The sequence below is a fragment of the Lutra lutra genome, chromosome 16 (genome assembly GCF_902655055.1).
Source record: "Lutra lutra chromosome 16, mLutLut1.2, whole genome shotgun sequence".
NCBI lineage: Eukaryota > Metazoa > Chordata > Mammalia > Carnivora > Mustelidae > Lutra > Lutra lutra.
Window position 1 is genome coordinate 32,653,148 of NC_062293.1, and position 69,116 is coordinate 32,722,263.

The following is a 69,116-nucleotide window of genomic DNA, read 5'->3' on the forward strand; positions in this document are numbered from 1 at the left end:
GCAGAGCGTGAGGAAAGGCACCACAAAATCCCTGGAAGTCCACCAAGCATGTTAGGCAGCTTCAAAGAGTTTGAGTTATAAACCAGGGGCACTAGAGAGTCATTGGAAGGTTATAATGAGAGAGAAGTGTGAATCAGATATGAGCTTAGAAAGGTCTCACTGACGGTCTTTTAGAACTGGCTTGTGGTGGAAGCAAATGCAAGACAAAGAATGAGATGAACTTGACCGTTAATCTCTGATGGACTGCTGTAGGCACATGGGAGAGGATGGGACTGAGAATGGGCAGGACGAGTCGGGAGGCCCCCACCCTAACACGTCTCCCTCTATCTCTCCCCCTCACCTCCTTCTCCAGCTTTGCCCTCTTCCCTCCTCTCCCCCCACCTTCCCCTTTCTCTTTTCTTCACCTGCTCTCTTCCTCCCTCTCCCTTCCTCTTCCTCCCCCACCTTCATTCCTTTGTCTGTTTCCACGCTCTTGTTTCAACATCTTCCTCCATCTTCTCCCCTTGTATCAGTAACATCTTCTAAACTTCTTGTTCCTTTCAGCAGAGTTCTCGGAGTCCCCGTCATGCAATATTCATCACCTATTTCTTAAACCAGAGACTCTCTCTCACCTTGGCCTCTCTCGTCTCAGCACATTTCTTTCTTACTCCATTTCTTTCCAGGGGATGCACCCTACAGCTCTTCACGAACCCAGCATCAACTCCACCTGACTTGGGAGCATTGACTATCCACTAAGATGGACACTGTGGGGCACAAATAAAGATCCATGTCTTTCTGCCTCTGGGAACTTTCAGTTGAACTTGGAAGAAAACCATAGTCACAGGAAAAGCCCATTAACATGAGGATGTGGTAAATGTTGCATGAAAAGTGATTGCTAGAAAAGTGTATTTGAGACCCAAAGAAGGGAGGATGTCTTTTAAGAGGAGAATACCCAGAAGAAGTGATTGCCAGAGTGATTCGTTTCCAGACACTTTCTAAGGAACTTGATGGGTTATTCTATTTCATGCCCTAGACAATTCTCTAAAGAAGATGTTATTCCTGTCTTACAGATGTGGAAACTGAGACTCAGAGAGATTAAGTAGCTTAATCAAGGTCAAATCTCAAGTGACTAGAAGCCCTGATTTTGATGGCAGGTGTGTTGGACTCCAACTGTGTCCCCAGACTGGATCCCATGGAATCTTTGAAAGACAGGTTGCATATGTCTCTGGATGGCTTTAAGATATCTCACGAATGTATATGACAGAACAAGCTTTTCAGCTGTCCACTGAGAAGCCCATTAATAATAGCACCTGGTGATATAGTCTGCACGTGAGGCTGCGTCCTCTGGACCCACGCAAATCAGCTGGAGCCCTGAATGAGCACTTAAAGTGACTCCATGCATCTGTATCTATGATTCCTTTTCTTTAGGAGGATGGAGAGTGTGCCATGGAGCCAGGGAACCTCACGTGGACATCAGAGTTTGTCTTTCTGGGGTTCTCAGACACTCGAGAGCTCCAGCTTCTCCTGTTCCTGGTGTTCCTGCTTGTCTACACCGCCACTGTCGTGGGAAACCTCCTCATCATGGTCACGGTGACCTTGGACACCCGGCTCCACACTCCCATGTACTTTCTGCTCCGAAATCTGGCTGTCATAGACCTCTGTTTCTCCTCTGTCACTGCCCCAAAGATGCTGGTGGACTTCCTCTCTGAGAAGAAGACCATCTCCTACCAGGGCTGCATGACCCAGATCTTCTTCTTCCACTTTCTAGGAGGTGCCATGGTCTTCTTCCTCTCGGTCATGGCCTATGACCGCCTTGTTGCCATCTCCCGGCCACTCCACTACATCACCATCATGAACACTCAGCTCTGTGTAGGCTTGGTGGTGTCAGCCTGGATGGTAGGATTTGTCCATTCCATTTACCAGCTGGCTCTGATGCTCCCATTGCCTTTTTGTGGCCCCAACGTCCTGGATAACTTCTACTGTGATGTCCCCCAAGTGCTGAAACTTGCCTGCACAGACACCTCTCTCCTGGAGTCCCTCATGATATTCAACAGTGGAATGTTGGATGTCATCTGGTTCCTTCTCCTTCTGATATCTTATACGGTCATCCTGGTGATGCTGAGGTCCCACTCAGGGCAGGCGAGGAGGAAGGCAGCTTCTACCTGCACCACCCACATCATCGTCGTGTCTATGGTTTTCATTCCCAGCATTTACCTCTATGCCCGGCCCTTCACTGCCTTCTCCATGGACAAGGCTGTGTCCATCGGCCACACGGTCATGACCCCCATGCTCAATCCCATGATCTACACCCTGAGGAACCAGGAGGTGCAGGCAGCAGTGAGGAGACTAGGGAGGCGCCGGCTGGTGGGTAAAAGGAGCGACAATGAGTAGGTCCCTTCTCCTTGGCTTTGTTTTCCATTTGTTATATGGAGGGAAATCTACTGTGTCTTCTGTCTTCAGAGCTTGTGGATATGGTGTGGTCCTAGGTCCTCCTAGGAGGGTGAGTTTGAAAACTAAGCAACTGACTCAGATTTTTAGGAAGAAGGAAAAAATCATCTTTGGTGGCTAAGGTTTATGCTGGAGTTATGAGAAGTGTTCTCATGGTTCTGGAAGGCCACACCCTTCTTTTCCTCTTCTTGGTGGATGGCTTCCTCTAATGAGGGGCTATTTCCCCAGTGAAAGTGGTTCTCGTTCACATGTTTTCCCAGCCCTTTTGGGTCAGTGTCCAGAGTGTTAGAGAAAGCACAGGCCTTGAAGCTTTAGCCCTACGTTGGGAGCCCCTGACCCATTTCTTCCCAGACTGGTGACCTTGGAGCAGCTCTCTGGCTTCTCTTGAGCTCATGGATTCTTCCTCACCACACTGGCATAGAGCAGTATCTGTCCCAATAAGCTCTCAGATTTCTTGTAAGAGTCCATAACGTGTAGAAGAAGATTTTATAAACCTTACCTAGAACCTAGGCAAGAATTATTGTCCTTGTTATCCTTCTCCCTGACATTTCTTTCATCAGATGGGTAGAGTTTTGGAAGTGTTTGGTGGCCATTCCTCTGTGCAGGAAGGGAGGCTTGGAGAGGGTTGGGGCTGAGCTCCAGAGGGCCTGGCGACATGCCCGAGAGTGAAACTGAGAGTAGAAAGTGCACCTCAGTTTGGGGACATGTCTGCAAGAAAATATTCTTATTTTCATTTGTGGTGGATGGCTTGAACTCTTGTGATCTTATTACAAGTATAGTCTTGTGAAAGCATTCTGGAAAGCCACACTTTCGTTTCTGCCTTCTTGGTGGACAGTTTCCACCAAATGTTGGTACCATTTCTCCATAAGAGGTATCTACTGTCTGTATTTTGACTTCTTTTTCCAATACTCTGTTTCGGTGTGAGTTTGGATTGTTGGAAACAGCACAAGATTTCAAGGTTAATCTTTAAATGAGACACCCCTAACCCACCACTTACCAAACAGATGATTGACCTGGGATGGTTCACTTGACTCTCTTGGCCTCATGACATCTTCAATAAACTTGCCTAAAATAATATCTGACCTCCAAACTCCACATTTATCATAAGAGTCAAATAAAAAAAATGTGTGAGATAACATTGGTAAACCATGTAACTATTTTTTTCCAGTCTTTTTCCAATGCTCTTATTTTATTTTCAAATTGGAAAATGTCATCGATGTTCAGAGTATTTCCTCTTTACATTTTCAGTGTAGTGTAATAATTGTTACAAAAGATTGTGTAAAATACATAAAAGATTATGTAAAATACATGTAAGTTATAAAATATTATAGCATTATGAAAGCTCCCGTAAAGACTACTTGATTCAAGAAATAGAAGTTACCAGTAACTGATACCCAGAGGGTGCTTTCCCTCACATTCACTCACTCCTCCCCAAAATAAACCATCTTAAATTTTGCATTTGCCATCCTATTGCTTATAAAAACATTTTTATCACAGTTTTACATATTCAGTATATTGCTTTGTTTTGCTTATTTTGAGCATTATGAAAATATCCTACTATACATAATATTCTGGGATTTGGGGTTTTTTTACTCAACATTATATTTTTAAGCTTATTTGGTTTTTTTTCAGGTTTATTGGTTTTTTTTTTTCCTATTGCCAACAGTGCTATTTTCAATATTCCTCTGTCTCCAAGTGCCTTTGTGGAGGAGCTATGGATTATATATCTTGTAATGGGATTGCTAAATTTTGAGATCTCCAAACATATAACTTTACAAAATAGTGCCAAATTGTTTCCCCAAATTGTTGTGCCCATTACATGTTCATAAGTGGTGTCTAAGTGTTCCCACCGATCCACATTCTTCTAACAGTTGATATTGTCAGACCTTTTAATTTCTGCAAGTTTAGTGGGTAAAAAGTATTTCTCTGTAGTCTGTAGAAATTGGCACTTCTCTCCTCCCTAATGTTTCTTTCTATGTTTTTATTGCATTCACTTTTCCCATGAAAGCCTTTTGTTAATCTTTCTCTTGACTTTTTCTAGTGAAGGTAGGAATTCTCCTATCACTGGTTACTGCTCTATTTTCAGTTACGGCATTGCAATATCTTCTTGCAGCTTGTGGTCTGTCTTTTCTATATGGGGTGTTAATTTTTTTTTAAAATTTATTTGACAGAGAAAGATCACAAGTAGACAGAGAGGCAGGCAGAGAGAGAGAGAGGAGGAAGCAGGCTCTCCGCTGAGCAGAGAGCCCGACGTGGGACTCGATCCCAGGACCCTGAGATCACGACCTGAGCTGAAGGCAGTGGCTTTAACCCACTGAGCCACCCAGGCACCCTGGGGTGTTAATTTTAATGTAGTCCAGTGTATCAGTCCTTTCGTTTTAATATTAACTCTTACTGATATCTAATATTAACACTTACTGATATCTCATTTAGAGGACAGAAAGATATTCTACATATTTCTTTAACTTAAACATTTTCTTAACTTTAAAAATTGGGGGGGGTGGCTGGGTGGCTCAGTCAGTTAAGCAACTGATTCTTGATATTAAAAAAAAATTTTTTTTAACTTCTTGAAAAATCTCAAACTTACAGAAAAGTTGCCAGTGTAGTATAAAGGACTTTATTTTTGGAGGCTTGAAGGTAAGTAGCCAACCTGATACCCACCATTCCTTAATACTTAAACATGCATTCTCTGCAGACATTTTCTTACGGAACTGCCATACCATCATTAACATTAATGCCGTAACAATACATTGCTAGAATCCAATCTTCAGCTTCTATTCAAGTTTTGCCAAATGTCAAAGTTGTATGGAAAGTTGCATGGAAAGAGAATCTGGTTCAAAACTGCAATTTGTATTTCGTTGTCATGTCTTTTTAGGCTCCTTGAATCTGGAAGAGCTTCTCCTTGAATTTAGTTATCTTGCCACTTTCAAAGATTACAGGCTAGTGATTTTGTAGAATGTCCCTTGATTTAGAGTTTTCTGATGTTTCATGGTGATTAGACTCAGGTGATGCATTCTAGTGACTTTTTCAGGGGCATCCCAGAAATCATGCTGTGCTTTTATTACATCTTATGAAGTGCAAGTGATTTCACTTTGTCCCATTACTGCTGTCCCATCACTTTAATTACCTGTTAGGCTTCTCATCTTTTTTTTTTTATTATTAATTTGAGAGAGAATGAGTGAGAGAGAGCTTGAGAGAGGAGAAGGTCAGAGGGAAAAGCAGACTCCCCAAGGAGCTGGGAGCCCGATGCGGGACTCGATTCTGGAAGTCCGGGATCATGACCTGAGCCGAAGGCAGTCGCCCAACCAACTGAGCCACCCAGGCGTCCCTCATCTATTTTTTAAAATTAAATTAAATTAAATTTTTTTTCAGTGTTCCAAAATTCACAGTTTATCCACCACACCCAGTGCTCCATGCAAACGTGCCCTCCTTAATCACCACCACCAGGCTCACCCAACCCCCCAACCCCTTCCCATCCAAAACCCTCAGTTTGTTTCTCAGAGTCCACAGTCTCTCATGGTTTGTCTCGCCCTCCAATTTCTCCCAACTCACTTCTCCTCCCCATCTCCCAATGTCCTCCATGTTATTCCTTATGCTCCGCAGTAAGCGAAGCCATATGATAATTGACTCTGCTTGACTTATTTCACTCAGTATAATCTCCTCCAGTCCCGTCCATGTTGATACAAAAGTTGGGTATTCATCCTTTCTGATGGAGGCATAATACTCCATTGTACATATGGACCATATCTTTTTTTATCCATTCGTCCATTGAAGGGCATCTTGGTTCTTTCCACAACTTGGCGACTGTGGCCATTGTTGCTCCGAATATTGGGGTACAGGTGGCCCTTCTTTTTACTACATGTATCTTTGGGGTAAATACCTATTCTCCTGAAGCTTTTTCAAAAGATAGAAACAGAAGGAAAACTTCTAGACTCTTTTTATGAAGCCAGCATTACCTTGATCCCCAAACCAGGCAAAGACCCCACCAAAAAGGAGAACTTCAGACCAATATCCCTGATGAATACAGATGCCAAGATTCTCAACAAGATCCTAGTTAATAGGACCCAACAGTACCTTAAAAAGATTATCTACCATGACCAGGTGGGAGTTATCCATGGGATGCAAGGGTGGTTCAACATTCATAAATCAACCAATGTGATAGAACAAATCAATAAGAGAAGAGAGAAGAACCACATGGTCCTCTCAGTTGATGCAGAAAAAGAATTTGATAAGATACAGCATCCGTTCCTGATTAAAACGATTCAAAGTATAGGGATAGAGGGAACATTCCTCAACTTCAAAAAAATCTATATATGAAAAACCCACAGCAAACATCATCCTCAATGGAGAAAAGCTGACAGCCTTCCCTTTGAGATTAGGAATACGACGAGGATGTCCATTCTTGGCACGGTTGTTCAACATGTACTAGAATTCCTAACAACAGCAATCAGACAACAAAAAGAAAGAAAAGGTATTCAAATTGGCAAAGAAGAAGTCAAACTCTCTCTCTTTGCAGGTGATATGATACTTTATGTGGAAAACCCAAAAGACTCCACCCCCAGACTACTAGAACTCATATGGCAATTCAGTAATGTGGCAGGATACAAAATCAATGTACAGAAATCAGTTGCTTTCTTTCATACACTAACAACAAAAAAATAGAAAGGGAAATTAGAGGATTAATTCCATTTACTATAGCTCCAAGAACCATAAGATACCTGGGAATGAACCTAACCAAAGTGGTAAAGGATCTGTACTCAAAGAACATGCATAAAAGAAATTGAAGAAGACACAAAAAGATGGAAGAACATTCCATGCTCTTGCATCAGAAGAATAAACATTGTTAAAATGTCTGTACTGCCCAGAGCAATCTATACTTTCAATGCCATCCCGATCAAAATTCCAATGGCATTTGTAAAAGAGCTGGAAAAAACAATCCCAAAATTTGTATGGAACCAGAAGAGACCCTGAATTGCTTCTCATCTTTGTTATCATTTTCTCTTGAAAAATAGTAAATAGGGGCACCTGGGTGGCTCAGTGGGTTAAAGCCTCTGCCTTCGGCTCGGTTGTGGTCTCAGGGTCCTGGGATCAAGCCCCACATCGGGCTCTCTGTTCAGCAGGGAGCCTGCTTCCTCCTCTCTCTCTGCCTGCCTCTCCGCCTACTTGTAATCTCTGTCTGTCAAATAAATAAATAAAGTCTTTAAAAAAAAGAATAGTAGATATTTTGTGGGCAGGTACTTTGATACTGTCAATATATGGTTCCTTAACAAACTTCCAATTTATTCGTTTATTTATATCTGTGTGGACTTGTGTTTTCCTTTTTAAAATCAATTGAGTTCTAATCTGTTACTAATTTGCCCCATATTTGGCCGGTTAGAGTCTTTCCTAGCTGGCTTCTGTGTTTTTTCTTCTTTGAGTACATCCTTACTTTCTGGCCCAGTGATATGCTCACGCTTATCTTGTACTTCCCTGATCCAGCTCTGGAATCAAGTATTTCCTTAAAGAGTAGGGAAATGCCTCCTACTCTGCTTCCTTTTGCTGAGGAATGGCCCTTAGGAGTCACTCTCTGGCTGCTGGACTTGCTCATTCCTATATCCGCGGTCATGAAGATTTACTCCAGTTTTCTTCTAAGAGTTTTGTAGCTTTAACTCTTACATTTAGATATCTGATCTGTTGGGTCCATGGTCAAAGGAGTGAGACTGATACAAAGCAAAGGTCAAGCAAAGCTTTATTTTGTGCCAAGCATCGAGAATCAAACTGACCAGCCAGGGACATCTCTTGCAAAGAGGCGACCCCTCCCTGCCTTACAGACTTTTATAGAGCAAAGGCCATGTGGTTGGGCCTGGCCACACACAGGTGGCCAATGAGATTGTAACACACAGAGAAAGCTGCACAGTCATTCTAGGTCCCACACGGGTGGCGAATTGAATTACAATTCACCCCATAGTAGCTATTTGAACTAGCCTATCACCTTGGTCAGAATTGGCACCCAAAAGGCACCCAAAGGGCGGGACCCATACTCCTTGGTAGCTAGGGAGACAGTATGCACCCCCACTGATTGAACACCTCCACCTGGCCTGACCCACCCTAGTATTTGGACTTTGTTACCTGGAACTAGTTTCCGGGACTTGTTTTAAGTTAAGTCCCCTGGGGTAAGGGGTAGGGTCAATTTAAGTTTTACTGTATAAACAACAAAATGGCTGTTCAACCGAGGTGGGGCCGCTCTGGCTAAATAGGCCCTTAGAGATCCATTTCGAGTTAATTTTTGTATGGTCTGAGGTGGTAGTCCAGCTTTTTTCTTTCATGTGGATATCTACTTGTCCCAACACCATTAGTTGAAGAGATTATTTTGCCCCCACTGAAAAGTCTTTTAAAAATCAATTGACCGGGGACACCTGGGTGGCTCAGTTGGTTGAGCAGCTGCCTTCAGCTCAGGTCATGATCCCAGCGTCCTGGGATCGAGTCCCACATCGGGCTCCTTACTCATCAGGGAGCCTGCTTCTCCCTCTGCCTCTGCCTGCCATTCTGTCTGCCTGTGCTTGCTTTCTCTCCCTCTCTCTCTGACAAATAAATAAATAAAATCTTTTAAAAAAAATCAATTGACCGTAAATGTATGGATTTATTCCTGGAGTCTTTAATTCTGTTCTTTGGCGTGTATATATCTTTTCAGTGTTTCTGTGGAGGGACAGGCCCTTGGAGTTCTCCACTCTGCCATTTTCTCTGACATCACTGTATTCTTAATTTGCTAACTTATTTAATTCATCTCCCTCTATACAACCAATCTCCCATACTAGTTCCATTTCCTCACTCCACTGTAGGCCAACCCAATTTTCTTAGCCTACTCGTGCTCTCCAAAACCTCACATCCCAACATCCCCTGTGTGGACACCCTCCTCGCCCTGCTTGGTCTCCAACACCTGCTGTCGGACTGCACTGCTGCATGAACACGCTTCTCATCCCTTTGAAGACCTGACCTTCCACACTGAGTCGTCTCCCTCTGGGGACGCTCTTGCTTGAATGCCCACAATGGGCAGCTGCCAGGAAGGGACACCCAGACTCTGACAGCCCACACTGGGCCCATCTGTGGATGCCCTATTCAGACTGCCTTTCTAGTCTACATTCAGAAGCAATTTTCTCAACTCTATTTTCCAATTCCTCCATTATAGTTTTCATGTCTGCCAACATATTTTAATTTCCGAGAATTATTTTTTGTTCTGTGACTTTCATCTATACCATCCTGTTTTTATTTTATGGCTATTATATCTTCTTGCTTCTCTCAGAGGATGCTGGTTATATAAAAAGGAGGTTTTTTAAAAGCTTTCTTCTGGGACATCCGGGTGGCTCAGTTGTTAAGCGCCTGCCTTTGGCTCAGGTCATGATCCCGGGGTCCTGGGATCGAGTCCCACATTGGGCTCCTTGCTTAACAGGGATCCTGCTTCTCCCTTCACCTGCTGCTCCCCCTATTTGTGCTTTCTCTCTCTTTCCCTGATAAATAAATAAATAAAATCTTAAAAAAAAAAGAAAAGAAAAGAAAAAAGAAGTTACCCTTAAAAAAAAAGTTTCCTTCTCTTTCCCAGGCCATTTCTGTTTTCCTCTCTTTCATTTTTCTATTTATTTTATATTTGCTCTTTGCATTGGTGGTCTTCCTTAAATTCCTGGTGATCTTTTTTTATCTGCACTTAAGAGTAAGACAATATAATGCTAGTTCCTACTTTTATGTATAGATAAAGCTTTTAGACTTCGCTCAGGGATTCAGGTGGGAAGCAGCTATTTGCTGAAGGACCCCTAAGTGTCAACACATAAAGGATTACTTTTCTGAATTTTTTTCTCTAAAGAAAAAAAAAAATCTTGATTTCCTGTCTTTGGCTCATATGCTGGAATTTTGTACTGGGTGGAGATGGGTGATGCATCTCAGGACTTCTTCGGAGAGAGAGATTCCTACCTGACCTCCCTCTCTCATTTACATTACTTCCATTTGAGCTGGTGACTTCTCCTATTATGAATTTTCTTTTTTAAGAGAAACTTTGCATCATTGTCAAGATTCTCTTGCTTCTGGCCCATTATGTTCATTTCTGTTCCCAAGTGCTTTATAAGACCATAACAGTCATTCCCAACTCCGTTCTCCTTGCTTGTTCCCTAATATAGTGTTCACTTTGCCAGAACACTTAAAAGCTAGGAGTGCTTATATGTTCAAGTGATCCAGAAACGACAAATACAACAAAGGATGTGTTTGTTTGCTGGGGAGATTTTCAGAAAGATTTTTCCTCTGTGATTAAAGGCAAGAGATGCAGGAGGAGAAGGAAACTGTCCCCACCATTTTCCTCACCTCCAGCCTTTGTTTTTTAATTTTTTTTTATTTTTTCAGCATAACAGTATTCATTATTTTTGCACCACACCCAGTGCTCCATGCAATCCGTGCCCTCTACAATACCCACCACCTGGTGCCCCCAACTTCCCACCCCCCACCCCTTCAAAATTCTCAGATCGGTTTTCAGAGTCCATAGTCTCTCATGGTTCACCTCCCCTTCCAATTTCCCTCAACTCCCTTCTCCTCTCCATCTCCCCTTGTCCTCCATGCTATTTGTTATGCTCCACAAATAAGTGAAACCATATGATAATTGACTCTCTCTGCTTGACTTATTTCACTCAGCATAATCTCTTCCAGTCCCGTCCATGTTGCTACAAAACTTGGGTATTCATCCTTTCTTTCTTTTTTTTCTTTTTTACAGCTTTATAAACATATATTTTTATCCCCAGGGGTACAGGTCTGCGAATCGCCAGGTTTACACACTTCACAGCACTCACCATAGCACATACCCTCCCCAATATCCATAACCCCACCCCCCTCTCCCAACCCCCTCCCCCCATCAACCCTCAGTTTGTTTTGTGAGATTAAGAGTCACTTATGGTTTGTCTCCCTCCCAATCCCATCTTGTTTCATTTACTCTTCTCCTACCCCCTCAACCCCCCATGTTGCATCTCCTCTCCCTCATATCAGGGAGATCATATGATAGTTGTCTTTCTCCGATTGACTTATTTCGCTAAGCATGATACCCTCTAGTTCCATCCACGTCGTCGCAAATGGCAAGATTTCATTTCTTTTGATGGCTGCATAGTATTCCATTGTGTATATATACCACATCTTCTTTATCCATTCGTCTGTAGATGGACATCTAGGTTCTTTCCATAGTTTGGCTATTGTAGACATTGCTGCTATAAACATTAGGGTGTGCGTGCCCCTTCGGATCACTATGTTTGTATCTTTAGGGTAAATACCCAGCAGTGCAATTGCAGGGTCATAGGGTAGTTCTATTTTCAACATTTTGAGGAACCTCCATGCTGTTTTCCAGAGTGGTTGCACCAGCTTGCATTCCCACCAACAGTGTAGGAGGGTTCCCCTTTCTCCGCATCCTCACCAGCATCTGTCATTTCCTGACTTGTTAATTTTAGCCATTCTGACTGGTGTGAGGTGATATCTCATGGTGGTTTTGATTTGTATTTCCCTGATGCCGAGTGATATGGAGCACTTTTTCATGTGTCTGTTGGCCATCTGGATGTCTTCTTTGCAGAAATGTCTGTTCATGTCCTCTGCCCATTTCTTGATTGGATTATTTGTTCTTTGGGTGTTGAGTTTGCTAAGTTCTTTATAGATTTTGGACACTAGCCCTTTATCTGATATGTCATTTGCAAATATCTTCTCCCATTCTGTCAGTTGTCTTTTGGTTTTGTTAACTGTTTCCTTTGCTGTGCAAAAGCTTTTGATCTTGATAAAATCCCAAAAGTTCATTTTTGCCCTTGCTTCCCTTGCCTTTGGTGATTTTCCTAGGAAGATGTTGCTGCGGCTGACGTCGAAGAGGTTGCTGCCTGTGTTCTCCTCGAGGATTTTGATGGATTCCTTTCTCACATTGAGATCCTTCATCCATTTTGAGTCTATTTTCGTGTGTGGTGTTAGGAAATGATCCAATTTCATTTTTCTGCATGTGGCTGTCCAATTTTCCCAACACCATTTATTGAAGAGGCTGTCTTTGTTCCAGTGGACATTCTTTCCTGCTTTGTCGAAGATGAGTTGACCATAGAGTTGAGGGTCCATTTCTGGGCTCTCTATTCTGTTCCATTGATCTATGTGTCTGTTTTTGTGCCAGTACCATGCTGTCTTGATGATGACAGCTTTGTAATAGAGCTTGAAGTCCGGAATTGTGATGCCACCAACTTTGGCTTTCTTTTTCAATATTCCTTTGGCTATTCGAGGTCTTTTCTGGTTCCATATAAATTTTAGGATTATTTGTTCCATTTCTTTGAAAAAAATGGATGGTACTTTGATAGGAATTGCATTAAATGTGTAGATTGCTTTAGGTAGCATAGACATTTTCACAATATTTATTCTTCCAATCCAGGAGCATGGAACATTTTTCCATTTCTTTGTGTCTTCCTCAATTTCTTTCATGAGTACTTTATAGTTTTCTGAGTATAGATTCTTAGTCTCTTTGGTTAGGTTTATTCCTAGGTATCTTATAGTTTTGGGTGCAATTGTAAATGGGATGGACTCCTTAATTTCTCTTTCTTCTGTCTTGTTGTTGGTGTAGAGAAATGCAACTGATTTCTGTGCATTGATTTTATATCCTGACACTTTACTGAATTCCTGTACAAGTTCTAGCAGTTTTGGAGTGGAGTCTTTTGGGTTTTCCACATAGAGTATCATATCATCTGCGAAGAGTGATAGTTTGACTTCTTCTTTGCCGATTTGGATGCCTTTAATTTCCTTTTGTTGTCTGATTGCTGAGGCTAGGACTTCTAGTACTATGTTGAATAGCAGTGGTGATAACGGACATCCCTGCCGTGTTCCTGACCTTAGCGGAAAAGCTTTCAGTTTTTCTCCATTGAGAATGATATTTGCCGTGGGTTTTTCATAGATGGCTTTGATAATATTGAGGTATGTGCCGTCTATCCCTACACTTTGAAGAGTTTTGATCAGGAAGGGATGCTGTACTTTGTCAAATGCTTTTTCAGCATCTATGGAGAGTATCATATGGTTCTTGTTCTTTCTTTTATTAATGTGTGGTATCACATTGATTGATTTGCGGATGTTGAACCAACCTTGCAGCCCTGGAATAAATCCCACTTAGTCGTGGTGAATAATCCTTTTAATGTACTGTTGAATCCTATTGGCTAGTATTTTGGCGAGAATTTTTGCATCTGTGTTCCTCAAGGATATTGGTCTGTAGTTCTCTTTTTTGTTGGGATCCTTGTCTGGTTTTGGGATCAAGGTGATGCTGGCCTCATAAAATGAGTTTGGAAGTTTTCCTTCTATTGCTATTTTTTGGAACAGTTTCAGGAGAATAGGAATTAGTTCTTCTTTAAATGTTTGGTAGGATTCCCCCGGGAAGCCGTCTGGCCCTGGGCTTTTGTTTGTTTGGAGATTTTTGATGACTGTTTCAATCTCCTTACTGGTTATGGGTCTGTTCAGGCTTTCTATTTCTTCCTGGTTCAGTTGTGGTAGTTTATATGTCTCTAGGAATGCATCCATTTCTTCCAGATTGTCAAATTTGTTGGCGTAGAGTTGCTCATAGTATGTTCTTATAATTGTCTGTATTTCTTTGGTGTTCGTTGTGATCTCTCCTCTTTCATTCATGATTTTATTTATTTGGGTCCCCTCTCTTTTCTTTTTGATAAGTCTGGCCAGGGGTTTATCAATCTTATTAATTCTTTCAAAGAACCAGCTCCTAGTTTCGTTGATTTGTTCTATTGTTTTTTTGGTTTCTATTTCATTGATTTCTGCTCTGATCTTTATGATTTCTCTTCTCCTGCTGGGTTTAGGGTCTCTTTCTTGTTCTTTCTCCAGCTCCTTTAGGTGTAGGGTTAGGTTGTGTACCTGAGACCTTTCTTGTTTCTTGAGAAAGGCTTGTACCGCTATATATTTTCCTCTCAGGACTGCCTTTGTTGTGTCCCACAGATTCTGAACCGTTGTGTTTTCATTATCATTTGTTTCCATAAATTTTTTCAATTCTTCTTTAATTTCCTGGTTGACCCATTCATTCTTTAGAAGGATGCTGTTTAGTCTCCATGTATTTGGGTTCTTTCCAAATTTCCTCTTGTTATTGAGTTCTAGCTTTAGAGCATTGTGGTCTGAAAATATTCAGGGAATGATCCTAATCTTTTGATACCGGTTGAGACTTGCTTTAGGACCAAGAATGTGATCTATTCTGGAGAATGTTCCATGTGCACTAGAGAAGAATGTGTATTCTGTTGCTTTGGGATGAAATGTTCTGAATATATCTGTGATGTCCATCTGGTCCAGTGTGTCATTTAAGGCCTTGATTTCCTTGTTGATCTTTTGCTTGGATGATCTGTCCATTTCAGTGAGGGGAGTGTTAAAATCCCCTACTATTATTGTATTATTGTCGATGTGTTTCTTTGATTTTGTTATTAATTGGTTTATATTTGGCTGCTCCCACGTTAGGGGCATAGATATTTAAAATTGTTAGATCTTCTTGTTGGACAGTTCCTTTGAGTATGATATAGTGTCCTTCCTCATCTCTTATTATAGTCTTTGACTTAAAATCTAATTGATCTGATATAAGGATTGCCACTCCTGCTTTCTTCTGATGTCCATTAGCATGGTAAATTCTTTTCCACCCCCTCACTTTAAACCTGGAGGTGTCTTTGGGTTTAAGATGAGTTTCTTGTAGGCAACATATAGATGGGTTTTGTTTTTTTATCCATTCTGATACCCTGTGTCTTTTGATTGGGGCATTTAGCCCATTAACATTCAGGGTAAGTATTGAGAGATATGAATTTAGTGCCATTGTATTGCCTGTAAGGTGACTGTTATTGTATATTGTCTCTCTTTCTTTCTGATCTACTACTTTTAGGGTCTCTCTTTGCTCAGAGGACCCCTTTCAATATTTCCTGTAGAGCTGGTTTGGTATTTGCAAATTCTTTCAGTTTTTGTTTGTGCTGGAAGCTTTTAATCTCTCCTTCTATTTTCAATGATAGCCTAGCTGGATATAGTATTCTTGGCTGCATGTTTTTCTCATTTAGTACTCTGAATATATCATGCCAGCTCTTTCTGGCCTGCCAGGTCTCTGTGGATAAGTCTGCTGCCAATCTAATATTTTTACCATTGTACGTTACAGACTTCTTTTCCCGGGCTGCTTTCAGGATCTTTTCTTTGTCACTAAGACTTGTAAATTTTACTATTAGGTGATGGGGTGTGGACCTATTCTTATTGATTTTGAGGGGGGTTCTCTGAACCTCTTGAATTTTGATGCTTATTCCCTTTGCCATATTGGGGAAATTCTCTCCAATAATTCTCTCCAATATACCTTCTGCTCCCCTCTCTGTTTCCTCTTCTTCTGGAATCCCAATTATTCTAATGTTGTTTCGTCTTATGGTGTCACTTATCTCTCGAATTCTCCCCTTGTGGTCCAGTAGCTGTTTGTCCCTCTTCTGCTCAGCTTCTTTATTCTCTGTCATTTGGTCTTCTATATCGCTAATTCTTTCTTCTGCCTCATTTATCCTAGCAGTGAGAGCCTCCATTTTTGATTGCACCTCATTAATAGCTTTTTTTATTTCAACTTGGTTAGATTTTAGTTCTTTTATTTCTCCAGAAAGGGCTTTTATATCTCCCGAGAGGGTTGCTTTAATATCTTCCATGCCTTTTTCAAGCCCGGCTAGAACCTTGAGAATCGTCATTCTGAACTCTATATCTGACATATTACCAATGTCTGTATTGATTAGGTCCCTAGCCTTTGGTACTGTCTCTTGTTCTTTTTTTTGTTGTGAATTTTTCCGCCTTGTCATTTTGTCCAGATAAGAGTTTATGAAGGAGCAAGTAAAATACTAAAAGGGTGGCAACAACCCCAGGAAAATATGCTTTAGCCAAATCAGAAGAGATCCCAAATTGTGAGGGGGGAGAAAGGGGATAAAAAGGGGTTCAAAAAGAAAAAAAAAAGAAACTATTTAAAAAAAGAAAGCCGATAAAGAAAAAATATAAAAAGAGGAAATATATATATATATATATATATATATATATATATATATTAGATAAACTATTTAAAAAACGTTAAAAAAGAAAACGGTAAAAGTTAAAAAAATTTAGCAGAAGAAGAGAAAAAGAAAAAAAAATTGAAAAAGAAAAAAAAATTAAATTAACTGCGAGGCTAAAAAATCATGGGGAGAAAGCCATGAGTTCCGTGCTTTGCTTTCTTCTCTGGAATTCCGCCGCTCTCCTTGGTATTGAAACTGCACTCCTCGGTAGGTGAACTTGGTCCTGGCTGGGTTTCCCGTTGATCTTCTTTCAGATAGTGGTTGATTTTCTGTTTCTAGAATTGCTGTTCTTCTTCTCTTCAATCTCCCGTTGGATTTGTAGGTGTTTGCAATCTTTAGATAAGCTATTTAGCTGATCTCCCGCTACCCGAAGTAGTCTCAGCCTGCTACTTCTCCGCCATCTTGACTCCCTGTGCTACCTCCAGCCTTTGAATGGAGTGTATGAGGATTGGAGCCATAGAGACCATCTTGGCTCATTATGGAAAGGCCAAGAGTATCACAGAGTCACTGAAGAAGTGTCTTAATATCATTGGGCCATGGGTCCCAGCTGGCTCATTGGCTTTGACTCCTTGGTTTTTCTGAATTACCTTTTTATTCTCCTCTTTCTTGTCTTATCTCTCCCTTCGCCTCTCCTCCCCTCTCCTCCTCTTCTCTTCTCTTCACCTGCCTCACATCTTTAAGAGTTTTTGAACCTGGAATGGGATGGGTCAAGGACACAGGCAAAGTTACAGCCCCTTAATGGTCCTCAGCCTCCGTTAAGTCTTTTCTGAAACAAGATGGGTTGTGAAAGAACAAAGGAGCAGGTGCCCCTCTGTCTAGTCTCCCCAACCTTCTATCTCCCCACTTCCTGTGGCCAGGAAGGCCTTCATCTGTAGGTCACTCTCCTGCTCATCTCCTCCACTGGCTTCTCATGTCCTGTAGGATAAAATCTAAATTCATTAACCTGATTTCTCAAAGCTCTCCAGAGTCTGATCCCTGCCTCCTCTCCACCCTCATCCCCCACCCCTTCCCTGTGCACTGGCCTTGCTGAGGCACTAGGGTTTCCTGGAGTGTATGCTGTGCCATTTCACCTCTGGGCCTCTGTTCTTCCTGCCAGAAACAAACTTCTGCCCACAGACATGAACTGTCCCGTTGTTCAAATATCACCTCCTCTGGGAAGATTTCCCCTCTCTCCCAGGCATGGCTGGTGGCTTAGCCCTTTAACCTTTGAGCGTTCCCCTGATAGAGCTGTTTCATCTTTGAAGTGAGTGCATTTATGTGTTTCTGGGTCTGTTTTCCCTGCTAGACTGTGAGGTGATTGACAGCCAAATGTGTGTCTTATTTTGGTATCCCCAGCACTGAGCATAGAGGTGGACTCAGACATGCTCTCTGGGCTTTCCTGCTCTTTAAGGAAGATAACTTCCACTCACACTAACAAACATTTACTGAATTTTCACAGTGGGCCAGCTACAATACCTCAAAACAATAAGCCACAGTGGAATCAATTTTTAAAGCAGATAAACCACCTCACACTGAGGAATCAACTTTGGGGTTGAGATGTGGTGTAGCAGACATTCTACGGACACTTGTGTGCCTTGAGTGGAGACATATATAAGCTAGAACACACATGGGCTTTCTAATTGAGAACTAAATCAGAATCATAAGGAATTAATCTAGATAATTTAATTACAGTTAATAATGTTATATTAGTGACATCTGATAGTCAATGAGATTGGTAAAAACCTATTGCCTTCCCCAGCATTAACACAGACTATTTTTACAAGCGGCTGGATTTTATCATTTCATTTTTTAAAAAGATTTTATTTATGCATTTGTCAAAGAGAGAGAGCACACACAAGCAGAGGGAATGACAGGCAGAAGAAGAAGCAGGCTCCCTGCTGAGCAAGGAACCTGATGCAGGACTCGAACCCAGGACCCTAGGGTTATGACCTGAGCTGAGGGCAGTCGCTTAAAGGACTGAACCACCCAGGGGTCCCACAAGTGGGTGGATTTTAAAATGGATTCAAATGCTAAATATTGGGAAGAATTAGCTTTTTAAATCTATAGCTCTTGCATGTGGGAGAAACCAAAGTTCGAATAGTGTTTTTATATGCCAGAGGGACCTCATGTTGTTAAGTATAAATATTTGTACTGAACTCAAACCAACCTAGAAATCTCATGTAGACAGAGCAGTCTAAGAAATTATAGTTTTGATAGTACACCAAAGTTATAAAGCCAGGTAATTCCAATTATCACCAGTTCAGCATAATAAGAAAATATATGTACTTCCTATACTAGTCCTTGTACGAAAGGAAAGATCTTACTGAGTCATGCTCATATATATGGAGTACTAGAATTTTATAGATGGTCCAGTAGAATTGGATTATGGATGAGGAATCAATTCTGTGGTCTGGTTGGCAGAAAAGAGACAAAGTTTACACGACTTTGGTTTCCAAGCTCATATACAAATATTTTCCCACCTATGACTTGCCCAAGTCAAGATCAGTTAAAACTATTTTTTGAGATAGCAAACCAGTGGTGTTGGGGATGTCGTGGGAGAACTGTTCACATGCTGTGCTGACAACCTTGAAGTGGTTCTCAAACTGTGGCCCCAGGGAAGCAGCAGCAGCATCTTCTGAAAACTTGTTAGAAATTCAAGTTCTCAGGTGCCACTGAAGTCCTACTCAACAAAAATTCCACGTGGGGCTTCTGAGTGTCAACACGCCCCGCTTGCTTCTCAAGCATTCTCACGTGCGCGAACCACTGCTCTATGAAATGAGTCTTTCCGAAAAATCCCAGAAATCTGACTTCTTTTGAAGAGACTCTGTTTTTTCTCATCTTGGTCTCCTAATCCTATACTTCATGAATCTCTACAATTTCCAACATCCTCAGTAGGGTTTCTGTTTGTTTGTTTTTTGCGCTCAAGGCAGACCTCGCAAATAGTGTTTTGAGAGACTTAGCAACTTTTTAACAACTCCCATTGTTCCCTTGCCCCCAGTGGGAATCATTCCAGCTCAGGTTCCTGAGCTCAACTGATAGTTTCTCCCTGAGAATACGCCCTCTTCCCCAGGGTCATGCCCTCTTCCCCAGGGTCATGCCCACCAGGATGCGTGTGAGGTGGCTGAGGGTCTCCTCACCTGCCGATAGGTCAGCAATAATTGGGTTCTTGAAAACACTTGTTGGAGGGTGGACAGAATAAATAGGTGATAGACTTGACTGTGAGGACAGCCTTGGGAAGTAATTCAGGGGGAATGTGCTGTTAAAACGGCCGCTTTCGGTTACATGTAAAACCCAGTAATGTTAGCAAGTGGGCATAGAACCAACCTTTTGAGTTAGGGGCAGGGGACAAGCAACATTACTCAGAAACTCTCCACAAAATCAATTACCTAATTTTTAAAATATTTTATTTACTTATTTGACAGGGAGGGAGAGAGCACAAGCAGGGTGAGCAGCAGGCAGACAGAGAAGGAGAAGCAGGCTCCCCATTGAGCAGGGAGCCCGACACGGGGCTCGACCCCAAGACTCAGGGATCACCTGAGCTGAAGGCAGACGCTCAACCTCCTGAGCTACCCAGGCATCCCTCAAATACCTAATTGCCACATTAATTTGACAAGATTTATTGAGCATGTACCATGTCAGAGCTGCTGTTCCAAGTTCTGGAGTTACTAAGATATGGAAATTACAGTGTAGTTGGTTGATGGGAGAAGATGGAACAAATAAATGATGACAGACCCACAACTGAGGGGGGTTCTTAAAATATTACAAGAAGCCCAAGACATGGGAATTAATTCCACAGGGGAGAATGGGTGAAACGGGTGCCAGAGAGGGTGAGGTCCGAGTGAGTATTGTCTAAGGCAGAGAAGCTAACGAACAGAATTCTAGGACACAAACGAAGAAAGGAGAAAAGAGGTGGCAGGTTTAAGAAGCCACAATCTATTTTTTTTTAAAAGATTTTATTTATTTATTTGACAGAGAGAGATCACAAGTAGACAGAGAGGCAGGCAGAGAGAGAGAGAGAGAGGGAAGCAGGCTCCCTGCTGAGCAGAGAGCCCGATGCGGGACTCGATCCCAGAACCCTGAGATCATGACCTGAGCCGAAGGCAGCGGCTTAACCCACTGAGCCACCCAGGCGCCCAAGAAGCCACAATCTATTAAAGAGCCCGTGGTCCTCGGAGGAGGAGATCGTGATTAGAAAGGCAGGCGGAGACTTTGTTTTGACAGCCCAGAGCCCGCTGGACCCGCTGTGTGGATGCTGTTTGCACAGATGCAGGTAGGTGTTTCCCCTGTGATGGGATCTACGAGGTGCTCAGCTCCCAACCAGCGCTAGTGAGCGCGGCGCCGCAAGAACGTGAGCTCGGCTCCGGGTCGCGCTGAGAACGGTCTCCAGCTCGGCTGCGCAGAAGGTGGACCGGAGGGAAGGGGCATGGGTGTGGGAGGTAAGAACAGAAAGATCTCGGGGCACCTGGGTGCCTCAGTGGGTTAAGCCTCTGCCTTCCGCTCAGGTCATGATCTCAGGATCCTGGAATCGAGTCCCGCATCGGGCTCCCTGCTCAGCAGGGGGCCTGCTTCCCCTTCTCCCTCTGCTGCTCCCCCCACTTGTGCTCTCTCTCCTTCTCTCACTCTCTGTCAAATAAATAAATTCTTAAAAAAAAAAAAGAACAGAAAGATCTCTAGTAGATAATGGGCTGCACAGGCAGGTGGGAGAGGATGGGGGACTGAGGCCAGCCCACCCGGTGCCCCTCTGTCTCTCCTCCTCCATCACCTCCTTCTCCAGCTTTGGCCCGTTTCCTCCCTCCACCCTCTACCCACCATCTTCCCATTTCCCCTTCCTTCACCTGCTCTGTTCCTTCCTCTCCCTCCCTCTTCATCTTCCTTCTTTAGTCCTTCATTAATTTCCACTTCTATTCCTGCAACATTTCCCTTTCTCCTCTGCCCTGGGATTCAGTACCGTCTTCTGAAATGGTGGTTCTTTTGAAAGAGCAGAGTCTTCTTCAAACAATATATTCATTCTGTTACTTCATCTAATGAAAGTCCCCGATCCCTCTGCTTCTCGTGTCAGGTACATTCTGGGGAATCTCACCAAGTAAAGGAACATTAGGAACACTAAGGCATGGGGAAGGAACACTAGGGCATGGGGAAGAATTCATATCCCAGGCATCCAATCATGTTTAGGGGCTCCTCCACGCCTACCTGCATGCCCTGTAGCCATTCACCCATCTGGCACTTAAGACCAAGTACTGTCTGTAAGCGAGGATGGGCACGAAGGGACACAAATGCATTGTGAAATCGAGACCATGTGTCTGTAGGATTCTGTTGGGTTGTGTTGTGGAGGGAAAATAGAGAACATAAAAAGTTCATTAACATTACGATGTGTTAAACATTGTGTGAAAAGTGACTGGGAGAAAAATTTATTTGAGACTAGAAGAAGGAAGGATGTCTTTAGAGGAGGAGATGACCGAGAGAGTGATTATCACTTATTTCCAGGCACTGTTCTAGAAACTTTGCAAGTGTCATTCTACTAATATCCTCAGAAAATGCCATAAAGTATTTTTATTCCTAACTTTTGGATAATGAGACAAACCAAAGAGATTAAATAAACTTAATCAAGCTCAAATCTTAAGGAAATGGGACACCTGAAATTTGACTGATGTTCTGTTGGACTCCATGTGTCTCCCCACAACTATATCACACAGAGTCTCTAAAAAGTGGGTTGCTTATGTCTCTGGGTGGTTTAAGATATCTCATGAATGTATGTTACAGCACCAACTTGTAAACTCTCCACAGACAAGATCATTTAATCAGCACCTCATGTTATGGTCTACACCTAGAACACCCACCATATAGACCTGGACAACTCAGTTCTGAGCTCGACACTAAAAAGGCAAGTAGTCACTCCAGGCATCTATGCCTGTGGTTCGGTTTCTTTAGGTGTTTGGAGAAGGTACTATGGAGCCAGGGAACCTCACGTGGACATCAGAGTTTGTCTTCCTGGGACTCTCCCAGACTCCAGAGCTCCAGCTCCTCCTGTTCCTGGTGTTCCTGTTTGTCTACACCACCACTGTCGTGGGAAACCTCCTCATCATGGTCACAGTGACCTCAGACACCCGGCTCCACACTCCCATGTACTTTCTGCTCCGAAATCTGGCTGTCATAGACCTCTGTTTCTCCTCTGTCACTGCCCCAAAGATGCTGGTGGACTTCCTCTCTGAGAAGAAGACCATCTCCTACCAGGGCTGCATGACCCAGATCTTCTTCTTCCACTTTCTGGGAGGTGCCATGGTCTTCTTCCTCTCAGTCATGGCCTATGACCGCCTTGTTGCCATCTCCCGGCCACTCCACTACATCACCATCATGAACACTCAGCTCTGTGTGGGCTTGGTGGTGGCTAGCTGGGTAGGAGGCTTTGTCCATTCCATTGCCCAACTGGCTCTAATGCTCCCATTGCCTTTCTGTGGCCCCAACGTCCTGGATAACTTCTACTGTGATGTCCCCCAAGTACTGAAACTTGCCTGCACGGATACCTCCTTCCTGGAGTTCCTCATGATCTCCAACAGTGGAATGCTGGATGTCATCTGGTTCCTTCTCCTCCTGACCTCCTACTCCATCATCCTGGTGATGCTGAGGTCCCATTCTGGGCAGGCGAGAAGGAAGGCAGCTTCCACCTGCACCACCCACATCATCGTCGTGTCTATGGTTTTCATTCCCAGCATTTACCTCTATGCCCGGCCCTTCACTGCCTTCTCCATGGACAAAGCTGTATCCATCGGCCACACGGTCATGACCCCCATGCTCAACCCTATGATCTACACCCTGAGGAATCAGGAGGTGCAGGCAGCAGTGAGGAGACTAGGGAGGCGCCAGCTGGTTTGCAAGAGGAGCAACAATGAGTAGGTCCTTTCTCCTTGGCTTTGTTTTCCATTTGTTACATGGAGGGAAATCTACTGTGTCTTCTGTCTTCAGAGCTTGTGGATATGGTGTGGAGGTCCTCCTAGGAGGGTGAGTTTTAAAACTAAGCAACTGACTCAGATTTTTAGGAAGAAGGAAAAAGTCCTCTTTGGTGGCTAAGGTTTATGCTGGAGTTATGAGAAGTGTTCTCATGGTTCTGGAAGGCCACACCCTTCTTTTCCTCTTCTTGGTGGGTGGCTTCCTCTAATGAGGGGCTATTTCCCCAGTGAGAGCTGTTCTCATTCACATGTTTTCCCAGCCCTTTTGGGTCAGTGTCCAGAGTGTTAGAGAAAGCACAGGCCTTGAAGCTTTAGCCCTATGTTGGGAGCCCCTGACCCATTTCTTCCCAGACTGGTGACCTTGGAGCAGCTCTCTGGCTTCTCTTGAGCTCATGGATTCTTCCTCACCGCACTGGCATAGAGCAGTATCTGACCCAATAAGCTCCCAGATTTCTTGTAAGAGTCTAAAACGTGTAGAAGAAGATTTTATAAACCTTACCCGGAACCTAGGCAAGGATTATTGTCCTTGTTATCCTTCTCCTGACATTTCTTCTCTCATCAGATGGGTAGGGTAGTGTTTTGGAAGTGTTTGGCAGCCATTCCTTTGTGTAGGGAGGGAGACCTGGAGAGGGCGGGGACTGAGCTCCAGAGGGCCCCGCGACATGCCTGAGAGTGAAACCAAGAGCAGAGGGTGAGCCTCAATTCAGGGGCATGTCTTCAGGGCTCTGAAAGCTTACTGCTCTCCCCTCTGCCCTCACCCCCATTTTTAGACTCCACACTTCTTGCAAATAGGATTGGGAAGATCTGTCCATGTGTTCATTCATTCATTTTCGGGAACACGCATTCAGGGCCTGTTGCAGTACTTGTGTGTAGACAACTCCTCAGCTCTGTGCTGACTCTCATTTCCCTTACCCACACCCCTTCCCCGCCTTTCCCCTTCCTCTCCCTCCCTGCATTGGTTTCTGCCAGTTCAGCCTTCATGTCCATAAGGGCTCTCCCCTCACCTCCAGTTCACCGGTGTCCCTTGTGATCTCTTTTCCTGGACCTCATTGCCACACAACCATCGCATGTTTCCTTCACTCTCACCCTGGGCCTTGGGGGTCAGGTTGTTCTGCAGAGTTGAAGAGAAGTAGGTTTTGGTTATGGTTACAAGGGGCTACAACGCCAGCCACTTTTAATAAAAAAAGGAGGTTTAAAATTCTCCCTGAAGTTGTATATTGTGGGGCTATGAAGCTGTCAGGAGAGACACAGCTGGTGTCTCCTCATTCCTGCCCTCTCTCTGTCCTTACCCAGTCACCTTGTGTATGACGCAGATGGGAGACTCAATCCAAAAACTGGACCTTCCCATTCTGCTTTCTGCTTTCAGCTCAGGGTCTCTGGTTCAAATTCCAAAGCCCTATGAGAATAATGTGATGTGCTGAGATCGGGCCACATGTCCCATGTGGCTGAGGGGATGTGCAGGTCAGGTGACATAAGCATGGCTGTCAAAGTCCATCCCTCCAGCAGGAATTGTGGGTGAGGGTTGTTCCCAGAGAATGAGCATGTGGGTGGACAGACTCCCTCCCAGGTGTGTCTGCCATGAAAGGTACAAGCAGGGTACTCCTTAAATGATACCATCCAAAGAACTTATAATTATTTATGTCTAGGCATTCATGTTTTTATTCATCCACTAAACACCATTAAACAGCTACTTCCAATTTTGTTTTTCTGTCCTACTTGTCCTCTTTACCCCTAGGTTCTTAGGGAAACTGACTTTGTTTTGGCTGACCCAAGGGAAGAAAGGGCAGGACCCTGAGGAAGAAGGGAATCCTGTGAAGACTCATGTGGGAGCAGCAGTGGCTAAACCAGTAGGAACCATTAGCAGTTGCTAAGGGAGCTGGGATGGGGAGGGAGCCGAAAGCAGGAGAAGCAGCAGCTGGGGCACCAAGGGCAATGATGCCTCCCAGAGAACCGCCCCACAGCCATGTCTCCTACACCTCATGGATGCAGGGGCGTGCAAGGAAAGGGCAGAGCCTGCCTATAAGGCCATTAGAGGTTCTCTCCATGGAGAACTTAAAACCATAAGACTGACTGAAGGTGCTTCAATAACTGCCATGCCTGGGCAACTCTGAACAGTATCACAGCTAAAATTCTCCCTGCCAAGTGGGTTTTCTCCACCACCCTGCCCTTCGTGAACCGGAGTGTGTGTGTGTGTGTGTGTGTGTGTGTGTGTGTGTGTGTGTGTGTAGTGTGGTGTACATGAGATCTAGGGGGGACCCTGAGAAAGTGGGGGAAAGAATTAGAACTAGAGAGGGGAGAAGACCAGAAGCTTATGAAGGAGGAGAGTGTGAGCAGTGGAAAGAGAGGACCTCATGCTCTCTCTGATTCTGTGCAAATGTCAATAAAACAGCAAGGCTATGGGGTGACCGCTGAGGTGAAAGGCCAAGAGGGGAGAGAGGAGGCCCTGTCACCTATGACAGGGAATGTGCTCAGGAGATCCCTTGAGGCTCTCCCAAGAATGCGGAAATGGGGCCCACAGGCTCCTGGGCTTGCCCTACAGTGTGAATTGACAGAAAAGCCACAAAGACCAGGAGACCCACTGCCTTGCAGTGAGAACTCTCATAAGGAAAGACACATCATTTCGTCCTCCCCACAGGCGGTGATGGAAAGAGGAAGGAAGAAGTGTGAGGAGACAGATAAGTCATAGATGGACACATAAATGATTTCATGAATAAAAACTATGAAGGAAATGCATGGGGTAATGTGACTGGTAAGGTGGGCTGTGTTACGAGATGAGGTTGGGGAAGGAATTTCTGAGGAGGGGATATTTGGGCAAAGATCTGGATGGCGAGGAGCCAGGCAGACCAAGATCTGGGTGATGGGCAAGCATTCCGGATAGAAGAAAGAGCAAGTGCAAAGATCCTGGGCTAAGAATGAACTTGGTAGTCAAAGGGAAAAGAAAAGAGAGTGTAACCAGAGTGTGGTGAATGAAGAGGATCTTGGTAGAAGGTGAGCTCTAAGATGTTGTATGAGTTACCTACCACTGCATAACCAATCAACCCTAAACCTATCAGCTTAAAACAAGTTGTCCTATATAATCTCTCCACAAGTTCCATGGACCAGGAGTTCTGGCAGGCCATGGCAGAGACAACCTATCTCTGCTTCTTGGGCCTCCACTGGAAGACTCCAAAGTGAGTCAAGAGCACGTGAGTTTCACTAGCTTACGTGTCTGGCTGTTAAAGTTGGTGTCAGCTAGGAACCTAGGTGGGGCAGTTGACTGGTCTACCACAACCTGGTAGCCTGGTTCTGAGGACACGTGTTCTGGGACAGAGAGCCAGGTGGAAGCTGTGGCCTTTCTACTACTCAGTTTCGGAAGTCACAGAGCATCCCTTCTACCACATTCTCTAAGAGAGAAGTGAGCCACTGAGTGTAGCTCACATTCAAAGGAGGGAATTAAACTCCATCTTTTAGATGAGGAATGTCAAAGAATTTGTGGATATATTTTTAAGTTACTATGGTTATGTAGATAAGACCCAGTTGAGGAAAGAGTTTGGATTTTATTCTAAATGCAATGAATCTTTGGAAGACTTGACTGGAGGTTGGGGTGGTAGCATGATCTAATTTGTACTTCAGAAAGGACATGGTGGCTACCAGGCAGAGAATGAGTTAAAGAGGTCAGACCCAGTAGAGGGGGCTAAAAATCTGACACGGAGAAAAGAGACTTGGATTCAAGTTCTTGCCTTAACTGGCTGTTACCTTGGCCAAGTCTCCTAACGTGAGGATATAGGAATACCCTTTCCCATTTATATGGGATGTACCTAGGGCTTTTCCTCCCTCAGACCTGCAGGGGACAATGTTTGTTTCATGTCTCTCCTCTGTAGGATGCCTGCTTTTACTCACCTCCATAAATCTAGTGCCTCCCACAAGACCTAGAATGTGAAGGCTCTCCACAAGTATTTGTTGAAAGAATAAAGGAACCAATAGTATTGTAAATACTGGTCCTTGACACCACTTGGTGCCTTGGGGCACCAAGGGCAATGATGCCTCCCAGAGAGCCCCCAACAGCCATGTCTCCTACATCTCATGGAAGCACCCATCTCTCTGACCTTCCGGTTCTGGAGTGTATCCACCAGCCCAGCAAGCCTTCAGTGATAGGGCTGTGTCAGGAGGAGCACTGAAGGAGCATCTGGCTCCATCTCTTCTGGAATATTCCCATGCCCATTGTGTATTGGAGTCTACAAGGCATGACTGTAGTCAGAACTGTCATCACTGCCTAGATGGAACATAACGAAGGCTAAGACCTGTCCTTGCCCAGAGTCCAACACCAGCGGCCAACTCAGAACAGCCCACTCTGGGGCTCTGAGGGCTGAAAGAGGCAGCAAATAGTAGCACCTTCGTGCTTGGCTACTGCTCCTTGAGGGGATGAGTGTCACTCTTTCCATGATGGTATCAGAAGACTATACTGTGGGTAGGACAAGAAGAGTAAAGAGAGAGAGCGACCCTCACCTACCACAAAGGGCCCGGCTAATAGGCTTTCTGCCCAGGACACTGGGTGCTGGTTCCAGCCACTTCCCGTGCTGCCGAGGGGCTGGGGCCACCCCCAAACTCATCCTCCCCACCAGAGATGCTGGGGAGGCTGTGACTGGGAGGGTAGGGGGAAGATATGCACAATCTTTCAAGTCATTGCTTGCCTTTTTAAAACCCATTTTTTTTTAATAGTCTCTACACCCAATGTGGGGCTTGAACTCATGACCCCAAGATCAAGAGTCAGATGCTCTACCACTGAGCCAGCCAGGAACCACTCAAGTCATTGTTCACATTTTTTTTTAAAGATTTTATTTATTTATTTATTTGACAGACAGAGACCACAAGTAGGCGGAGAGGCCGGCAGAGAGAGAGGGGGGAAGCAGGGTCCCCGCTGAGCAGAGAGCCCGATGCAGGGCTCAATCCCAGGACCCTGGGATCATGACCTGAGCGGAAGGCAGAGGCTTAACCCACTGAGCCAGCCAGGCGCCCCAATTGTTCACATTTTTAAAACTCCTAAATTGTAAGTGTCCCAGGCAAGAGACTATTGTGTTCAACAGGATGTGTAAATTTCTATAGCATTCAGGCATTTATTCTTTCTAGATGTATTGAGATGCCAGGAGGGAAAAATGGATCTGTGTGGGCCCTCTCTTGTGGAGAGACTGTTGGAGGTTTTGATTCAGCGTGTGAGAGCAAGGGGGATGAGGGAGGGTGCAGCTCTCCCTCTCAGGCTCTGGGACCCAGTCTCTACCCCTTCGTGCTCCTCCCTATCTCCCCTTGCCCCATAGTGGCTTCCATCCCCCTCCCAGGGCTGGGACAGCCTCACCCAGCAGGGAGCCTGGAGTACAGTGGCCTCCAGGGTGGCTTGGCAGACTGCCCTTAAGTCCAATTTAGGGGCCACCAGGCCTGCCTTTGTGGGCTCAGGCCCAGGTCACCTTCCCAGTCTGTCACACCTGCTTGGTGTGGGTGCTTGGGGGAGAAGTGCTTGGGGGAGAAGGAAACAGCTTGTTGAGTAAGTAAGGGTTGACATCCCCTCCCTGGCTCCAAGACCATGACAAGTTTGCACTCTACCTTGACCATAAAACTGAGGTCTCAGAGGGGCAGCACCTGCCTCATAGGGTTGCGGTGAGGACTCGGGTGAGCAGAGTAAAGCACAGAGCCCAGGCTGGCAAATGACAAGGACAGCTGAGTCCTTGACTGACTGAGTCACTGCCTGGCCACAGTTTCCCCACAAGCATCAGAGCCCTGTGGGTCATATGTCCCACTGAGCCCCTCTCACTCACTATATTGCTGCTTTGTCTGCAAGCCCACAACCCTCCTTCCCCCACCCCCAGTCCCTGCCCCTGGGAGTTTCCAGTCCAATGGAAGAGGCGAGGTACAGCTCTCACAGAATGCCAAGGCAAGAAGGAGGAGAAGGGAAGGGCGCTTGCCCTCAGCGGAACCCCCAGTTTGGACCTCAGCATCTGTCAAGTGCTCACCAGAGAGTGCTCCTGCCTTCTGAACATCCCCCCCTCATTGCTGACTAGCAGATCAGAGAGGTTAAGCCCTTACCCGAGGTCACAGAGCCAGCATAGTACAGGGCTTCCAGGCCAGCTCTCCAAGGCCCCACAGTAGGTTTCTTCTAGCCTGCTTAGGCGAGTCTTCAGTTCTAGAGCACACACGTGCACACCCGTGCACACACTCCTGGCCCACCCTGGCCTCCCGCAGTGCCCAGTCCCCGCATTTTGAGCCAAGCACCTACTTCCTGCAGACCTCAGTGTTCTTATCATGCGAATAGGGCCAAAGACCCCATTCCCAGACAGCCCGGGAACAGGAGCAGGCCCAGCAGGCCCCAAGCCCTGCCCCACTGCAGCTGTCTCCATGAGGGCCGTTGGAGCCAAGCAGATAAAGAGATCCAATCAGGCCAGCAGCTCCACCGTGGCGGGGGGACGGTTCTTATGTAAGTGGTTGCACAATCTTGAGGTCTCAAGATAGCCAGGGGAGCGTGGGCGGGAAGGTTCTAGAGTACTGCAGTGAAAAGAAGCCAGGGAGGGAAGGCTCCCTTGTGGTCTAGGGTCTGGGCCTCAACCTGGCAGGGCCAGGCCTACAACAGCATTCCCTAACCCAGAGCCGGCCCAGCCCAGGGAGATAATGTCGCCGACCAGGGACACCGAGTCCTAAATGAGGAAAAGGCACAAATGCCCTCCCTGACCCAAGAGCTGGGATGGGCAAGGTCACAGCAGATGCCACCATTCCACAAATCCTTGTTAAGGCTTTACCAGGCCTCGGGTGAGCAACAGAACAGACACACACAGACCTACTGGGGGATGGAGCTTCATCGGATCCAACCACAGAAATACGTGTACAGTTACAAGCATGTTAGGTTCTATGAAAGGAACTGTAAGCAGGAACAAGAAAACCCGGCCATTTGAGTTCTGGCTGGTGGGGCTGGGGCAGGCGAGACTCCCTGAGGTGGGGCCTGGAGGGAGGGTAGGAGTCACCAGGCACAAAAGGAGAAGGGCCGTTGTGGTTGAAACCCACAGTAGGTGGACACAGGCCTGTTGCAGGAGCTGAAAGCCAGCGGGTTTAGAGGACAAGGAATAGAGAAAGGAGATAGGGTTCGGTGGGGAGGGGGCTGGAACCTGACTGTGTGAGCCCCTGGGGCTCCTTCCTTAGGAGACACTGTATGGAGAGCCAAGATGAGTCAGCAGAGGGGACAGAATGCTTGTGGGACCAGTGGTGCCACGTCCTCCAGGGCCTCATACTCGATGGCCACCAGCGAGCAAGGGAGAGCCGTTGAGGGTTTGACCCTCAGGTCACCCCTACCTTGCTCTGGCCCCCTTATTCTCAGTCTCCACCAGCCCCATCTCCTCCTTTCATCCAGGTTGTCTTTTTGGTGGGGTTAGACAAATCCTTCTCTCCTGTATGGCTCAGGCTTGGACTCTCATTTTGCCCATTTCCCTTTCAGAGGAAGAGCTCTCCTGCTCAATCCCCAGCCTCTGAGGTCCAGGTGGGCCACAGCCTATAAAGAGCCTGGCCCATCCCCAGCCACAAGTTCTGGACTCCACATATGGAGGGAAGAATTCACCCGCTCCTGGCAAGGAGCCAAGCTTTCCAAACACCCAACCCTGGGAGGTATCTCACTCTGATGTCCTCAGCAAGGGGCCTCCGTGCTCAATTGACTGTCCCGTCCTCATGTCCCTCAGGCAGTACCCACTCCAGCTGCCCCCAGCGCAGGCTCCTGGCCTCTCAGCCTTACACTGAGGGTAGTCATGGGGCTCACCTAGCGCCCACCTCAAGGCTCCACGTGGTCACCATGGTGCTTCCCCAACCCTGCTGCACCCTGCCTACCTGGCCTATCAGGGTCAAGATCCTGGGAGTCCCAGACTGCCACCTGGGGAAAGGAGATGAGATCCCAGCTGGGTGGGGGAAGGGACATGTCCTCCTTCCCAGGGTGGAAGAGGGTATGCCGACTCCCTGAGTTAAGTTGGGACACAGCACAGTTCACTCATGTTCCACAAACATTTCTGAGCACTGTCCATGGGCCCAGCCAGTACAAGGTGCTAGGTACCTGGCTGTAAACAAGATCAGGCCTGGGGTCCCCAAAGGCCTCAGGGGCCAGTCGGGGAGATAGACATAGTGACAGTGTGCCTTTGATACAGCCTGATATGTGCTGAGAAAAGCCTCAGAGCTCTGCTGATGTAACCCAGACTGTGTTGGGGGGTGAAAAAGAAAGGGATGAAGGACAGCTTCCTGGAGGAGGTGATATCTCAGCTGGGTTGTGCAGTTGAGTAGAAGTTCATTAGGAACATTACAGGGACCTGGAGGTGAGGGAGAACATAGTGCTTCCAGAAAGCATTAGGGAATTCAAGGCTGGAGTGTGGTGAGCAGGTGGGGAGGAATGAGTGGAGGCTGGAGGGATCCTGCGGGTCCTAGAAACATGCAAGGATTCGGGGTTCCCTGGGCTGTTGTGCAGACTCTCAGAGACCATGATGCTGCCCGTTAGAACCCTGGAAGGGGCTAGGCTCACTCCCAGCATGGCTCCTAAGTAGCCCTATCCTCAGCCCCAGGTGCTCAGAGCCCCGTGCTCCCCCCGTCCTCTCCCAGGCACCCAAAGTTGGAGTGTGTGAGGAGGGACTTGAAAACCTCCTGACTTGTCTTTTATCAAGGGCAAGTGGAAGGGGCAAAGCACCAGTATCAAGGGCAAGGCAGAGGATGCGGTCACCTCTGTGCAGAAAAGAAGGGGCGCACTGTCTGTAGGAAATGTAAGCGTCCTCATACCCCAGACGAAAGGTGGGGCCGCTCCTGATGATCATGTAGGCAATTCCAGGCAGTGTCAGTGATAAACACTCCTTCCCAAAGATGTCTTCTGTCGGTCTCCGCTCTGCAATTACTGTTGCCTTAATAATAACAAGTGTAAGCTTCAAATGAATGCGTCCTTCTTACTCATCCTTTAATAGCACCGTATTCTCCCCGGAAGTCATGTAGGAGAATTCTGGCTCGGCGTGGCTCCCTGGGCTGCATGCATGCATTCATCTGGAAGGTTTGGTCTTGGGGCTGACTTTGGCTGCCTTTGGCGCCTTCCATCCCCCCTTGCGCTGCACAGTCTTGCTTTTAAATAGTGGGTTTGTGGGGGCGCTTGGGTGGCTCAGTGGGTTAAGCCTCTGCCTTCGGCTCAGGTCATGATCTTGGGTCCTGCATCAGGCTCCCTGCTCAGAGGGGAGCCTGCTTCCCCCCCCCCCCGTCTCTCTGCCTGCCTCTCTCTGCCTACTTGTGATCTCTGTGTGTCAAATAAATAAATAAAATCTTTAAAAAAAAATAGTGGGTTTGGGGCACCTGGGTGGCTTAGTGGGTTAAGCCTCTGCTTTCGGCTCAGGTCATGATCTCAGGGTCCTAGGATTGAGCCCCACATCAGGCTCTCTGCTCGGCGAGGAGCCTGCTTCCCACCCCCCTCTGCCTGCCTCTCTGCCTACTTGTGATTTCTCTGTCAAATAAATAAATAAAATCTTAAAAAAAAAGTGGGTTTGATACAACAGTGAGAACATAGTGATTGCAAAGATAGAGAGGCAGAACTTGATTTCCTTCAATTTTGTCACTTTCTGTGACCATTTGGAGTTATAATTTGTGTTTAAAATTTGCAACAGTGAAATAGTGTAAACTGCTAGTTTATTGAGCTCTCTGCTCAGCGGGGAGCCTTCTTCCCCCTCTCTCTCTGCCTGCCTCTCTGCCTACTTGTGATCTCTCTCTCTGTGACAAATAAATAAAATCTTTTAAAAAAATTTTTCAAGTTGCTTATTTTAAAACTGAAAAACGAATCAAGAAAATAGAAACTGCAATAACATGTTAACTATTATATTAAAACCATCAATATGTGGGTAGTTTTCCCCCTTTATTTAAAACACAGTCACATAATTTAAAAGTATTAATCCAATACTCTTTACCTTTTTATATTTTAGTATTTTATTTTTATTTCTTTACTGGTATGATTCCACGTACAAAATTGAATATAAGAACATGCACACATTTCTTTTCTAACCATTATCATTACTTGTTTCATTTCATGAGTATTACTGGAAATAATTTTGTTATGTAAAGGAGAGGCTATCAAAAAACAGTCTGCTCCCAGTATCAGATACTCTAGATACCACTGGGTAACACTTAGCCCCAAAGAAAATCTAAAATCCCTCCCGGGAAGTCCCAGTGGGCACTGGCTTGTGGCCCCAGCCCATATTCCTCTTCTGGTCTCCAGGTGTGTTCCACCTTGACCAAAGAAAACAGCACACATCAAAGCAAACCATTGTGTGACCTGGCAAGGACCCCACAGGGACCGGCTGGCCTCCCAGTGAAGGTCATAGCAGGAGAGGGGTGCAGGTCCCCAAACTGGGGAGCCTCTGAATGGCTTCTCCCTCCATCCCTGTCAGTCCACTGGGTTTCCCGTGGCCCCGGTGGGACAGCTGGAATGCCCACTCTGTTGGAGGAGGAGGGTGGGCACAGAGAGCCAAAGTCTGAACAAACCTAACTTAAGGGGCCTGCCTTGCTTCCTCCCTCCCTCCTTCCCTCCCTCCCTCACTCTCTTCCCTTCCTTTCAGGTGTCCCGGCCTGGATGGGCCACAAAGCCCTTATATTCATCGGCCCCTGCCTTCACCCTGAGCGTGGTTGCTCCCCTCCCAGCACAGCCTGGAGTGAGCTCGATAAAGGAAGCAACCCGAGGCTGGACAGCAAGGCCTACTCAGCATTACTGAGTGCCTGCTGTGTGCCAGGCACTGCAGTGGCATTTTACATGGGTTCCCATAGGGTGGACACAGCAATGACCTCCATCTGACAGTGGAGAATCCAGATCAGGGGCTAAGCAGCTGACCCAAGTGGGTGCAGGTCAGTGAGCTCCCGAGTGCACAGGCTGTGGTCGTCAGAGGGAACCTTCCTACCAAACCAGAGAGGCCTGGAAGCAGAGGGCAGGGGTGCGGGGGGCATTGTCCATGTAGGGTCAAGTGTCTGGAGCTTAGAGGCAGGGTCCTGCCAGAGGGCAGCAGAAAGCAGGTGGAAGGAGCAGGAGAACCCCAGGGTAGACCTATCTTAGGTCTCCTTGCCAGAAGTTCTGCCCATCGGCCCAGCCCTGGCCGTAACCCCTGGGAAACTGCCCCCCATGGGCTGCTTGTACCCCTAGGAGATCCCTTTCTTTCTTTTCTTTTCTTTCTTTCTCTCTTTCTTTCTTTCTTTCTTTTCTTTCTTGATTTTATTTATTTATTAGAGATCACAAGTAGGCAGAGAGGCAGGCAGAGAGAGAGGAGGAAGCCGGCTCCCCGCTGAGCAGAGAGCCCGATGTGGGGTTCCATCCCAGGACACTGGGATCACGACCTGAGCTGAAGACAGAGGCTTTAACCCACTGAGCCACCCAGGCACCCCAAGGCGGTCCCTTTCTATCTGCTTGCCTCTCGTCACCATCTCCAGCAGTCAATGGGCCAACTGCCCCAGAGACCAGCCAACGGGGCTGGGTCTAGAGTCCAGGTTCTGTCCCGAGCTTCTCCTGGGAACCCACGGCACCCCGTGGCTATGGCAGACCCCAGAACTCATGACTGCTGGAGAGCTAAAGTCCTCTCTGGGGGGAGAGCGGAACTCACTCCTAGCCCTCTTTAGGGGGATCCTGGAGAGAGGGCAATCCAGCCCACCCTGGTTGCCAGTCTCCCATGGCCGCCGGCTTCAGTCTCCTGTGGCCGCTGGCTCCCTGCGTGCAGGGAGGTGAGGTGCGTTTGAGGAGCACTCTATGACTTTGCGATTTACCCCAGGCCGTGCAGGGGCTCAGCACCAGGAACACCGTGTGCTTTTAGCCACTACACTGTGACTTTCCTTCTAGGCTGCCTTGTCACAGGAGAGGGGCACCTGCTGAAGAAAGGGAGATAAGATCAGTAGGGCCCAGGCCTTCAACGGGAGCTTGTGAAAGACATTGCTGAAGGGGTGTCTCAAGGGCAACGGCCGCTGCAGCCGGGGGCGCTGGGGTGGGACGGGGGCCATGAAGGGCGGGTGACATGGGGCCTCGGAGCAGATGAGGAAGGGGCTGCTCTGGAGCAGGAGCAAGGACAGGCAGGCTGTGGGGCGTAGGGGGCGGGATGGGATGGGCTGGGGTGAGGATTCTGGAGCTCAGCAGCCTCGGGTGGACTGGGATGTAGTGGAGCCAAGGCCCAGAGGGGAGGCCGCCCAGGGAGCAAAGGCAAGGGTATGAGAATGCGCCGCCCTTGAGGGCCTTCTACCCTTCCCACATGGAAATGGAGGCCCAGCCAGAGTCACGCAGGTAGTACTTGAGCCAGTCCAGACCCAGGCCCACTGCTCGGGTACAAGCCTGTCAGGGAGGCTCATTGAGGAAACCTGGGCAGCAGCGTGGAGCCCTGGACCGCCCTCTGCCTGCGTGGAGTCCCGCTACCATCGCTCTGCTGGCACTTTCCCTGTGACAGCTCACCGCGTACCACAGGGGGCCCCTGATGCAGTACCTTAGTTTTCATGGCTCAGCCCTGCCTCCACCATTGCCTGGTCCTCTCCTGCATCTTAGAGAGACCTGGCAGGGAAGGGGAGTAAGGGGGAAGGCTAGAATCACAGATCGGACACCATTCGTGCATTCAATAAACATTTATTGAGCACTTACTGAACACCTGGCCTAGTGCTGAGGCCTCTGGGGAGATACAAGAGCAAGGCAGACCCATTTCTGCCTAGTTAGGGGGATGAGAGAAGCCTTTCTAACCATCAGGTCTAAGTATCATTTAAGGATGTGGGCTGGAGAGGGGAAGTGACTTGCCCAAGGCCATACGACTAGTTCGTAGCAGGTCCAGGCCCAGGCTCCTGAGGCACGCTGCTCCTCAATCTTCCAGCAAATTCTCACTGAGCAACACCTGTGTTCCAGGCCCTGCCCTGAGCCTCGGAGAAATACATCTGTGAGCTCAGTAGTAAGGAGGGTGGGGGTGGGGTGCTTCAGTCTCATGCTTCCCCTGAAAATGAGAGGGAAGTTCCAGGGCCCCACCTCAGGAGGCTGGACTTCCCCTCTCTCACCCTCAGACAGGATATAAAAGACCCTTCCTAGCTACTTCCAGAAAAGAGGAGGTGAGAGGTGTCGGCTTGCAGATTTCCAGGTGAGAGGCGCGCAGGGGGCCTGCCTGTGGGCAGGATGTGGGTGTCGATCCCTTGCCCCGCTGTTGCCAGGGGCCTCACGGCAGAGAAGAAGCTGTTCCTTGCGCTGGCAGGGGTCCTGGCCGCACTCATCTTGGCCCTGCCCTGTGAGAGCACTGGCTCAGGTAACAGCCCTTTGGACAGCCAAGGAGGAGTGCAACGGAGGGGGGAGGTGTCCAGGTCTGGGGGGAGCCCATGGGTCCCCTGGACCCTGAGTCCCCTTCCCTATGAACAGCCTCCCCTGCGACCGTGGAGACCTCGGTCCTTCGGGACTGCATAACAGAGGCCAAGCTGCTGGTGGATGCTGCCTACAATCAGACTCAGAGGAGGTGGGTCTGGGAGGGTCAGTGCAGTGGGTGAGCTCCAGCCATGGTCATGTCAGCCATCACCCTGCCCCTGGGAACTTGGGACAGTGCCATGTCGGTAGAGAGTCTCCCTTCCGTCCATCTTGTCGGTTCACACTGCCCGGGCTGGGGCTCTGCTGGGGGCTCTGCTTCCTTTCTCCAGCCCTTGCTCTTCCCCCGCAGCATCACAGAGCGCCTCCGCAGTGGCCTGGCCAGCCCCATGGACCTCCTGTCCTACTTCAAACAACCGTTAGCAACCACCAGGACAGTGGTCCGGGCTGCCGACTACATGCACGTGGCCTTGGAGCTGCTGGAGGAGAAGTTACAACTCCAGGGATCCAGTTCCCTCAACGTCACTGGTACTGTGCTCCCCACTGAGCCCCAGAGCCTGCCCTGGCCTGGGAAAGGAGGGTACACAGCCTGGACTGTTGGGAGGGAAGAGGCTCCGGGGATGGGAGGTATGGAACAGGCCAGCTCAGGAAGGAGCCAGGACCCTGCCCCCTTGTCCCACCCCAGATGTACTGACAGAACCCCAGCTTCGGCTGCTGTCCCAGGCCAGTGGCTGTGCTCTCCGGGACCAGGAGGAGAAGTGCAGCAACAAGTATCGAACCATCACCGGGAGATGCAACAACAGGTGGGTGTGGGGGCCGCACCTGACCGAGGAGGCCTCCCTCCCCTCTGCCGCCCCTCACCCCACGGTGAGTGCTCTCCAGGCCCAGAACTCCTGCCGACTAGAGCCAACTCTCTGCTGCAGGAGAAGACCCTTGCTGGGGTCCTCCAACCAGGCCCTGGCCCGCTGGCTGCCAGCTGAGTACGAGGACAGGCTGTCCCTCCCCTTTGGCTGGACACCCAACAGGAGGCGCAATGGTTTCCTCCTCCCTCTTGTGAGTAGGGGCTGTGGGTCCGGGTCCGGAGGGCACTCCGCCGCTTCGAAACAATAAGAGCACAGCCCCCAGCCGCTGGAATCCTGGCTCTGCCACTGGCCAGCTCTGACTCTGAGCAACTCATTCAGCTGAGTCTCAGTCTCCCCATCTGTAAAATGGCAGTAGAATCCACTTCGTGTCTCTGGTGTGTGAATTATAAGGTCCCTAGTATGAACATCTACATAGGACGTGATCTAGTAATGCCAGCCAGGATAGTGCCAAAAGAATTAGTATCAAGTATCTATCCAAGTAAAAGAGCAGCATGTCTTACTCTATGTCTATTGATTGAAATGATTTCACATTTATCAGTTTATCAATTTTCTATTCATATGTCAATATGACTCCTCCATCAACATCTGTGTATTAATTCTTCCATCTGTCTGTCCAATTCCTTCTGTGTTTGTTATCCATCACCTACCAACTGGTCCATGCATCTCTCAGTCACTACTGTCGTCTCATTGGTCTATAAACTGATCTATCCATTCGATCTGTTTACCTCTTTGGAAGAGCTGGTCAGGTCTCAACCAGCCAACCTGGCCTCTGCCTTTCTCTACTCCTGGAATCCTCAGGAGCCACACCTGAGGCCATGAGCACCCCACAGTGGGTGGGACAAAGTGCAGCTGGGGAGGGAAGGGCAAGAGAGGAGGAGAGACCCTGTTCATGCCAGCAGGGGCAATCTGCAGAGCTGGCCTGGGATGCCTCACGCTGACCTCTCTTCCTACCAGGTCCGAGCCGTCTCCAACCAGATTGTGCGCTTTCCCAGCGAGAGGCTGACCTCCGACCGGGGCAGGGCCCTTATGTTTATGCAGTGGGGCCAATTCATTGACCACGACTTGGACTTCGTCCCTGAGTCCCCAGCCAGAGTGGCCTTCACTGCGGGCGTGGACTGCGAGAAGAGCTGTGCCCAGCTGCCCCCCTGCTTCCCCATCAAGGTACCTCCGGTGGGCCCCAGGCCAAGAGCTGGGGGGTGGGGGTGCGTAAGGTGAAGCTCCCGGTTCAAGGAGCTGTCTGTGGTGCTGAAGTATCGGACAAAGGTGAGGAGCCGGACCCTGTACATAACCCCGGGTTCTGTGTGTGTTTGGAGGGTGAGGATGCGGGTGGGGCAAACTGCCAGCAGCTTTAGCGCAGTTTCACAGAGGAGGAAGCACTGGAGACCAGCCCTGACCCATGGGTCTGATTCCGACAAGGGAAGCCTCTGGACTGCTGCTTTTGAGAGCCTTTAGGGACTCTTAGCTCTTGCCCTTCTCTCCTTCCTGAAGAGGTCCAAGGGTCCTGCAGCTCTCACCAGTTCCTGGGGTGCTGTTGTGAGCAGGGTGCTATCATTCAGGCTGAGAGGCAAGGATGGTGTGGAACACTGGGGAAGGAAAGCCGGACTCCAGGGAGCAGAGCCTCTCTGGGGATATGGGCCCAGGGAGGCGGGGGACACACGTGCATACACTCCCACATTCATTCACCCCTAACAGGGAGGGTGACATTCATGGGGCAACCTTACCCATTCCTCAAGCTCTGGTTCAAGAGCAGCTCCTTGAGGGAATCTTCCTATATCTTCCTAGCACACCTTTAGTTTTTGGCTTTTAGATCAAGCATAGCAAGTAGCGCCTCAATTTAGAGTCACATTCCCTACTTGTGCAGCTGTTTTCACTGAACGCCAGCTTCCTGCAACCTGTGCTGGGTTGTGCTGACCTTTGTTGGTTTCCAAAGCGCCCAGCATAGAAGGGTGCTTAGGAAATGTCTGTAGAATTAAATGGAATGAGAGCAGCACAATCCCAAATGTCAAGAGAACTAGGTCATAATCCTTCCTCTCCTGCTAACGAGTTGTCACTTCCTTTCTCTGAGCCTCAGTTTCCCCATTTGTGAAATGAGGATCCTTTCATGACTCTCTGATACAAAGCACTAAGGATGCTCAGATTGACCTGCTGAGCAGCATGAGGCTGGGTGAGTCAAGGAGGGCTTCCTAGAGGAGAGTTTCAAGAAAGGTTTTGAAGCAGGTGAGGAATGATCCAGAGGAGTGAGCTTGCTCTTGAGGGCCCCCCTTGTCACTGGCTCCTTTTCCACCTCAGATCCCACCCAATGACCCCCGCATCAGGAACCAGCGTGACTGCATCCCCTTCTTCCGCTCGGCACCCGCATGCCCCCAAAACAGGAACAAAGTCCGAAACCAGCTCAACTCGCTCACCTCCTTCTTGGATGCCAGCATGGTGTACGGCAGCGAGGTCTCCCTCGCCCTGCGGCTTCGCAACCAGACCAATTTCCTGGGGCTGCTGGCTGTCAACACCCGCTTCAGCGACAACGGCCGGGCTCTGCTGCCCTTCGACAACCTTCGTGATGACCCCTGCCTCCTCACCAACCGTGAAGCACGCATCCCCTGCTTCCTAGCAGGTCAGCCCCCGGTGGTCGCCTGAAGAAGAGGTTAAATAAGACCTGGTATAAAAGGGTTTTGTTCAAAGCCAGCAAGTGACTGTAAAGCCCAGGAGTTTGCTTTCCTTCCGGGCCTCCAGGAGAAGCTCTGTCTATAGGAATGGGCTCTGCCCAACCCTCTTTCTCTTTCCCCTCGGCTCCTGGGGAAAGCAGTCTGCTCCCAAGTCCACAGCTGGGGAAAGGTCTAGCTCTTGGTGGAGAGTGTGTTGATGGCTGCAGTTCACCAGAAAGGTGGGCTCGCAGTCCCAAAGTCAAGGTTCCTAGGGTCATCCGGGTCCCTCCACCAGCTGTAGGCCTGGTCACTGGTAGAACAGAATCATGCCCAAGCCCAGCAGCTGCTCTGTGCTTTCCCACTTGCGTGAACCTGTTTCAGTAAATTTGGGACCTGAGACCCCACTGTCTCCCCCGTCCTGACCTTTTGTGTGGGGTGGCGGGTGGCAGTCAGTGAGGAGACCCATTGCCCAGCTGAGGAGATGGAGGTCCAGTGAGGACCGGGAACTTGGCCCGGGTCATAACATGCTACCACCTCCTTCTGGTCCCCAGAGCTCTGTCTGCCTTAGCAGAAAGACATTTCTCTGGGGAGGGTTGTGTTGACTCTGAACTTGGGGTTTTCAAGGTGACTCCCGATCATCGGAAACCCCCAAACTGGCGGCTATGCACACCCTCTTTATGCGGGAGCACAACCGGCTGGCTACGGAGCTAAAGCGTCTGAATCCTCAGTGGACGGGAGACAAGCTGTACCAGGAGGCCCGGAAGATCGTGGGCGCCATGGTACAGGTAGGGAGTCCTGGGCCCAGCACCCTCAGAAGACAATCTGCCATGAGACACCATTTGGTAGAGTGGCTCCCACTTCCCTTAATACATCCTTTGGGGCTGTGCCTCAAATCAGCTGGGTCTGGGTAATGGGGAGCGTACCTGAGACCTGACCTGTGTGGCAAGCTCTGCCACTAACTTGCTGTGTGACACTGTCCTTGTCACCCCACTCTCTGTGCTTTGGGACCTTCATCGGCCAATGGGAAATGCATATTTCCACATTTGACACAATGGCAATAAAGAATTGGTATGTCTGAGGGGCCCTTCAGAAAGCAAAAGTTTTGTCCAAAGGCAAAGGAATGGGGTGGGCGGCTGCTAAGGTAATGTTCCTCCTGCCTTCTCTTGTAGATCATCACCTACCGAGACTTTCTGCCCCTGGTTTTAGGCAAGGCCCGGGCCAGGAGAACACTAGGACCCTACCGTGGGTATTGCTCCAAAGTGGACCCTCGTGTGGCCAATGTCTTCACCCTGGCCTTCCGCTTCGGCCACACCATGCTCCAGCCCTTCATGTTCCGCTTGGACAGCCAGTACCGGGCCTCAGCTCCCAACTCGCGCGTCCCGCTTAGCACGAGCTTCTTTGCCAGCTGGCGAGTCGTGCATGAAGGTGACCAGGTCTTAAAAGCAGATGGAAATGGGGGTGGGGCCAAGCTTAGTGCCAGGAGGCCGGGCTGCTGCTCAGGCCACTGCTAACCATCTCCCCAGGGCAGTACAAGGCAGGTACACCAAGACCCTCAGGCCTGGGCCTCCTACCCCCTCAGGGATCAGAGAATTTCCAAAGGGAAGGAGACTCATGTCAGATGGCTTGTGGGCCGGCTAGGAGGTTGTCTTCTGCTCCTTCCTCAAGAAGTAGGGGTGACTTCTTTCCCTGCCAACCTCAGCTCCCTTCAAGTCTACCCAGGCCTTTGTTTCCTGATACAAACATTACGGAATGTAAGCCACTGACTTGTCCCCCTCTGAGCTAGCTTGGCCTCCTAATGACCCAGGGTCTCCCCAGAGGCCGATCCGGTCCTTGCTGCTCACATTTCCCGCCACTAGGTGGCATCGACCCCATCATCCGAGGCCTCATGGCCACCCCTGCCAAGCTGAACCGTCAGGATTCCATATTGGTGGACGAGCTTCGGGACCGGCTGTTTCAGCAGGTGCGAAGGATCGGACTGGACTTGGCAGCTCTCAACATGCAGCGCAGCCGGGACCACGGCCTCCCAGGTGAGGGGTTGCTCGGCCTGGGGCTGCCGCTGGGGGCGGGGGCGTGTTTCAGAGGAGACCCTTGGGGCATCCTTTCTGGCTGCAACCATGTACCCCGTGCGCTGTGGTTCAGAAGTACGTAAGGCCGAGCTCGGAAAGGGAAAGGAAAGCGTCCCTGGGACCACCCTTTGCCATCCTGCCACATCTTCGCCCCCTGCTGTAGGTCCTCTAGCTGTAGGTTCACAGCACGGCCATGACCTAACCACGATCTGCTTGTGGACAAAGCAGATTAGGACATCCTGGGTGGAGAAAACAGTAGGGTCAAAGGGCAGGGAAGAAGTGCCCTGTTCCCCGCTACCCTGGCGAGTTCCAAAGAGGAAGATTCTAGTTCTGGGGACATAGGAACTGGCTCCTGGCTCTAAGTGCAGAAAGGCAAAGAGCCCAAGAGGCAGGAACCCAGGTAGAGTAAACTTAAGACGGCCTTGGCTGTTTCCTGAGGACACAAAAATCGCAGGAAAGAAGAAAAGTGTATCCCAGGGAAGAAGAAAACTTAAGCACTTTGCCAGGAATTTTCATGGCTATTAATCATTTTGTTCTGCCAATGACCCTGAGAAGCAATTATTACGGCCGTTTTTATGGATGAGGAGATAAGTTCAGAGACAGCTAGTCATCCTCTCGAAGCCACATAACTAGGAAGTAGTAAAATTTGAATCAGGTTCAGAATGTCTCCTTCCTTCCTTCTGTGCAAGCCATAATGTTAGGGGAAGGCTTTGTTCACCATCTTGTCCCCTCTCCCCCTCCCCTACTTTCCTGTCTACTACCTGAATCCCCATCTGCCTCCACTCATCTGTGGCTCTGTGTAATGGGATGGGGGCAGTCTCCACTGCACCTACCAGAGCACCTGGTAGGCTCACAGCTGGTGCTCAAGAACCTGTTCTTGCCTCTTTACATGGGGATGGGCGGGGGGGGGGGGGGGGGGGGGGGGGGGGCGTGTGGAGGGGGTGGGTTCCCACCACTAAAGAGCCGTGGGCGCCCCCTGCTGGAGAACTGAGATTGCCAGTTACCCAGGTGCCACACCTTGCCCTCCAAGCTGTCCCAGAAATACTGTCCAGACACTAGCTCCCACAGTCTCCTCCAATCCCTTCCCAAGTTCAACACCAAATTTAGAATTGGAAGAGCTTGTATGAAATTCACTTACTGATGGGGTGACCTGAAGAAAGTCACAGTTGCTCAAGCTGGGCAAATACCCATTGATACAATGGAGATTACAAAGTGCCTCACAGAGGTGCTGTGAGGACCCTAAGAGATGATCACGACCAGTGCTTAGTGAGGTAAAGCATTATATCGTCTTCCTTTGCTCACCCTGAGGATGGTGTTTGTGAGTTGTAGTTCAATGGACAATATTGGGCAGGTGTTTCTTCAAGGTTAGGGCAAATATGTCTCCTATCTTCATGGTCCCCGCCCCATCCTCTGGCTTGGTCCTGGGTGGGATCCTGATAGCAGAGAAATCAGAAGACTGGCCTTGGTAGTGAAAAAAAAAGTTCAAATGGCTTTGTTGAGATATAATTAGCATATCGTAAAATTCCCCCATATGAAGTATACGATTCTATGACTTCAGTATATCTAGAGTTGTGCATTGATCGCTCTTTTTGCGGGGTGGGCATCTGTTAAGGTCTTCGGCCCACTGATCACCATTGCTAATGTCAGCACATTTTCCTCACTCACAAAAGAAACCTTACAATAACGGTCACTGCCTGTCCCCACCCCAGCCCTTGACAATCACTGATCTTTCTATGTCTACATGGTTGCCTGTTCTGGACCTTTCATGTAGATGGAATCATACAGCATGTGGTCCTTTTCTGAGTAAACTTTAACCAGGCTCTTCATTTCTTCGTTTGTTCACCTATGTATTTGTTCATTCTTTCCTTCTCCAGATCTGAGTAAGAGTCTTTTATGTTCTGCGTCTGTCTCATTTGTACCTAAGTGATGCACTTGAGCCCAATAGCCCTGGGGTATTAGGTGTTGTATTAGGACACACTCCTCAGTTTGGTGCACACAGAGCATGGTTGTCTACTCACTTTGGAAACTAGAGGGCAGTGGTTTGATCTTTGGAAGGTTCAGTCTCTTCTGTCAGCAGGGATCTTGCTCTGCCTGACATTTCCTGAACCCAGAGCTCTCTCAGGAGAAACTGTGGAGAAGCAGAAGCTAAGGGGAAGTCAGCAGGGTGAGACTGACCTTCCTCCACCCCCTTTCCCTACAGGGTACAATGCCTGGAGGCACTTCTGTGGGCTCTCCCAGCCCCGGAACCTGGCACAGCTCAGCCGGGTGCTGCGAAACCAGGGTTTGGCGAGGAAGTTCCTGAATCTGTACGGGACACCTGACAACATTGACATCTGGATTGGGGCCATCGCCGAGCCTCTTTTGCCAGGGGCCCGAGTGGGGCCTCTTCTGGCTTGTCTTTTTGAAAACCAGTTCAGGAGAGCCCGAGATGGGGACAGGTAAGGGACCCTCCCCTGAAGAGACCAGCCCCAGAGACAGGGCAGAAAAGCACTAGCATGTCAAGACTCAGCAAGGGGGAAAGCGCCCTTTCTGGATTTGTTTCTTCTGAGCTCACAGGGTCTGAGGCCAAGAGGCTCCTCTGAGGAGAGCCTGGTCAGAGTGAGAGAGACCATGGGCTGGGCCAGGCTGATGGTGCCTGAGCTGTTTGGCCAGTAGGTCCCAGAAAACATAGGCAGAAAGGACTAAATCTGGTTTCCTTCCAATAAAGCTTATCATTTACAACCCGAGTCCAGGTTCAAATCCAGCCCTGGCCACTTAAATTACTACGCCCTTAATACTGAGCAATTTCCTTGACCACTGTACTTGTTTCTTCATTTATAAATTCATTTGTGAATTTCTTCATTTATAAATTTTTGCGGGAATTCTGGAGAAACGAGTGAAATAATGTGACGTTCGGGGCATTCCGCAGGTGCTTGTTATGTTCATTCCTCCCTGACCTTCACCTACATCTCTTGACTTGTCTTGGTAGGTTCTGGTGGGAAAAACGGGGTGTTTTCACCAAGAGACAGCGCAAGGCCTTGCGCAAGATTTCCTTGTCTCGAATCGTGTGTGACAATACCGGCATCACCACCGTTTCGAGGGACATCTTCAGGGCCAACACCTACCCGCGGGGCTTTGTGAGCTGCACCTCCATCCCGACGCTGAACCTGTCAGCCTGGCGGGGCACATGAGGCCTCTACAGGTAAGGGGCGGCCCTCCTCCAACATCCTTCCCTGACCAGACGGCTGAGTCCTTTTAGACTTCCAAGCAGAGACAACCAAACCGGTCACCAGAGGCAGTGTGGTCTTCCCTGCTGGCTTCCGGTATGCTAGCTTCTGGACAGAGAGTTAATCCAAGGCCTAGGACTTTGGGGGGCAATCGGGAAGCCTTAGCTTAGTCGTCAGCACCCTAAAACAGCCCCGTGTCTGGACCTCCAGCAAGTTCCTCACTTGCTCATGTCTGCTGTTCCACAGGACCCCATCCCAAGCCTCCGGCCACAGGCATAAGGGAACCTGGGGGAGACCACGAGGAGGCCTCCTCCCCTGGAGCAACCGCACCTGCTGACGCTTTTGCTGGCTCTGGCTCATGGCTGGCTCTGTGGCTGGGAGCGACAGCCAGGGCGACAGCCAGGGCTCCTGGCAGCAGTGAACTCGCCCACCTTGGGAGCCCCGTAGGTCTTAGGTCTATTGGCTCTGGGTGCAAGAAGGTCTTGAGGCCCAGGCAAGAAGAGTCATCTGGTTGGTCTCTGACCTTTTTGCTATTTCCCAGCCGTCCCCATCCCCCGGCCATGACTGCAGCCCACAGCACACCCGGACCCAGCTGCCCCACCACCCTCTGCTGAGCCTGCAGGCCGGGCGGTGAGCTCCGCGCGTACCAATAAAAGACTGCTTAGGGCAAGAGGTGGTTTCTGCGTTAGGCTGGGGAGGGCACAGCCTCAGCCTCGTGCTTTGCTCCAAACATTTGAGAGGAGCCCTGCCAGGGCCCCACTGGAACTAACCCCTAAGCCTCTCTTGTGGGCTGACTCCAGACACTCTTGAGTGGGGAAGGGCAGAAAAGGGAAGGTTCAGGAGAATACCCTGGCCACGCCAGCAACCTGAGCAGAAAAACAGCCAACATGTTAGTCAGCACAAAAAGGTTTTATGTACAAAAAACACAATAAAAGATACTACCCGGCTAGCAGAAAGGACTGGGCGCTGCCTTCAGTCTTCATTTCCTTGTATCTCAAATCCAACAAGCCCCGAGTGGCAGGAGGAGGCTACCCTGGAAAGAGGAGGCCGAGTCTCCCGGGCCAGGCATTCAGGATCTTCTCCTCTTCCTTTCTTGAGCCTCCACTTGTAACGCAGGCTCTGAGGCAGGAGGCGCCTGCAGCTCTCTGCTCTCAAGACAGCGAGACAAGCCAGAAAAGAGGCTGTGTGAGGACAGGACTAATGGTGGGGTCACCGCGCCCTGGGCTAACCCAGCAAGCCTGCCCAGGCGTGACAGCCGCTCGCAGGAACTGAAATATGCAGAGAGGGATCGCAGGTCTCCAGTGGTACCGCCGCCCGGCAGAGGGAGGCCCTGCCGAAGAGTAGGCAGAGGCACCGGCCTGGGACTCTCTGCTCTTCTGGGTCTCAGCAGGCTGGTGGGGTCGCTGGGGAGAAAGATGAAGAGGCAGGACGACACCAGCCTCAAACATCACCCATCTTCTCCTCTTGCACAGGGGGTAGGGGGTCAGGGCCGCTGCGAGCTAGGAAACCATGGTCCCCGAGGGGCTCACGAGGTCCTGGGGAAGGCTTTCTCGGGCCTCCTGCATGCGGCGCCGGGCGCGACGAAAGGCCTCTATGAGGGGAACAAGTGTAGTGGTCAGCCACCGTGGTGTGGGGAGAGGTGGGGCTCGTGTCGATGCGGGATGGCCAGCTAAGGGGTGGAGGGAAACCTACCCAGCACATTGTGAACGGAACTCTGCTGGCTGAACCCTTCCAGACGGTCCAGCACGCTCCGCATCCTTTTCCGGAGGGAACTTGACTCCATGAAGGCCCTGCACAGAAGCCCAGCACATGGTCAGGGCTGCTGCCCAGCCCATGGGGTAAGGCTCCCCGAGGTGGAGGGCCGGGGTCACTCACCTGGACTGCTGTAGGCAGTGCAAGCGGAAGGTGACGCTGCCAGTGGTCTCAGTGCGGAAACCAAAGCGGCTCAGACGCTCCCCCTGAGGCATGCAGTTAAGACAGTGTCAGGTTTCTGGGGGTTCTAGACCCCAAGCACTGTGCAGACCCATTCTTACTCCCACTCTTGGAAAAGAGATCCACTGGGGGGAACTTCCTCCCAGCACCCAGACTCCATCACCTCAAGGCTAACGTGGGACTCCCCACTGTACATCAGGGGATGCCCCAACCTCAGCTGAGAATAAGCAGTCTGAGAAGAGGCCTGCCAATCCTCACCACCTTTGGTGACTGAAGCCTCAGTGATGGTCTGGAAGGAGAGGCCAGTCACTCTGACAGGACTTTAAATCTACTCATTTCCTGAGATCTCCCAGGATAGCAGTGTAGATGTCTGTACCTGGTTTAAGATGTGGCCATGACCTCCAGCTGAAGCCACGGGAAAGAAGGGACTAAGTAATAATGAAGCAACAAAGGGGCCTTAACCCTGACCCCACCTTCTGCATGCAGAAGAGATAGGAACCTAAGCTCCCAACATGAAGTCTGCCCTGAGACAAAAGGTACCTTGAAGGTTCCTGGTATCCGCACGTAGGAGAGGTCCTCCAGTTCCAGAGAGCCGCCGATGAAAAACCTCCTCAGCTCAGCCAGCGTGCCGAGCTCCATGGGCCTCCACGTGGGTACTGTCAGGGTGTGCAAGCCTGTGCCGGGAGAGTGGGGCCTCAGCCAGAGAGGGCATGCGGTCCCTCACTGGACTCCCAGCAGTGACACAAGCCTAGCCACCACTGGAACACCTTGTCTGGGGACGACCTGACCTCTGATGAGGGGATCCTGGTGGTCTGGGGTACCTGTTTGGAGGTCAGTCAGCTAGAAATTCACACGTCAGTTCTGCCAATTATTACCTGTGTACCCAGCAGAAGTTTCTTCACTCCTCCGAGCCCCATGCCCCTCACTAGTAAAAGGGCAATGGTAATACCTCCACTTTGCAGAGTGGCTGGTGGGATTACCCGGGAAGCACGTAGCACAATGCCGAGCACCAGACAGGACACAGAGGCTCTTATTTCAGAATGAGTGCCGATCCATTCAATACACGGATGCCAAGAGCCCACCGTGCCTGAGCGCCTCCCTCTAGGCTGCTAGTCAAAACAGAGGTGCTCGGAGCAGATGCCACAGATGCCCGGGCTGCTCGGCTTCCGAGTCAGCTGCAGGCACACTCGGCTGTCTCTCAGGGAGCAGGGAGAAGGCCTCAAAGGAGCAAGGAATCCAGCAAATTCAATGCTTCTAATTCCTAATTGTGCCTCCTCCTCCCTGGGAGAGGCCAAATGTTTGAGAAGTGTTAGTCTCAGTCCTCAGAGCTGGGGCATGTGGGCCACGTGGAGGGCGGGGACGAGACGTCACCTGGGGTGGCAGGCAGCACCACAGCGCCATAGCCTTCCACACGATACCTCTGCCAGAAGTCCAGTGAGAGGACCTCACAGTAGAGCACAGGCCACTCCGGGAGGGCATCTGGGAAAAGTGAGAGAAGCAGCCAGGTCACAGGAGGCCTTCCCCCCACCAGAGGACAGCCTGGGCCCAGGATCTACTGAGCTACTCACCAGCAGATTCGTCTTCATGGAGGAAGGAGGCCTCAAATGTGAACGGGTAGGAGAAGTAAGCCACCTTATCCTAAACAAGAGAAGTGTTATTTCATACTCAGGGTCTTGGGGTAGGCAAGGCCTCACTGAGAATCTGTTCTCTCTGAGGCCAGTGACACCTTCACAAGGGAGAAAGAAAAACTATCCCCCCCTCCAAACAGGGGAAATAAGAGGCTGAGAGGGGACGGGGCACCCACATATAAGCTGCTACCATCCTCAGAAAGACAGAGAGGGAAGCCCTGCACCAGGTGGCAGCCTGAGAGCCTGCAGAGAAGGGCCGGATGCAACTCTGACTGCTCCCCCGGCTGGCTGCCTGATAATCTCCAGAGTCCCGCTCCTGGCCAGAGAGCCCTCCTGTCTTCCGTACCATCCCCAGGGATTTGGTGGCACAGGTCTGTGTTATTCCTGAGAGCTGCTGGAATGTTGGGCTTGACCAATCTGAAAGCCAAAGACCATATATGGTAAACTGACCTGGGAGGGAGGGAGGGAGTTGAGAAAAGAACAAAGTTCCTTCACCTCTTCATGCGTTCACACACACCATCGTTCACCTAACATTTGCTGAGTGTCTCCTATGTGCCACGACCAGTCACTGGGGATATAGTGGTGGGCAAACAGAAGTGATCCCTGTCTCTCAAGGAGCTACCATGCCAGCTTGCGGGGAACACAGACAACAAACCAACAAGAGGCTATCAGGTAGTGACAGAAGCCGTACTAAATACAGAGCAGGCTCTTAGATTGGGTGGTGAGGGAGGACCTCTCAGAGGGGACACTTAGGCTGAGACCTGAACTCAGTTGTGCAAAGATATGACAGAAAGGGTTTCAGACAAAGGAAATGACCTCCAAAAGGCCCTAAGGAGGAAATGAACTTGGCATGTTCAAAAACAGAAAGTATGACTGGAATATTGTAAGGGAGAGATCGGCAGGGGCCAGCTTGCTCCAGCTTTGGAGCTGGGATTTTACTCTAAGCGGGAGGGAAAGCTGTTGGGGTTTAAAGTTCAAGAAAGATACAACTAATTTACATTTTTCAAAGGTTCCATTTGGCTGTGGTGTCTGTGGCAAATGAACTGTAAAGGAAGCAAAGGGGTAAGTTAGAAAGTTAATTCATGGGCCTGGGCAGGAGATGGAGGAGGTTTGGTATAAGGTGCTTGATAGAGGAGCTGGGGACATCTTTGGAAGATAGAGCCAACAGAAACTGTTGAGGGAATGACTAGCTGTGGGGAGCTAGAGAAAGTGAGGAATCGAGGATGTCTCGATTGTTAGTTGGCAGCAGCAACTAAGTAAATGACAACATCATGTCCCTTAGGGAAGACCATGAAGGCCAGTTTGACGCAGGAGGGAGAATCAAGAGTTCTTTGGATCATGTTAGGCAGGAATGACAAGCGGATATGAGCCTGAAATTCGGGGGAAAGGCCAAGGCTAGAGAGAATACTAGGGGTCTGAGACATACGTAGTAGACAAGCCATGAGATGGATGGAACCACCTAGGAAGACTACAGAGAGGGAGTAATAGAAGGCCCAGGCCCAGCCCTGGACACTCTACAGCTCTGAGACCAACAGATGAGCCAAGAGCCAAGGGGACTCATGAGCCACCAATGAGAGCAAAGAGAGGAGCGTGGAGCCAGAAGCCAAGAGGAGAGTTCGAGTGAGGAAACGTGAGCTGTGCCACTTGCTTCTCAGAGGTCATGTAGCAGGAATGCAAAGATGTCACCACAGGATTTGACCACTTGAAAGTGATCTATGACCTTGAAAAGAACAGTCACAGTTTCTTTGAAAAAAGTGGGGAAGCCTGGGGCGCCTGGGTGGCTCAGTGGGTTAGGCCTCTGCCTTCGGCTTAGGTCATGATCCCAGGGTCCTGGGATCGAGCCCCACATCGGGCTCTCTGCTCAGTAGGAAGCCTGCTTCCCCCTCTCTCTCTGCCTGCCTCTCTGCCTACTTGTGATCTCTGTCTGTCAAATAAATAAATAAAATCTTAAAAAAAAAACAAAAAACAAAGTGGGGAAGCCTGACTTAATGCCTCTACAAAACTGTCAGAATGGGTATAAAAGAAACTTGGGAATATTACTTACTAGTAGATGGCAATTCCACAAAGAAGTGGACGTAGAGATTGTCATACTCATAGCCTTGTGCTGAAACTAAGAAAACAAGAAACGATTTTAGCTTATTCTCCTGTCGCCCTTAGCACCCAACCCTGTCCTAAAGGGCCTATGCACTTCGGGAAGCAAGGCCCTTGAGGGCGAGGAACTCCCTGCGCTTCCAGGAAAGGCTCACGACTGAGTTTCCCAAGTAGGGCAGACAAGCCAGCACCTCCACCAGGGTGGGGCGGATTACCTCACAGCTGTCGGGGCCTTGCCCAAGCATCAGGGGATCCCTGTCTGGCAAGGCACTTACCCACCTCTCCGTTTACAAAGAGCCGGAGGGCACCTGGTACAGTCTAAAGAAGAGAGAAGTGGGACAGGATCAGGAGCCAGGGAGTCCAGGGGAGTCAGCACTCGTCCTCCAGCCCGTTCACCAATCTCTGGAAGACCTGACACTGGCAGCCGCCATATGCACTGCTGTTGCTTCCTCCCCGCTCCCCCCTCAAACGAGCAAGGCTGGGGGGTGGGCGGGAGGTGTAGAGGATCTCAAGCAGACTCTGCGCTGAGCATGGAGCCCAACGCGGGGCTTATCTCATGACCCTTATCTCATGAGATCACAGCCTGAGCTGAAATCAAGAGTCAGAGGCTTAACCAACTGAGCCACCCATGCACCTCTGCTATATTTTAAAACACATAACAAGAACTGTGCTCTATATGCTAGTCTCTGATTTCCTTCTGGCAAGAAGCATATGTCCTTTAAGAGACACGCTGTTACTCAGCCACAGTCCGAATGCTCTGGCTAAAGCCGGCTCATGGTGGGGCAGGAAGCCAAGCCACTCACCATCTCAAAGTCTGTGCCCACGAGGCTGCTGAGATACTCCTTGTGCCGGCCATAAAGCTGAGGAAACAAACCATAAGCAAACTCAAGATGCAAACCCAGCCAGACCAGGGTCAGTTCTGAATGGGAGGGACAAAAGACACCGTAACAGGAAATGCCACAGAGAGCCCAGGCTGAACCATCCACACCGCCACCTTTTTCAAGTAAAGCACAGAGGCTCCAGAGTCTGCTGGTCTGGGGCCCAGTCCTGTCCCTGGCACTTATAAGCCCTATGACCTTGGGCAGACTTCTTAGCTTTTCAATCTCAGTTTCCTCATTTATAAAATGGTAATAATAAAAGCATTTACCTTAAAGTGAGGAAATAAAGTACGTGACAGGCCTCACAGAGCATGGTACATGCTCAAATAAATGGTCATTGTTATTATTATGATGTTATGGTAGGATCAAAAGCTCAGGTCTGATATGTCAGCAATGCTTCCTATGTCAGGAGAGGGCCAGTAAGAAAGACCCTGCAACTGTGGGCATGAACCTCAGACATGCTCTCAGCTCCCAGGCACCCAGGCTCATCCCTGCACTTGGAAGGAGGTCACTCTTACATCCTTGAACACACGCTGTTCCCGCTCCTCCTCCTCTGGCTGCGCGAGGGAGGACACATTGTCCACTGTATACTTCCACAGCTCCTGCTTCTCCCCCTCGGTCTCAATTCTGTAAAGTCAAAGCCACAGGAAGACCAGCTCTGATGAGATCTCTCCAGACCTAGCCCAGGAATGAGCCATCATTGGCCATACACCTTGCTCGAAGCAAATGAGGACGAAAGTGGTCAGAACGATGAGCAGGTGAGGGAAACAAAATGGAAAAGCAGAAAGAGCATTAGAGTGGACATGGAGCGTGGGTTGGGGGCCAATTTCTGCCTCAAAGTCATGCGGAAACCCTAAAGCATGACATTCCTGGCAACCAGTTCTCTCGCCTGAAAAACAGACAGGTAGCCTTAGTCATTTCTAATTTACAGCTCTTTTACTGTAAGACAGGGAGGTAGCAAGAGTCAGACCAGAGGAAGAGACCTGGCTGAGCTCGTCCCACCCTGCTCTGGCTGGTCCCTGCAGGCAGCAGCACAGAGAATTATTTTCACTTAACTATGCCAATGAAGTTACTTAGCCCTTTCAAACTGGTACAGCTGCCCACTTTCCGAGAACAGGGTCCCCAGGATGCTAAAGGTCTCTTATAAAACAGAATATGAACCATTACCTGGGAATTTAGAAACCAGGACAAATGAAGGACTTTCTCAGAATCTCCTCAATTTGGGTCAAGAAGTGAAGCCAAGAAAAGGAATACCAGTCCCCACGCCCCTCTCTTCCTCTCCTCACCTGTAGGGTCCTTTGAGGCCAGTGAAGTCAGGTTTTACTGTGATCACACCATTGCTGTCCACTTTCAGAGTACAGAGGACATGTTCATACTTCTTATAGCCAAGCCTAGAAACCAGGAAATCGACACCCGGGTTCAACACTGCTGGTCCCACTAACCGGAGAGAGGAAGAGGTAGTCAGTCCACGTCAGGGGAGAGGACAGAGGCTGGAGTGAGAATTGTCATGGTCAAATGCCTTCTTCTGAGTACGACTAAGAAGAAAAAGAAGAAACAGTCCCTCCCTTCTGCATTCCCCAGGGGGACTATAACAGGGTACATGATGGGTGATGAGGAAGAGGATCTGAGCTGGGCAGTGAAGGCTTCACTCACTTCCCGTAGGGTCCCAGGTCTGCCATGATGTACATTGTCTGAAGAGGGGTGTTGATGACATGGTTGTTCCTGATAAACTCTTCTGAGGGTTCCCAGGTGACAATCCGTGACTTGAGGATGCTGCCTTCCCTGGAAGACACCACAGGAAGGCGGCACCCCCTGAAGAGCCCAAAGGAAGCACCTGGGGGAGCACACCCGGAGGAGGCCTCCTGCAGAAGAGGAAGCTCGAGGTGGCAGACATATCCAGACACTGGCCTGGAAGGACTACAAAGCCCCCCGCCCCAACCCCCTACTTATTTGTACTCACATCCCTCGCCTGTCCTGCCGTCGCCGCCTGACATTGGCCATCCGTTCAACCAAGAATGATGGTGCCTCCCGGGCTGCGGTGGTCATTTTCTGACAGTGCTAGGGAAGGAGAACAGCCCTGTGTGACCCATCTGGTCAGGGCCACGTGGGATGAAGTGCTGAAGGCAAGCCCTCCTTTTGAAACCTCATCTGGAACCTGTATCTAAGGGGTACACCCACCTCACAGTTATAAACGTTAGGGGAGGGGAGCAGTGGCACAAAGAAGCCAAAGAAGATTCCTACCATGCCTTGGTTTGTTCCAAGATTTTAGCAGCATATCATCCTTCAGAAATGAGTTTATTTATGCTAATATTAAAATGAGTCTGTCTGCAGGGGCGCCTGGGTGGTGCAGTCGGTTGAATGTTTGATTCTTGGTTTTGCCTCAGGTCATGATCTTTGGGGTCCTGGGATCGAGCCCCTCATCGGGCTCCACGCTCAGCACCGGAATCTGCTGGAGATTCTCTCTTTCTCTCCCTCTGCCCCTACCCCACCATGCACGTGCTCTCTCTCTCAAATAAATAAATCAATCTTTAAAAAAAAAAAATAAACGAGTCTGCAATCTCTGAGTACATACCAACAAAAAGTTGGGTGAGTGTGCCTGGTAGATGTTGATGTTACCAGGTACTTGGAAGATGCCAAATGGGATACAAAGTATCCTGTGAAAAGTCCTCCCATGGGTAATTCAGCACTAACTAATTTCATTTACTTTTCTAAAACAGAAAACCCAACTTTTGTATGCTACCTAACATAAGCATCAGTCTTTCAAAAACATTCATTTAATACCTGCTCCTTACAGAGCTACAAAGGTCATAGGCAAAAATCAGAAAATACAGGCTTTTCTCTCAAGGAATTTTAAAAATCTCCTGAGAAGAAAGAATATGTCATACAGGGACTGAGGCAAACGTAAGGGTTTGTGAGCACTGGGGAACGGAGCACTAAGCCACCCCCCCACAGCTGTACTGAATCCTTCTTGAAACCTATAGATTCAGAGTTGTGGCTGCATTATCTAGATGGTTCAAGACTCCACCCACCTGCCTCATCTCATGATGCATGGAGGAAGTCTTCCCGGGGTCTCTAGCCTGCTTATCATGAGAGACACTGCCCGTTCCCCCAGGCCCTCCAGCAGGTGGAGAAGGAGCAGTAGCCAACCACCTGAAGACTGGGCCTGGACTCCAGCTTGGCTACCAGCAGCACAAGGCAGTTTCTGGAGAGGCTGCCTGTCTGAATAGGCTTCTGGTTTAACACACAGAACCCAATGAGGCCAGAAAGCTAGGGGAGGGAAAGAAGGAAGCTATGGGAGCCCAGGAAAAATAATACCTCCTCCACATTGGTGTATCTATCAGAGTCTGTGTAGGTAAAAATTCGTCGGTTCTTCCTGCCACCCGAATCCTCCAGTTTCAGGATCTCTTGTCGGTACTGATGATCCAAAGGGCTCTGACAAGCTGCTTCGTTTCGGTACAGATCTACTTCAAACTGAGGTCACAAGGACACAGAGATCTACTGAGACTATGTCAAACTTTTGTTTCTGTAACTGTTTCGTCAAATCAGTTCTATAGAGCCAATGCAATTCGACATGTTCCCATAGCCAACTTCCACTTATCTGAACTAACTGAGGGCAGGGGATCCAAAGAATGTTAGAGCTAAATGGAACCAGAGTGAGGGTCTAGTCCAATTAGACCCTGGTCTAGGTCTGGGTCCAGACCCTGTTACAGACAGCAGATTTCACCCAGAAGTGACAAGGGTTTTACCCAGGATCACAGAACTGGGTAGTGCCATTCACTATGTTATATTGCCCTTGAAACACAATGGGGGCTTAGGGGGGTGGCACCTGTGTGGCTCAGTCAGTTAAGCAGGTCTGCCTTTGGCTCAGTTCATGATCTCCAGATCCTGGGATCGAGCCCCATGTCAGATTCCATGCTCCATGGAGAGTCTGTTTCTCCCTCTCCCTCTGCCACTCCCCCCACTCATGCTCTCTCTCTCTCTCCCTCCCCCCACCCAAACAAAAGGATAAAATCTTAAAAAAAAAAAAAAAAACAAAACAGGGAAAAGTATAAACTGCTATAATTTTCTGGAAATCCGTTAGGTGATGTGTATCAGGAAGGCTTCCCTGCTACCAGCCAGGTGAAGGCGGAGTAGGTGGATGTAAACTGAGTGGGGAGGTGGCATGGGCTCACCTGGCTGAAGAGCTTCTCCTGCCACCCAATCACGACCTCTTCCTCTTCCTCTTCCTCTGAGCGGTGTCCACCTCCAAAGACCACAGAGTGAGTCAAACGTTTGAGTCAAATCAGCCCCACCTTTCGCTCTGTGACTGGTTATAACCCAAGTCCCTGCTCTAATATTTGCCACAAAACCAGCTGGAGTTTGGGGATTTATTAAGCGCTCACCCTAAACAAAGGTTGGAGAGGCTGGGGATGTATGTAGAAGCCAAGATTAGGACCTAAGCAGTCTTAATTATCACTGTAATTTGAATAAAAGGAAAGCATGGCTCCCAGGAATTATTTAATCTAATTCAATGTCAGGAGTCAAATTCAGAATATAGTCTGGATAGCTCTTCCTCAATCCCAACTGTCCACATTTGCTAGAAAGGAGCCCTGGCGTCCTTTTCTTTACTGTTCCTGAAGCCATACGTCTAGAACCACAGGCACTGTAACCTTAGGAAGCAAAGCACCAGAAGAGAAGAGGAAAAGCAAATAAGTTATTATTTAAAGAAACAAACCGAATACACTCTTGGCTGAGTATGCCTTTTTGAGACATGTGCTTCAAAACACACCAGCCCACACTCATGCCTGGGAATATATCTGAACAGATACAACAAATGCAGAGAGACTAGTGATTTAACACAACCACACTGTCCTCTCTTTCTCATTCTTCTGGCTTCTGAGATAAGGAAACTGCAAAAGCACAGTTGATGTTAATATGTACCTTTTTCAAGCAGACCCCAATTTTAAAATTGTTTTAGGTAGTGGGCATAAATATACATATAAATATATATATATTTAAAGTATACATTTATACACTATATACATGTATGTAGTACACACACACTATGTATATATGTAGGCATAGTACAGACATTTATGTATAGTATACACATACATTAGGAGTTTGGAGCATACTTTCTCTTAGCAAAAAATGCCACAATCAGTATCTAGTTTGCCAGCAGATGTTTAACATATCAAAAGTATAGTGTTCTGTTATTTTACAACATCTGGCCATAGTTCAGTTCAGCTCTTGATGGCAAGAATCATGTCTTACTCAATTTTCTTAACACAACATAACGGAATAGTTAAAATTGCTTGAGATCAAATCCTTGCTTCAACATTTACCAACCACGTGACCCTGGGCAAGGAACACAACCTCTCTATGCCTTTTCTCAGACTACAGATCTGGGCCTACTCTGTCTTAAAAGGCAACTACCGCTCCAGGCCCTTCCCCAGGTCCCCAAGGGGTCGCATCACCACCATACACCCACTGGCAGTTGGGTGAGGCCTAAAAGTGGCCAAGTCTATGAGGTCCTTCCCAGGCTGGGCAGCAGGCTGGTAACGGAGGAAGTTGCTGGATGTGATTCTTTGCAGGTGGACTCTGTCAGGAAAAGAAAAGCCCAGAACACTCATTACAAGACACACAACCTGAAGATGAACACAGAGCAAAGATGGGAGGAACAAAAGAAAGAAGAGGGTGGGGCTCCAAGGTGGTTGTGTGCGCGTGAGCACGGCCGGGGGTCTTAAGGGGAAGAGTGCGGATAAGTGCATTGGGTACAGAGCTCTGAGGAATTTGAGAAGGGCAGAGGCTTGAAAGGGTTTGGGTAGGTCTGGAAGCCGTAAGTGGAGCGGGTTGAGGGTAGTGTGGGAGACGCCGGGAGACCAGGAGGCAGAGTCGGGATTGAAAGCGCAAGTGGGGACTCAGCAAACAAGAAGTGAGGTTCAGGCTCGAATTATTTGAGAGCATAAAAGCACAGGGCTCTGGGACGATGCGACTACCGGAGGCGCAAGTTGCGCACGGGGTCCCGGGAGCGATACACAGCCTCCCCGGTGTCAGTGCTCCAGACCGTCTCCGCCATGACAGCTGTGACTCGCCGCGACAGCGCCGGAAAGCGCACCGCCCCCAGTTCCCCTGGCAACAGGGACGCGGGGCTCGGGAGGCGGAAGAGATGCTGCGCGCGCAACCTAAGGTTCCCGGCGCTGTGCCGTAGGCGCGCGCCCGAAGCGGGTCGGACCCTGGTGGAGGCTGTGAGCGCGGTCCGTTTGGGGTACTGCGGGGTCACCGCTTACCACGTGTGCGACAAAGCTCGCTCACACCTAAGACTGCACTTGATGCACTTTACAAATGAGGAGACCAAGGCAGTGCCATCGGCCCCTTTCACGTAGATTCAGAAATGGTGATGGGGGACCAGACTCAGGTGACCTGAGTCCCGGATTCGACTTTTCTCACCACGCCGCACTGCCTTCCACTGAATGCTCGGAAACTGTCCTGAAAATCGGTGGACGTGACTCACAGAATGCACCCATTCTTCCCAAAGGAGTCAGGGAAGGCGTTGGCACTTACTCAGACAAGAAAATATATTCTTGGAAGAAAACCAAAAAAAGTGTCAGAAGAGTTAGTAGTCCTTGTGTTGGTATTCACTGAGCCGGAGAAAGAAGAAACAAGGAAGCTAACAGTAAGGAAGGAAAATTTGTTATTATTGAACCGGGTTTTCCCCTGCATGTGTTATTTCCGGATTTTTAAGCCACCTTAAGATACTCTACTGGCCTCCTGAAAAGTCAGCAAAGTGCTATCCAGAAGTTATGCTTCATTGGACGATCAAAGCAGGGACACATCTTAACCAGGAGTCTGGCTCCCTGGCACCTTGGGTTAGGTCAACAGTTAATCAACCTTTGACATTTGCCACTCCCCCAAGAGAGTAAGCAGTTGTCCCCTGAACTCAGTAATCTCATGCCAGTTTGATTATATGGCACTGGGAGTCCTGGACAGCATAGCTGCTGTTGTGTAACACCAAGGACTCACCATAATAATAGTGCCACTTATTTAGTATCTAATACAACCTGGGCACTCTGTTTGCATTGTCCCTAATCCTCATAGAAAACCCTTAAGTAGGCATTGCTACTTCCATGTAATGGATGAAGTCAGGGAAGGCCAGGGCTTCATGCGCTTACTAAGGTTGAACTCTCGTTAAGTGGTGAAGGAGCTGGGATCCAAGTCCTTCTTTCGAAGCCTAAACCCCTTCCACTCTGCCTTGCAGCCTCTCACCTACCACTGAGCTCATTAGTCTATAAAGGCACACAACCTCCAACGCAGGAAACAATTATTTCAACAGATGGAACTATGGAGGCTTCAGAATACTTGCTCTTAAGAAATAGTCTCATTTCTCCTTTTAAAATTGTAAATAGACAACACTATGCCTCACGAACAACAAATGACAAAGGCGGAGCATGCAGCAAGAGTTTAGTGTAGGGGCGCCTGGGGGGCTCAGTGGGTTAAGCCTCTGCCTTCAGCTCAGGTCATGATCTCAGGGTCCTGGCATCCAGCCCCGCATCTGGCTCCCTGCTCAGCGGGGAGCCTGCTTCTGCCTCTGCCTGCTGCTGCCCCTGCTTGTGTTTTCTCTCTCTCTCTCTCTCTCTCTCACTCTCTCTGACAAATAAATAAGCTTAAAAAAAAAAAAAAAGCAGAAATTAATCTGGAAAACTCCGAATAGTTGGTATTTAACATCTAAATAATCAATTTTTCAAGAAAGAAGTCATAATGGAAATTAGGAAATATCTTGAACTGAATGAAAAGGAAAATACAATGTATCAAAATGTTGGGTATGCTTAGAGAGAAATTTATAGTATAAAATGCTTCTATAAGAAAAGAACTCTCAAACCAATAATCTAAATTTCAGTTTTAAAATCTAGGAAGAAAATAAAACCAAAGTAAGAAACAGGGAAAGAACAATAAACCTAAGAGCAGAAATCGATTAAATAGGAAACATAAAGACAATTTTTTTTTAAAGCCACATCTAGAATGGTGGAGGAAGAATCTCAAAAACTGCCTTGTTCATAAAAGCAGTGAGAACGCTGGCAACACTTATCATCAACTTTTTCAGAAATTTAGAAGTTAACCAAAGGGACGCCTGGGTGGCTCAGTTGGTTAAGCGGCTGCCTTCGGCTCAGGTCATGATCCCAGCGTCCTGGGATCGAGTCCCACATTGGGCTCCTAGCTTGGCGGGGAGCCTGCTTCTCCCTCTGCCTCTGCCTGCCATTCTGTCTGCCTGTGCTTGCTCGCTCTCCTCTCTCTCTCTGACAAATAAATAAAATCTTTAAAAAAAAAAAAAAAAGAAGTTAACCAAAGGCATGCGATAATCCAAGGAGCATTTATTCAAGCAAAACAGCCATATTTCAGTAGGAACCGAGAGATATGCGGCATTTTAACTGTCCTCTTTCCTCTCCCCAGCTCAAGCTTACTGTGAATAGCCATTTCCCCTTGGGGGAATGTCAAGAGCAATGACATCGCTTTTGTTTATCATTGCAGTTTCTTAATACTGCAGCTGCTTGAGATGGTGATAATAAATGAAACAACCAAGAAACTAACCAAAGCCTCGAAAGGAAAAACTGGGAACTGATATGCCCATTGGAGTTTTCCAAAGCTCCGATATTATCCTGGAAATCTAGAAGACCACATACATGTGCAGGGTGGTGTGTATATCCAGGAAAGACATGAGATGCTTGACTCTATCATATCTATACCCATATATGAGAAATAGAGAGCTTATAAATGTATAATGTTTATATGAAAAGAATTTTTATATAAATATGTTCAAAGAACTAAAGGAAACTATGTCTGAAGAACGAAAGGCATGTAAGAGAGTGATGTCTCACCAAACCGAGAATATCAGTAAAGAAATATAACTTATTTTTGTTTTTTTTTTAAGATTTTATTGATTTATTTGACAGAGAGAGATCACAAGTAGAGAGAGAGGCAGGCGGAGAGAGAGGAGGGAGCAGGCTCCCTGCTGAGCAGAGAGCCCGATGCGGGACTCGATCCCAGGACCCTGAGATCATGACCTGAGCCGAAGGCAGCGGCTTAACCCACTGAGCCACCCAGGCGCCCCTATAACTTATTTTTGAAAAGAAACAATAGAAATTCTGGAATTGGAGAGAACAATAAATGAAATGAAAATTCACTAGAGAACCTCCGTAGCACATTAGCACTGGCAGAAGAATGAATCAGCAAACTTGAATACAGGCCAATTAGTTAATCCCATACCCAGACCTTGGTTTCTTACTACCATACCATTCTACATTACAAAGCCATCAGGGCTCATTGGAGAAATGATTGATTCCTTGAAAGAAGCAGAATGGAACCTCTTAGGCACCTCTGGGCTAGGGAGCACCCATTAGAGCAATCCTGAGGTAGGTCATTGTATGAGTTGTTGACAGTCAGCGTGCTTAGCAGCTGGTCAGGGGGACCTGGGCAGGGCATCAACAGCATCTGTTACAAGTACGTTTGAGGGAGGTGATCCTAGGAAACACTGGCATGTGAGTGGGGCTAAACCCAGGCCAACTCATTCAGGGCATTCCTTTCCCTTGCTTTTTCCGGGCAGTGTATGAACAGGTGGAATAGGTGGGACAACATGGGTGTTTGCACACTGACATCACCAGAGTTGGTAGGAGAATAAAATAGGTCCGCAGTACCCAGAAGCTCAGCTTCTGAAGACGTTCCTTCATATGCCGTAGTCAGATCTCAAGTGCCTTTGCCCAAGAAGTATACCCTGTTTCTGATAATTAACTACTGCTTTTATCTTGGGCAGCCCCATTTTCCCTACAGTGTGGTCCCAACAGGTTAGCCCAGGTCTTCAGGGACATGTCAAGACTTGGAGCAATAGGAGTGTTCTAAATAGTAGGACTCTGATGACATTGGCTTCTACGGCCCCTCCTCCCTCCAAGAAGTTTCAATTTTTAGAAATACAAGGACTTTAAAATTCACCTTCCGTGCTCCTCTCTCCCTTGGTATCCTCATAGTTCTTTTAGTTTCCTCTGGGGGCACCTGGGTGGCTCCTTTGGTTAAGCATCTGCCTTTGGCTCAGGTCATGATCCCAGGGTCCTAGAATCAAGGCCCACATTGGGAGTCCCAGCTCAGTGGGAAGCCTGCTTCTCCCTGTCCCTCTGCTGTTCCCCCTGCTTGTGCTCTCTCACCTCCTCTGTCAAATAAATAAAAAATTTTAGGGGTGCCTGGGTGGCTCAGTGGGTTAAGCCTCTGCCTTCAGCTCAGGTCATGATCTTGGGGTTCTGGGATCAAGCCCCGCATCGGGCTCTCTGCTCAGAAGGGAGCCTGCTTCCCGCTCTCTCTCTGCCTCTCTGCCTTCTTGTGATCTCTGTCTGTCAAATAAATAAAATCTTTTAATAAATAAATAAATAATTTTTAAAAAGAAGAGAAAAAAAAAAGCACCAAGCAAAGAAGCAGGTTGCTACCGAAAGCAATGAGCTCCCCATTGTAAGGGAGGTTGTAAGCAGTGACTTGGTGGCCATCTGTCAAGGATGAGGACGAGCAGTGCCTCTTCAGCTTTGATGTAAATGATCTTATGAAAGACGCAGATTCTGAATGGGCAGTCCGGGATAAGGCTTGGGATTCTGTACTTTTTTTTTTTTTAAGATTTTATTTATTTATTTGCGACAGAGATCACAAGTAGGGAGAGAGGCATACAGAGAGAGAGGAGGAAGCAGGCTCCCTGCTGAGCAGAGAGCCTGACGCGGGGCTGGATCCTAGGACTCTGGGATCATGACCCGACCTGAAGGCAGAGGCTCAACCCACTGAGCCACCCAGGTGCCCCCAGATTCTATATTTCTAAACAGCTCCTGGGAGATTACAACGCTGCTGTCCTTGAACCTCACTTTGAGTATACAGGATGCAGTGGGAAATCCTATGATAGGTAGAAAGTTCAACTAGATTAATAGTTTTCAAACTTGCCTGCATGTCAGACTCACCCAGAAGATTTATTAGAAATAAGGCTTCTTTAGCTCAATGGTAGAGATTTGAATTTCTTGGATCAGGAGCAAGGCCTAGACATGTGTATTTTTAACAAGCTTCCCACTAATTCAGACAGTGTTTGGAAACCACTGAACCAGAAGTTTCCTAAATGTATTTCAAACCCTAAGCTTCCTTTTCTCAACAATCTGACAAATATCAATCAGGATGGGACAAAGGGAGGCCGACAGTGATACATGGTAGCCAGTACAAGGTCAAAACATTTCCCTGTTATAGGAATCTACATTTACACTCACTCCCTTTCCTAGGAACTTGGCATTTTCCATCCTTTTGCAGAGTGACTTCCATTGTGCTCCCAAAATAGCTACGTTATTGATTTCTTGAGCTCCATCAACCCGTGGTGCTATAACATAAGTATGTTAAAAAAAAAAAAAAAAGGAACTTCCACCATGAGTTTCTTGGAGAATTTTTCCAAAGACAAAAATAGCAAGGAAATCTCGGCCCTGTGTGACACATTGAAAATATCCCATAAACATGAATAACCCAAATGGGGCTTGTTAAAGCCATGATCTCTTGCTCCAGAAGCAGCTGTGAGCCAAGAGTTGCAGAACCCTAATCTAAGGCTATAGATGTTTATTTTGTAGATTTAATAAATTCCAAGAAGACAGAATCACAGACAGTGATTCCTGTTTTTCTTACCTGGTCATCATCACTATCCTTTCTTGTGACGGAGTCACATACGGAAGGGTTCGTGGAGATGGCAAAGACCTGGTCCTAGAGCTTGGGGCTGGAGAGAGAGGCTGGACATTCCCCGCACAGCAGGGGATCAGAGAAGGGCCAGTGAATTGGTAGGATGCAAAATCCATGGGCTACAGGGGAGAGCCTGGAAAGAAGCAAGCATTGGGGAAGGCCTGTAGGGTTGGCCCTGACAAGTGCCTTGGCAAACGGGCACAGGCCCAGAGAAAGAAAACAGGCATATAGGGGCCTGTTTCTGGGTGATCTGCCCACAGTCCCATCAGTCAGGATCATGTGTCCATCCAGTGTCCCCACAACACACAAGGGTGTTCTCACCGTGGGCCCGCTCTGTCTGACGTTTCCTTCTACTCCTCTACTTCCCTACGTGAGCCCACTTCCCCATACCTCCCTCCAACGTCATCTTGCTCAGGGTAGCCTCCATTACTCTCCTCTGTGTTAGACCCCTGCCACATGCTTTCAGAGCACATGTTCCCTTATTTTCTGCCATTCTCACAGTTGTAGTTACACAGTTAGAAGTGTAATTAAAAAAAAAATTACTCCCAACTCTAAGTTCCATGAAGGCAGAAATCACATTGATTTTGAGTCCCAAGGCATCCCCAGAACTTAAGAGCCCAGCACAGGGTAGGCACTTGTTCAATGAATGAACAAGTATCTTTTTATAACTCTTTCTGCTTCACTAACCAATGAGCTTCCTAAGAGGAAGAACCCAGACTTAATTTATCTTTGTATCCTCAAGTAACCCAAACAATTGCTCAATGCATGCTTACTTGGATTGTACTGAACAGAGTTAAATGATCAGGAGTTGCAGTGCCCCAGGGAATGAGCTAGAGTCGGGGTAGGAGGGTGGGGTGGGCGGGTTGAATTCCAGGGTTTGGACAGGAGAGGGCAACAGTGAGGCCATCAACTCAGAAGCCCAGGTATTTAGATGAAGGGAGGCCTCATAAGGTCTGCAGTCAGAAGAGAAAAAAGAAAACACAGATTACTGTTAACACTGAAGGCTGGTTTTAAGACGTAATGCTAGGAAAGCCTGCGAGGCTGCTTTCTGGTGGACAGACATCCCCACCTGTGTAGTAACCAGACCCACAGGGACTTCTGAGAGCGGGAAGCAGCTAGCTCCAAACCAAGAGCCGACACCTCAGGAGACAGGGTGGTCCTCATGGTTCCCATTACCTCTCTCTCATCAGACAGCAAGCAGGCCACGGGGGTGCGGGGTGGGGTTCCCCACAGTCACCGAGACAGACGGGAAGTCCAACAGCAGATGCCAAACAATTTTTATTTCCCTCTCTCCCACTGGTGACACACCACCCGGCAATGAGGACATGGGATTTAAGCAGGTTCCTTTCTTAGTTTCAGCTTTGGACCCTGCTTGGCACTATAGCTGGAGGTTCCAGAGACACTGAGGGAGCATGAAATGTGAAGTCTTAAGAACAAGCTCACGCTGCTGCGGCTGCTGGCCCCCGTGGCTCAGAACGCCTCCTGCTAACCATCTGGCACATGTGAATCATGCCTCATATGTCTGCAAGCAGGATCGCGGGTGGTCCCAGCAGCACCCCAGGAGACAGGCTGGTGGTGTCACTCCCTTTGCCAGCGGAGGAATCCGAGGCTCAGAGACCGGTTGACCAAGTGACAGCTACTGAGCAGGGTTGTAGGACCCAGTGAGACCTTCCAAGCTCACTGACTGTGACCCCTGCCTCGCAGGCTAGCCAGATGCTTCTCCAGGGGAGCGGGAGTGGTCCAGAGAACACAGAGCACAGGTGAACGTGGCTCATACCGGGGTGTCTGTTTTAGCTGGATGTGAAGAAAATTTAAAATTTTTGTGTAAAAATAAACCCAGATAACTTCTGGAGCAGGACATGAAAGCATAATTCTTGAAAGTGAAAATGCAAGATATCAAACTTCTAGTTAATAATAATGTAACAGTGTCGGTTGATTAATTGTGACAAACGTACCAGTGACATGTTCACCATACTGGAAGCAGGATGTGGGTATGTGGAGCTTTGTGCCCTCTTTGAAGTAATACTGTAAATCCAGAAGTGTTCCAAAGTAAAAGTTCTATTTAAAAAGGTGAGGAATTGTAAGATCTCAGATTCTGCCAGGATTACCTGCTCACAGTCCCATTTTGTTAGAGGTGCACAGAGGTGATGATTGAAAAGCATCGCCCATGCCCTATTGTTTGCAGAATAGAAGGACATTCTATAGCCTCCTAAAAAGTCTGAATTTCTTTTTTTTTTTTTAAGATTTTATTTATTTATTTGACAGAGATTACAAGTAGGCAGAGAGGTGGGCAGAGAGAGAGGAGGAAGCAGGCTCTCCGCGGAGCAGAGAGACCAGTGCGGGGCTCCAACCCAGGATGCTGGGATCATGATCTGAGCCAAAGGCAGAGGCCTTAACCCACTGAACCACCCAGGCGCCCCAAGTCTGGATTTCTTAAGAAAAGAACAAAAAGGCAGAACTGTAAAGATTCTTCCCTCCCGGGGCCTCTGCCCCTTCTTTGCACGGCGAGAAGAACGACAGGCAAAGAAGCACTGAGCCCACCCCAGGTTCCCACCAGAGTGGAAGGGATTCTATTATAGAGTTGGTTTAGGCACCTCACCCTATTCTAGCCTCTCCAACACTTTTCCAGAGCATGTGATCCTTGCACACCCCCAGATCACCTGGGTGGAGCCCCAGCAAGAAGTAGTGAGAACTCATCCACTTACAGGAAGTGTGGAAAGTGCACCCCGTGGCACCCAGCAGGCATCACCCCCGAGGGGTGGGCTAGTCAGAAGGGAAGCAGGCTGCCTTCTCAGGGAGGTCCATTCAGGACTCCTGGCCTCCATCCAGCACAGGGACCTCCGGAGGCAACTTTACAAGACTAGGGCACATGGGTCCTGCTGCTTCTGCAAGAGTCTTCAACCACCTGAGAAATAGGCATTGGAGTTTCACCTTCAGGTTGAGAAAGAGCTTCAAGCTGATGTTTTCTCCCAACTATAAAAGGACCAAGACTCAGATGTTCCTCATGATCACTCGGCTCTATCTCTGTGCATCTTAGGATGGGTGGTGGGACTCTAAGTGGGGGAAAATGAAGGAGAGAAGAGAAAAATCCAGAAATTATTTCCTCCAGCTACACCTGAAAGACTCAGAGTATTTTAATCAGGCCAGGAAATGGTTTCCAGAAACAGCTTTAGAACTGATAGTCATGAACTTGAACTTGAATGACTAACTTAAGTCAAGGGTTACACCATTATCATCATCTTTATAATCAAAACAAATATCATTGATTACTCAATATAATTTAGAGCTCTTAAGATATCTATAATCTAATTTTGACAACAGAAAAATGTATAAAGAGATAATAAATAAGAAAAGCAAAGGGGAGAGAAAGATCCAATGGGCAGTGCCCTCTGGAGCTTGGCAGATAGGGAAGGCTTCTTGGAGAAGATAGGGCTTGAGATAAACATTGGGCTTGGGCAAGAAGGGAAAGAACAAGCTAGGCATGGAGGATGGCAGAAGGAAAGACACAGGAGCAGGAACGTGCACAGCATGTTAGAGAAAAGGAGTAGGTGAGTTTGGCTGGAATGGAGCGCTTGGGTTGGGGGGTGATGTGTGATGGGCTAGGAGAGGTAGGATGTGAGGCAGGATAGAAACTTGGCTTAAACTCAAGACTTTGTCCTTTGGGTAGTGGGTATTCTGTGGTGAAAAGTCTATTGTATGGGAGGGCTGGGGTGAAGAGAAGTGGTGCCAGGGAGACCAGTGAGAAGGCGTGACACTGCAGCAAAGCTGAGGTAATCCAGAGCAGAACCAGAATGTGAGGAAGGCAAGGAAGTGAGAGATCCAAGAGATTTATGAATGACAAATGGACAGGAGCTGGTGACTGGGATGTGAGACAGAAGGAAGAAAAAGAGAAAGAAAGGGAGGAGGAGGAGAAGGAGGAGGAGGAAGGGGAGGAGAAGGAAGAGGAGAAAAATAAAGGCATCCAGGAGGACTTAGTGGTTTCCAGCTTGGGTGACTGAGAGAATGATCACATCCCCAGCAGAATTTTACTTCCCTTTTGTCAGCAAGAATCTTCTCATTCTTTTATTTTGATTGTCCCCCCGAACTAAAGAAGACCCCATCCCAGCTGGTCATGAAAGTGAATAACATGGGATTCTGGTCCCCTCTTTGTGCAAAGAGAACCTGAGGAGATGGGACTGGTACAGAATTGTTCCAGGGGGCAAAGCAGACGGGTACTAGGGCCTATGGATCTGATGACAGGATCCTCAGTGGTGGAGGCTCAGGGAAGCACCTTGGTTATTTAGTGGATCCGTTTCTCTTTTCAGACAAGGAAACTGAGGCCTGCAGATGAAGAGTGACTTCCCCAAGGTCACACAGCCAGTGAGAAGTGAGCTAAGACTGGAAGCTGCTTGCTGCGTCTTGCTCCAGCACTCCTTGCTTTTCCACTTGTTGCTTAGTGTTCTTAGTGTTTCATGTGTGCGCGCGTGTGTACGTGTGTGCATGTGCCCCTGTATGTGCATGCATGTGTGTGTGTGCAACGCATGCTTGCTTGAGCCCCAGGGGGCGTTTATTGCAGTGGTGTTTTGTCTGTGGATTTACCATAAAGCATACCTCACCAAACTCCTCACATAATAACAGTAATAATTCAAGGTTGCTTTCGTTGAAAATCTAGAGTTTATGTGTGATTATACGATAATTAGCTTGTCTCCCTATCTCTACACTCAGCATGTCTGGATTTATTTGGGGTCATGTTGTCTTGGCAGAACTCAGATCTGTTGCTTCTCGCAGCCCTATCCCTACATTACCCTGCCAAGGCAGGGAACAGATCTGATGGCTTTTTCATTTTAAAACAAACTTACCAGTTCATCATTTGTAAGCTTAGAAGAGAGAGGGTTGAGAGTAAGAAAAGAAAAAAAAATGGGACAAACGTAAGGCCAGGTGCTCAGCGAATATCCAAAAGGACAGAGAATGAGAGGAAGGAAGGAGAGACAGAACTCTGGTGGGAAATGGGAGAAAGGCCTTGACCGAAAAAAAGGATTTTCATTTAATGAAGGGAAAGGAGGGGACAGCATTCTTCCCACTCCATCAAGGTTCCTGGGGACCTTAAGCCAGAGCACTTGGGTTCCTCCTTCTCGAGGTAGAACAAATGGACGAGGCATAGACAGGGTAACATGGCCTATGGAGGGGCGCCTGGGTGATTCAGTTGGTTAGGAGTCCAACTCTTGATTTTGACTCAGGTCATAATCTCGGGATCGTGAAATAGGGCCCTGTGTGCCAGGCTCCATGCTCACCGGGGAGTCGGCTTGAGATTCTCTCTCTTCCTCTCCCTCTGCCCCTCCCTACGGCATACACTATCTCTCCCTCTCTCTAAAATGAATAAATAAATCTTTAAAAAAAAAAACAAAAAACAAATTGGCATAT

The 69,116-nt window shown here is 48.3% G+C and overlaps 4 protein-coding genes across 4 annotated transcripts; 3 read left to right on the plus strand and 1 right to left on the minus strand.

Annotated features, from left to right (window-relative positions):
- Nucleotides 1–1,425: 1,425 nt before the first annotated feature.
- Nucleotides 1,426–2,370, plus strand: LOC125087607 (olfactory receptor 4D2-like). Its single transcript, XM_047708085.1, has one exon. The coding sequence runs from the start codon at nt 1,426–1,428 to the stop codon at nt 2,368–2,370; it is 945 nt and encodes a 314-aa protein (XP_047564041.1).
- A 20,027-nt stretch (nt 2,371–22,397) lies between these two features.
- On the plus strand, nt 22,398–23,342 carry LOC125087785 (olfactory receptor 4D2). Its single transcript, XM_047708439.1, has one exon. It carries the CDS (start codon nt 22,398–22,400, stop codon nt 23,340–23,342), a length of 945 nt encoding a protein of 314 aa, XP_047564395.1.
- A 4,187-nt stretch (nt 23,343–27,529) lies between these two features.
- EPX (eosinophil peroxidase) lies at nt 27,530–46,148 on the plus strand. The gene is made up of 14 exons (XM_047708437.1): nt 27,530–27,535; nt 36,444–36,654; nt 36,765–36,858; nt 37,057–37,232; nt 37,390–37,507; nt 37,628–37,757; nt 38,522–38,728; nt 39,857–40,175; nt 40,831–40,991; nt 41,376–41,631; nt 42,063–42,233; nt 44,473–44,710; nt 45,241–45,453; nt 45,725–46,148. Exons 2-13 carry the CDS (start codon nt 36,528–36,530, stop codon nt 45,440–45,442), a joined length of 2,199 nt encoding a protein of 732 aa, XP_047564393.1. The 5' UTR covers nt 27,530–27,535; nt 36,444–36,527; the 3' UTR covers nt 45,443–45,453; nt 45,725–46,148.
- A 212-nt stretch (nt 46,149–46,360) lies between these two features.
- On the minus strand, nt 46,361–58,077 carry MKS1 (MKS transition zone complex subunit 1). The gene is made up of 18 exons (XM_047708438.1): nt 57,986–58,077; nt 57,478–57,587; nt 56,180–56,250; nt 55,323–55,478; nt 53,968–54,065; nt 53,661–53,789; nt 53,294–53,398; nt 52,526–52,634; nt 51,933–51,989; nt 51,405–51,447; nt 51,083–51,148; nt 49,385–49,455; nt 48,979–49,048; nt 48,782–48,889; nt 47,951–48,084; nt 47,354–47,436; nt 47,171–47,268; nt 46,361–47,069 (listed from the first exon to the last, which is right to left on the minus strand). Exons 1-18 carry the CDS (start codon nt 58,063–58,065, stop codon nt 46,978–46,980), a joined length of 1,680 nt encoding a protein of 559 aa, XP_047564394.1. The 5' UTR covers nt 58,066–58,077; the 3' UTR covers nt 46,361–46,977.
- Nucleotides 58,078–69,116: the final 11,039 nt, after the last annotated feature.

Excerpts from the sequence above, each read along its gene's own strand:
- EPX (XM_047708437.1), top strand. The coding sequence starts at position 36,528 with ATGTGGGTGTCGATCCCTTGCCCCGCTGTTGCCAGGGGCCTCACGGCA. Across the intron at positions 36,859-37,056 it reads TACAATCAGACTCAGAGGAG|CATCACAGAGCGCCTCCGCA; the intron begins GTGGGTCTGGGA and ends CTTCCCCCGCAG. Across the intron at positions 44,711-45,240 it reads AGAGCCCGAGATGGGGACAG|GTTCTGGTGGGAAAAACGGG; the intron begins GTAAGGGACCCT and ends TTGTCTTGGTAG.
- LOC125087785 (XM_047708439.1), top strand. The coding sequence starts at position 22,398 with ATGGAGCCAGGGAACCTCACGTGGACATCAGAGTTTGTCTTCCTGGGA.
- MKS1 (XM_047708438.1), bottom strand. The coding sequence starts at position 58,065 with ATGGCGGAGACGGTCTGGAGCACTGACACCGGGGAGGCTGTGTATCGC. Across the intron at positions 55,479-56,179 it reads AGGAGAAGCTCTTCAGCCAG|TTTGAAGTAGATCTGTACCG; the intron begins GTGAGCCCATGC and ends TTGTGACCTCAG. Across the intron at positions 47,437-47,950 it reads GGATACCAGGAACCTTCAAG|GGGGAGCGTCTGAGCCGCTT; the intron begins GTACCTTTTGTC and ends TGCATGCCTCAG.
- LOC125087607 (XM_047708085.1), top strand. The coding sequence starts at position 1,426 with ATGGAGCCAGGGAACCTCACGTGGACATCAGAGTTTGTCTTTCTGGGG.